At 48.9% G+C, this 68,939-nt stretch overlaps 4 protein-coding genes and 1 long non-coding RNA gene across 10 annotated transcripts in view; 2 read left to right on the forward strand and 3 right to left on the reverse strand.

Moving 5' to 3' along the window:
• Positions 1-368: 368 nt before the first annotated feature.
• Positions 369-18,891, reverse strand: CALR3 (calreticulin 3). Its single transcript, XM_036415880.2, has 9 exons — positions 18,728-18,891; positions 18,481-18,582; positions 13,761-13,964; positions 11,614-11,708; positions 7,127-7,315; positions 3,211-3,318; positions 2,986-3,117; positions 1,985-2,077; positions 369-592 (listed from the first exon to the last, which is right to left on the reverse strand). Exons 1-9 carry the CDS (start codon positions 18,819-18,821, stop codon positions 449-451), a joined length of 1,161 nt encoding a protein of 386 aa, XP_036271773.1. The 5' UTR covers positions 18,822-18,891; the 3' UTR covers positions 369-448.
• A 134-nt stretch (positions 18,892-19,025) lies between these two features.
• CUNH19orf44 (chromosome unknown C19orf44 homolog) lies at positions 19,026-35,519 on the forward strand. Of its 4 annotated transcripts, XM_045573595.1 has the most exons (10): positions 19,061-19,146; positions 19,426-19,561; positions 23,143-23,896; positions 25,787-26,108; positions 27,121-27,194; positions 27,900-28,317; positions 29,813-29,908; positions 31,678-31,844; positions 32,691-32,772; positions 35,299-35,519. In XM_045573595.1, the coding sequence occupies exons 3-9, from the start codon at positions 23,144-23,146 to the stop codon at positions 32,760-32,762; spliced, it is 1,902 nt and encodes a 633-aa protein (XP_045429551.1). In that variant the 5' UTR covers positions 19,061-19,146; positions 19,426-19,561; position 23,143; the 3' UTR covers positions 32,763-32,772; positions 35,299-35,519. The 4 variants fall into 4 exon arrangements, with proteins under 4 accessions (XP_036271767.1, XP_045429552.1, XP_045429550.1 ...); XM_036415874.2 differs by lacking the exon at positions 19,426-19,561 and having other exon boundaries at positions 19,026-19,146; XM_045573596.1 differs by lacking the exon at positions 19,426-19,561 and having other exon boundaries at positions 19,038-19,146; positions 23,062-23,896.
• LOC118706521 (calcium homeostasis endoplasmic reticulum protein) lies at positions 33,186-52,536 on the reverse strand. 3 transcript variants are annotated; one of them, XM_036415870.2, is made up of 17 exons: positions 51,297-52,536; positions 50,814-50,987; positions 46,882-47,066; positions 45,729-45,866; positions 45,308-45,459; positions 43,712-43,856; positions 43,531-43,620; positions 42,015-42,264; positions 41,117-41,292; positions 39,355-39,790; positions 37,805-38,043; positions 36,844-36,977; positions 36,122-36,208; positions 35,561-35,710; positions 35,360-35,476; positions 34,836-34,879; positions 33,186-34,592 (listed from the first exon to the last, which is right to left on the reverse strand). In XM_036415870.2, the coding sequence occupies exons 1-17, from the start codon at positions 51,694-51,696 to the stop codon at positions 34,399-34,401; spliced, it is 3,111 nt and encodes a 1,036-aa protein (XP_036271763.2). In that variant the 5' UTR covers positions 51,697-52,536; the 3' UTR covers positions 33,186-34,398. The 3 variants fall into 3 exon arrangements, with proteins under 3 accessions (XP_036271763.2, XP_036271761.2, XP_036271762.2); XM_036415868.2 differs by having other exon boundaries at positions 34,836-34,930; positions 51,297-52,534; XM_036415869.2 differs by having other exon boundaries at positions 34,836-34,930; positions 43,712-43,823; positions 51,297-52,533.
• A 6,109-nt stretch (positions 52,537-58,645) lies between these two features.
• LOC118706531 lies at positions 58,646-60,726 on the forward strand. Its single transcript, XR_004984051.2, has 2 exons — positions 58,646-58,767; positions 59,002-60,726. It is a non-coding gene; the product is annotated as an uncharacterized LOC118706531 (long non-coding RNA).
• The window catches only part of LOC118706525 (solute carrier family 35 member E1), an 11,607-nt gene continuing 3,042 nt past the window's right edge, over positions 60,375-68,939 (reverse strand). The window contains exons 3-6 of the mRNA XM_036415876.2: positions 68,412-68,549; positions 66,547-66,672; positions 62,185-62,430; positions 60,375-61,713 (exon numbers count right to left, since the gene is read on the reverse strand). Of these exons, the coding sequence (XP_036271769.1) occupies positions 61,483-61,713; positions 62,185-62,430; positions 66,547-66,672; positions 68,412-68,549 (741 nt within the window). The 3' untranslated portion in view covers positions 60,375-61,482. The remainder of the gene's footprint in view (positions 61,714-62,184; positions 62,431-66,546; positions 66,673-68,411; positions 68,550-68,939) is intronic.

Consider the following 68,939-nt stretch of genomic DNA (forward strand, 5'->3'; position numbering starts at 1 on the left):
ATTTTGGGGATTAAAAAAAGCATCAGGCCCTGAACAGGTGGCTCAGTTGGTTGGAGCATCTCCCCATACACCAAAAGGTTGCAGGTTCGATCCCCAGGCGGGGCACATATGAGGCAATAGATTGATGTTTTTCTCTCTCTCCCTTCCTCTCTCTCTCTCTGAAAACAAACACACAAACATGTCCTCAGGTAAGGATTAAAAAAAAAAATAGCATCAGGTGTTTTTGTTTTTTTTTACCAAACTCTCACCAGCCTCTGGTCCCCAGCACTCAGGTTTGTCCAGAGGAAACATCTTATTCATAGGGGCGGGGCTTGAGGAAGCCACCATGAAGCATAGGAACATTTCTCAAAGAAAATCAGACAAATTCCCATGTGTGCAGACATTTGAGCTTTTCAATGTAGATTAAAGTAACAAGGTTTACCAGTCATCTTTATCTGGGGTGGGGTGACTAAAGTTCATCCCTCTTGTGAAATCTCCTGAAATTATTTTCTCTGCCATCAAACCTGCCCATCAGCAGGTCCTCCTCATCTTCCTCACGAGCCTTCTTCACTTCCTCCTTGGCCTGGATGGCATCCATCTCCCTTTCCGGGCCCTGCAGACAAAAACAGAGACCCGAGAGAGAGCGAGGGATTATGCTTCCTGGAAGCTGACCAGATGTTAATATGCAACCTGCCCCTGCCTTCTGGAAGCTTCCACTCCAGCTCAGGGCAGATAAAAATGAGCCCCCAAAGCTATCAGGTCCTAATCCCTGGAACCTGTCAATATGACCTGATATGGGGAAAAGGTCTTTGCAAACAGGATTAAATTGTGTTGAGATTATTCTGATGTATCAGGTAGACCCTAAATTCCATCATTCAGTGTCCTCATAAGAGAGACAGAGAAATTCGAAACACACACACACACAGAAGAGGAGAATGCCACATCAAGACAGAGGCAGAGCCCGGCTGGTGTAGATCAGCAGCTGAATGTCCATCCAGGAACCAAGAGGTCACCAATTGGATTCCTGGTCAGGGCACATGCTCAGATTGCAGTCCCAATCCCCTGTAGGGAGCTTGCAGGAGGCAGTTGGTCGATGATGTTTCTCTCTCATTGATGTTTCTTTCTCTCTCTCTCTTCCTCTCTCTCTCTAAAAAAAAAAAATCAATAAAAACATTTAAAAAATAGATAGAGGCAGAAGTTAGTGTGTTGTGGCCACAAACCAAGGAACACCAGAAGCCACCAGAAGCTGGAAAAAGCAAGAGGGAGAGTGGTCCTGCTAATGGAGTCTGGCCTCCAGAACTGTACGAGAAAAAATGTGTGTTGTTTTAAGCTGGCCAGTTCGTGGTGATTTGTTATGACAGCCCCAGCAATGAATTCATCCCTTCTTTCTGTCCCCAGAGCAGTGGGTCCCTGTCCTTCAACCAGCTGACCAGCTGAATGGGTGATAAGAGGAGAAGGTAGAGCCTAAATGAGAAAATCCAGGGGATGTAAAATAAGGCAACACATCGATAACTGCTTGGCTGTGAGGGACACTGTAAACCCAGCCTGTTCGCTCCTGGGCTGTTCACTGAAAGACACATACAGGAATGTTTGTGACAGCTTTCTGCAGAAGGCCACAAGCTGGAAGCCATCCAAAGTTGCCTTGACAGAGAATGGATACATACCCTCTGGGATAGTCTCACAGGAAGATCGAGCTACTGCTGCGTGTGATAATATGAGTGCATCTGACAACACTGCCTAAATGAGTGAACAGGACTCCATTTATATGAATTTCAAAAGGAGGCCAAATTGATCTAGATAGAATAGTGACAGAATAGTGGCTCCTTTGGGGGTGGGTGCCGGCTGGGGGGGTGGAGGGGGATATAAGGAGGCTCCTGAAAGCATTCTGTGAATTGATCTAGGTGGAGTGTTCATTAACGAAAACTCATCAAGCCCTTTCCTACATGTTAGACCCAAGTACAGAAGTAAATAAAAATGAAAGAAAAGTTCATTGCACTCATCGTACCTTCGTTTCACCCCAGGTGGCCTTGCCAAAATTCTCAGCATACTCTTCATCGTCTGTGATCAGGAAGTTATCGAAAATGGTTCCAGATCTCACCTGCAGATGAAAATAGGGCCTTACTTATCGATGTGAGAAATGGAACCACTTCCACCAAGCGACAATTGTATTCTTCTCAGAACTGTGGCAGTCATTAGTTCTCAAAAGCAACACATGCTTAAACCCATTTCTAGAATGCCCTTCCCTCCAGGGCACGGGTTGTCAACCTGACTGCCTATTGGGATCACCAAGAACATTTCTGAAACTCCTGATGCCTGGTCTCAACCTTCAGGATGCTGCTTTCACTGGTCTGGGAGCTGCCTGGGCATTGAGACTTTGAAGAGTCCCCCAATGCCTGGAGCGCTCAGCAATATTTAAGAAATGCAGTTCAGCCGAAACCGGTTTGGCGCGTTGGCTTGCGGACTGAAAGGTCCCAGGTTCGATTCCAGTCAAGGGCATGTACCTTGGTTGCGGGCACATCCCCAGTAGGGGGTGTGCAAGAGGCAGCTGATCGATGATTCTCTCTCATCCATGTTTCTAACTTTATCCCTCTCTCTTCCTCTCTATAAAAAAATCAATAAAATATATATTCTTTTTAAAAGAAAGAAAGAAAAGAAATGCAGTTCAAGAACCTTTCTGTGGACTGGCAGCAACAGCACTGGAAGTTGGTGGGAATGCAGAATCTCAAGCTCCACACCAGGCACTCTGCTCAGAATCTACCACCTTGTCCTAACGCTGATGGCCCCACCGATCAGCTAAGAGCTGAGGAAGACCAATTCCCGTGGGCAGAGGCAGACAGGATGTGCCCGGAGGGGGAGGAGGTCATCTATTTGGCCACAGCCTTGGGTCCAGTTACAGGTGCCAGGCGCACAGCAGGAGTTCAAGAAACACAAGCTATGTAAATTAAGGGATTTACTGGTAAGCTGAAATTCAGTTATTAAACTAAAGCAAGTTTAAAACCCAGTGACCTGCCAAAGCTCCAGCCCGATGGCACCAATGTTCTCAAATTCCGAAAGGTCATACTCCGTCAAATAGCGGGTGTTTTTCATCTTCTGATGGAGCCACACGTCTTTGTCTATTCCTTCTGCTTTCAGGCCATCCTGCAACAGCAAACCGCATGTGGTGGTCCCCAGTGACGCAGCAGGGGCGGGGGCAGCCTGAGGGTGTCACAGGAAGAGAATGCCCCCACGTACCTGGTATGGGGGTTTCTGAAGCATTGGCGCCTGCCAGTCGCCGTCCAGTTCTCTGTTCCAGTCGCTTGGCTTGCTGGCACTGGCATCCAGAAAATGCTTCTCCCAGTCCTTAAAATATGTGTAAGAGAAAAAAAGATTCTCTGATTTGAGAAAGGAAATTCGTAGCTACCAGGAAATGGCCAGGCCTGTGACCCAGGTCGCTATTTCCTCATCTCCTTCTCAGTTTGGTGGTTGAAGGGCCGAGTGCAGTGATGGTGGGGGTTGGGGGAGAGGTGGAAAGGAGAGCAGAACCAATGGGTTTAATAATTGGTTGCGATCAGGGTCCAGATCCCACAGGGGGCCTTGGGATCACGCATTGCTGGAATCTTCTCTCTAACCCCACCCCCACCCTCAGCCCGTGTGATGGTACCACTTTCCCCATGCTATTGACAGGAATAGCAATGTGGAAAACTTGAAATAGTGTCTAAAGGTAAAATAATGGGCAAAAGTAAGGATGGGAGAGGGGACCACACTTTCCCTGATGGTTAGCTGAAATCTGCCCTACATCACAGTCACACATGGACTATTCCAGAGAAGAGCAGGATAACTAAGAAATGTCCCAATATTAACCTGGATAGCAGGAGAAAAGCAATTACTATTGAGTCATTTTATAGACATAGAAACACTCACCTATATACACACACAAATAATACATATACATGCATATGTATATATATACATATAGTTAAACATATAATGCATAATATATATAAGTATATATATTTAAGTATACAAACTCACATATATACATATTATACACATCTATATACATATGTATATGGCTTAGTAGGTACTGAATAAATAGTTGTTGAATAAATAAATGGATAAGAAAAAATTGCTTAGGTTAATATTCAGATCAACATATATAAAAGTTATATACAATGTTGTTTTCTCTTTTAGAACTGAGACATTGTAAACATTTTTTAAAATATATTTTTTATTGATTTCAGAGGAAGGGAGAGGGAGATAGAAATAATGATGATAGAGAATCATTGATTGGCTGCCTCCCACACGCCCCCTACTGGGGATGGAGCCAGAAACCTGGGCATGTGCCCTTGACCAGAATCAAACCCAGAACCCTTCAGTCCACAGGCCAACACTCTATCCACGGAGCTAAACCGTCTAGGGCAACATTTTTAACTTAGCAGCTTTTTCATGATATTCTTCTCAATAACTGAAACATGGGAGTTAGTCACCTCTCCTACTGCTTTTTGTTGTTAATTATCACCGAGGATATTTTTCCATTGATTTTAAGAGAGGGAGGGAGGGAGGGAGGGAAGGAAGGAGGGAGGGAGGGAGGGAGGGAAACAGAGAGAGAAACATCGATGTTAGAGAGACACATCAATTGGTTACCTCCCACATGAGGCCCAACTAGGGTTGGGGATCAAACCTGCAACCAAGGTACATACCTTTGACTAGAATTGAACCTTGGTTCTATCTACTGAGCCAAACTAACTAGGTCTCTTCTACTGTTATATATATATATATATATATATATAGGGAGAAGGAGACAGAATCATCAATGATGAGAGAGAATCATTGATCAACTGCCTTCTGCATATCCCACACTGGGGATTGACCTGCAACCCAGGCCTGTGCCACGACAGGGATTGAAGGGGACCTACCAGTCCACAGGTTGAGGCTCAACCACTGAGCCATGCCAGCCGCGCTCTCCTGCTGCTTTTTGACCCAGACCACAAATGACAACCATGAACCACTGTTGTGTTGGGATCCAGAAAATAATTACAATTCAATCTGAGTAGCAGGCTTCCTAGTAGAATTGCAGGTTTTCAGATTCTAATACCATAAAGAACTGATTTGTTCAGGAGCTCATAGGGGTCTGAGCATAGGGACAAAGCAGCCAATCCAGAAAGGAGCTTCTGAAAGACTGATTAGCCCCTGTGGGGACCTGTCTCACCCCAACTGCTGGGACAGGGCGTACTGCAGGGGTGCTGTTATTGTTGTGGTTGTTGTTTTGCCATTCTAGGCCTTGTTTAAAGTAAGTGCTTTTTCTGGGTGAACACTCCATTTTTTGGTTTGTTTTTAAGGGAAGAACAGGAGGGGGAAACTCTGCCTTTTTTTCCTCCCATGAGATATGATGGAAAATTTTTATGTGGGAAAGTTGCTCTAATCTAAAGGCATTCTCACTGATTGGACATAATTGATTCCAAATTCAAGAAACTTAACTTTCAATTATCTATGGGGAAAAAGAATTGCCAAATAACTTAATAGTCTAAATAAGATTTAATAATTGTATGCAGGCTATTCTGAAGTATTTGGTTATTACATAGCAATGCCACCAATAAGTTGTATGTTGTCAGAAATGAATAATAGATATCAGCCCAGTACTCGTAGTTATGGCAAAGATGACTGTCTTCAGATAAAAGGCTCAGGTTCTGGTATAGTGTTCGATGCTCAAAACAAAATGTTACAACAATAAAGAAACAGCCGAAACCGGTTTGGCTCAGTGGTAGAGCGTCCGTCTGCAGACTGAAAGGTCCCAGTTCGATTCCGGTCAGGGGCACGTACTTGGTTGCGGGCACATCCCCAGTAGGGGGTGTGCAAGAGGCAGCTGGTCGATGTTTCTCTCTCATCGATGTTTCTAGCTCTCTATCTCTCTCCCTTCCTCTCTGTAAAAAAATCAATAAAATATATTACAAAAAAACAATAAAGAAACATAGACTGGTCCTAGTCTGTGGACTGAAAGGTCGCAGGTTCGATTCCAGTCAAGGGCATGTACATTGGTTGCGGGCACATCCCTGGTAGGGGATGTGCAAGAGGCAGCTGGTTGATGTTTCTCTCTCATCGATGTTTCTGGCTCTCTCTTTCTCTCTCCCTTCCTCTCTGTAAAAAAAATCAATAAAATATACGTATATATTTTTAAAAAGTGGCTGTAGTGGGTAATTCTGAAAAATATTTATCTACATCCTAAATCTGGGAATGTGAGCTTAAAGGGTGTGGGGAGGGTCTTTGCAGATGTAATTATAAGGATCTCGAGGCAATTGGATTATTCAGGTGGACTTGAATCCAATGATAAATGTCTTTATAGGAGACAGAAGAGACTCGAGAGGAGGAAAAGGCCATGTGGAGAAGCCAGCCAGAGAGACTGGAGTGATGTGTGTACGACCCAAGGAATGCCTAAAGGCAGTGACACTGTAAGAAGGAAGGAAGGGTCCTCCCGAGAGCCCTGAGAGGGAGTGTGGTCCTGCCTGCCAACACACTGATTTCTAACTCTGCCTTCAAGAAGAACTACAAGAGAATACATTTCTGTCCTTTGAGAAATGATGGCAAAGGTCCCGGGTTCGATTTTTGTTAATCCTCACCAGCGGATATTTCCCCATTGATTTTTAGAGAGTGGAAGAGAGAGGGAGAAGCAGAGAGAGAGAAACACCGATGTGAAAAAGTGACATTGATTGCTTGCCTCCCACAGGAACCCTAACCAGAAAATAGAAAAACCTTTATGTTAGGGATTTGCTCTTTGTGGTGCTTAAATATATTCAATATACAGCAGCCCCAGGAAACACATTTTTATATGTTTACGGATCTTGGTTGTCAATCACAAGTATGAGGCCACAAAAATATTTCATGTTCAAATGCAGAGTAACACAAAAAAATTTTTAAGGTTGCGGATGCATTTAATTTTGGTTAAGAAGATCAAACCATACTTGTTTTGATCTCAAATATTATAAAACTTTTTCATAATACCTTTAGGCATGCAAATCTGTGGCTGGTTTCAGCACTCATGCACCAGAGAGAGCATTTTGATCATTCTGTTGTTGCCATCATGGTTACCTGCCATGCAGCAATCACACAGGACCTAGTACGTACAAATTGTGCTTGCACACATTATACAAAATTGTTTGGGGAAAATCCACACCTGGAGTTTGTCTTCTTTCTCCTGCTCCCAGTCCATGGACTCTGCTGAAGACTTCTCCGTCTTCTTCAGTGATGTTAAGTTCCAGTCATACTCAATGCTGCCGGATTCAATCACTTGGCCATCAATTTTTACTTCATAAGTGAGATCTGGTCTTAAGATCAGAGTGTAGAGGTGTGTGAAACCATCAACCTGCACATTTTAGGGGAGGACAGGATGACAGGGATATGTTTCAAGGCAGATCTAAATAAGCAGTTTAAGTTATCATCAGTCAAAGACTTGCCATAAACAGAAAGAAGAGGGGACTGTAACGGTGTAACAGAAGCATTGCCTCTTTGTAGAACCCTGCTGCTGGCAGCCTTCTCTTGAGTGGCCGATTCCCTTTTGGGCAAAGATACCGGCCCCCACTATAATCCTACAGGCAGTTACGATGGGGCAGTTGGTATAAACCATGGGACGATGACATTGTTTATGAAAAGTCATGTTGAAAACTACTTCCTGTTCCATATCCTGAAAGATTCCTAATGTAGTCTGCTCCATTTCTTTTTGTATATAATTTTTTTTAATATATTTTATTGATTTTTTTAGAGAGAGGAAGAGAGAGGGATAGAGAGTTAGAAACATGGATGAGAGAGAATCATCGATCAGCTGCCTCCTGCACACCCCCTACTAGGGATGTGCCCGCAACCAAGGCACATGCCCTTGACCGGAATCAAACCCAGGACCTTTCAGTCTGCAGGCCAACGCTCTATCCACTGAGCCAAACCGGTTTCGGCTATAATTTTGTTTTGTTTTGTTTTGAATCCTCACCCAAGGATGTGTTGACTGACTTTAGAGAAAGGGAGGGGGGGGGGAGCATTGATCAGCTACCTCTCATACATGCCCTGACTGGGGATTGAACTGCAACCTAGGTGTGTGCCCAAACCACAACCCCTTGGAATATGGGACAACACCCCAACCAGGGCTCTGCTCTATTTCTAACACAAGGGAGAACTTTTTGATGCTCTGAGCTATCCGACAATGGAAGCTCGGTGAGGGTAGGCCCAGTGTCTGCCCTGGGCCGGACACAGGAAAGTATTCCACAAATACACAATTAAGGATGGGTGGGGGTTCGGTGACAGGTGCCTGGGGAGACTGAGGGTGCCCAGGATATGCCTGCCTGTCAGTAGCTGAGGGGAATCCTACTGGGCTTCTCAAAGCACAACCCACAGCATCAACATCACTGGGAAATGTAGGTCCCCACGTGGGTCCCAATATGCTGCGCTGGAACCTGGTGGACCCTCAGTAATGTTCACAGGCCCTCCAGGGACACTGACACTGTTCCAGTTCAGGAGCCACTGCCCCAGCGTTTTAAAGGGTCTGTGTCAGGAGGATTCTCTCTGAACAAGAGCCTGCTGTGCCCTGCTGGATAGGCCACTGCTGTCCATACAGTGGCAAATGGCTTGTCCAAGATCAACACTGCAGTCTGCTTGGTGTGACAGCTGAATACCAATGCTCTCCCCCTGCACCTCTACTGGCCTCCTTCTCAACTCCCTTTCCTACTTTCACTTTGGGCTCCCTGGCCCCAATGGCTGGGGCTCTCCAGGATTTGGCTACAAGAGCAGCTGTATGGGGATTATATTTACTCCCATACATATGCAAACAGCTCCAAAAGGCATCTTTAATCTCAACCATCTGCCTGAGCTTCAGACCTGCTTCCAACAATTTACTGACACCTCTATCTGGATGTCTGCCAGGATTTCACCCCTAACCATTCAACATGACCCCCCAGTCTGCCCTAGTCCCTCCTTGACCTTTGCTTCCCTTCCTAATTAACTGTAATGCTACTGAGAGTCATCGTCCACATCCTCAGTACCCACATTCCAAACATCGTAAAGTGTGCTGCGCCAAGCATGTCCAAGGGTGAACCTGAGGAGGGGCGGTGAAGATGGAAGAAAAGACAGACAAGAGAATACAGCTGGGGCTCAGTGGATCTCCCATCCTGGATGAGGACACAAAAGACCCAGCCTGCAAGCTGATGCTTTGTTTTATTGTCTGATTAAAACAAGGGTAGCCCTGCCAAAACCGGTTTGGCTCAGTGGATAGAGCATCGGCCTGCAGACTGAAAGGTCCCAGGTTCGATTCTGGTCAAGGGCATGTACATTGGTTGTGGACACATCCCCAGTAGGGGGTGTGCAGGAGGCAGCTGATGGATGTTTCTCTCTCATCAATGTTTCTAACTCTCTATCCCTCTCCCTTCCTCTCTGTAAAAAATCAATAAAATATATATATATTTTTAAAAAGGGTAGATTAACATGTATACAAATGTTCTTGTTTTGGCAACACTTGCTGCACCTCCCACAGCCATTAGCTACTTAGGAAGGAATTAGGGAGGGCTACCAGGTCAGGCTCAATTATGCTGCGAGAGCTCTGCCCTCCAGGCTTGGACTTGTTTGCGGCCCTGCCAGAGGCCAGCCCAAGGCTTGACCCTAGAGCCGCTCCCTACAATAAAGTCCTCTGGACCCCACTCCTGAATAATGTCCAAACGCTCCTACCGTCTGCATTCCCCCGGAGCCTGGGCCCACAATCTCACCTGTTTTCCTGCCTGTTGATCACCCTGTCCCCCACCCACCCTCTCCAGAACATCTGACCTATTTTCCTAACGTGCACTTCAGACCCCTGAGGTCTGACCACCCCTGCAGGAAAGGTTCTTGCCCTTTCCTTTCCACATCACAGAATGAATCAGACCCTATGAAGACAATGGTACTCCTCCCTGGGAAGACCGGAATGCTGACTAGCTGCTGTGAATCAGTGCTCCTTCAGCAGATGGGTGTTATTTTTCCAACAGATTGCAGAAACAGCAGCACATGTCCGAGAAAGTCATCAGCCTTGGGTGCCTGTCAGGGCCCTGTAGGCTTGTTGACCTCAGGTGGTCATGCTTTGGCCTCCCAGGCGTGATCTGGACCGAACCTCACAGCCTCCACAGTGTCTCTCCCACACACCTGATGTGCAACCGAACAATTTCTTGGGACTCAATCATAAAGACCTGCCCTTTGGTCCAAACACTAAGTGGAGGGAGAAAGCTTAAGATTATAAGCTTCCACTGAAACCGGTTTGGTTCACTGGATAGAGCGTCGGCCTGCGGACTGAAAGGTCCCAGGTTGGATTCTGGTCAAGAGCATGTACCTTGGTTGCGGGCATGTTCCCAGTAGGGGGTGTGCAAGAGGAGCTGATAGATGTTTCTCTCTCATCGATGTTTCTAACTCTGCCCCTCTCCCTTACTCTCTGTAAAAAAATCAATAAAATATATAAAATAAAATAAAAAAAAGATTGTAAGCTTCCCAACGCCCCATGGGAGGGGTACATGTGATGAGGGGAGAGCTCACAATCCAAATGAACCGCAACATCAGTAGGTGGGAGCCCAAGAGGGATGGTGCTACCAATGGAGACTCACTGGGGTTTTGTGAAGAGATCTACTGCTCCCTGCTTGGGTTAGGACTAAGGGAGAGTTATAGATGCATCCACTCCATGCTGTCATTGATCGTGAAATACACTAGGCCCCCCTGTCCAAATTCACGCAGACTCACGCAGGCCTCTGATGTTGGAGCCCTGGGCCCTGGGGGTGTCTCAGGGGACAGGTTCCTGTTTCCTGGTGCTTATATGCAAATGAGGGGCATTGCAGAACATACTTCCCTTCCACAGGCCCACATGCCAGGGACTTAACAGGCCACCTCTTTGGAGAAGCCCTAGGTGGCGCCATTGGGTTCTAAAGCAGGCCCTTAGACCTAGAGTCATTTTCACAGATTCCCTGGGTAAAAAAAGTAAATGTATGCTTTCATTTTAGAACATTTTCTATCTTAAATATTTTGGCATTTTGAAGATTCATTTCTCCAATTAATTTTCAGGAATAAAGGAATGAAATCAGGACTATTTCATTCCTTAATAATGATGGCTATAGCTAAAATGGGACCACTCTGTTGTAACCTTGATGGGGCAAATTATAAATCGATGCCACAGCTCACAGTAAAAAGTGAATGTGCCCTCCTGATGGGAAAAAGAACTCGAGAAACCAAGCCAGAGTAATGGACAAGTGTCTCTGATGCGCCTGCTAACCTAGAGAGCAGGGACGGGTTATGTTTGCTATGACCCGTCCCTGGCTCACTTAAGTATTTTAAGATCAAAACTACTCTCTAAACTTATGTTACTATCTGACAAGAGTTAGCACAACCACCGATTTAAATATAAAATCAGCCTGACCACCATGGCTCAGTGGTTGAGCATCAACCTATGAACCAGGAAGTCAGGATTCTATTCCAGCCAAGGGCACGTGCCTGAGTTGTGGGCTCCGTCCACAGTGGGGGGCGTGGGAAGCAGATGATCAATGATTCTCTCTCATCATTGATGTTTCTATCTATCTCTCTCTTTCTCTCTCTTCCTTCCTCTCTGAAATAAAAAAATATATTTATAATTAAAAACATATTTAATAAATAAATAAATACAAAATAATTTACCTTACACCTGATAGGTTTCTTGTTTGAATGATACTGATTCTTGAAATATAAAATAACATGAACTTTCTTGATATCAAATCCACAAATATCAGGTCCTACAAAAAAAAAAAATTAGCTGCTCTCAATTTCCCTGCATAATGCATTACCACAACATACCCACAACCATTCTTCTGAAACAATATCCAAGGCATAGGAAGCTTACATGCCCAGAAATGATCAATTACCTACATGGATATATTTATTTACTTTTTAAAACTATATTTTATTGATTTTTTACGAGAGGAAGGGAGAGGGATAGAGAGCTAGAAACATCGATAAGAGAGAAACATCGATCAGCTGCCTCCTCCACACCCCCTACTGGGGATGTGCCTGCAACCAAGGTACATGCCCTTGACCGGAATCAAACCTGGGACCTTTCAGTCTGCAGGCCGACGCTCTATCCATTGAGCCAAACCAGTTAAGGCTACATGGATATATTTAAATGGATATCTACCATTCTCAGTTCAGGTAATTTCTCTGTTCCCTGCAGCCACTTTGGACTCAAGTGTAAATCAGCATGAGTAAGAAAAGGTTTAACAATCTAAAAAGCATTCCTGACATGCTGCCTGAGTCTGGGGTCCTTGCTCAGAAGCTCTGACCAATAGCCCTGTACCCAGGTGAGGGCTTTGGAGTTGGACTGACAGGCTCTAGCTTCAACTCTCATTCAGTTTTGAGACACAGTTGCAACTATGCAGCCTCTCTATGCCTTGAGTTAATCTTGACTTCATAAAGCTATTGTGACAATTAAATGGGCTCATTTTTTTTAGTACATTTATTGATTTGAGAGAGAGAAAGGAAGGGAGAGGGATAGAAACATTGGTGAGAAACATCAATTAATTGGCTGCCTCCCGCACATCCCCTACTGGGGATGGAGCCCACTACCTGGGTATGTGTCCTGACTGGGAATCTAACCATGACTCCTGCAAGCTGTGTGAAAGCTGCTCCAGGAACACCAGCTCCGCTGCATTAGGGGCGGGAGGTGGTATATGCTACTGTGCTGAGGGCTAAATGGACTGAATTTAACCTTCCCGGTTTCCCCTGGAAATTGCAATCCTTCCACAGACTCCAGAGTCCCCAAGTATTTAAATCTGGCAGCTTCTGCCAGTAGAATTGTTGTCTAGGTAGGGAGACAGATGCCTAATGCTTTCTACTCTGCCATCTTCCCAGAATCCTCTTCATTCATAAAGCTTTTGGATCTCACACTTTGGTTATGTCTGTGGCTCAATGTGGTCTCTTCCCATTCCAGCACAAATTTTAATTAAGTTTCCCTGGTATCAAGAGACATTTACTGTATTCCAGGGTCATCCAGTTTTTTTCTGTAAGGGGCAAGACAGTTAATATTTTTGGCTTTGGGGCCATATGGTCTCTGTTACAATGACTCCACTCTGCCACTACTGTTTGAAAGCAGCTCTAGACAAAATGCAAATGAAGTGAGTGAAGCTGTAGCCAGTGAGACTTCATTTGTGGACGTTGACATTTGAGTTCATATCATTTCCATGTGTCAAAAATATTATCCCTCTTAAGATTTTTTTTCCCCAGTCATCAGAAATGTTAAAACCCATTCTCAGTTCCCGCACCATAACAGACACAGGCTGTGGGTGGCCTGATCTGGCCCATGGACAAGGTTTTCTGACTCCTGATATATTCAGAATACTTAGGTCTACATTCATGTTAAACACACAACTTTCTCTAAAGTATAACAGAATGGTACAGTTGCCTTTTTATCATGTTATTAATAAATAGACTTAACAGGACTAAAAACTTTTGGCCTGCCAAAACTGGTTTGGCTCAGTGGATAGAGCATCGGCCTGCGGACTGAAGGATCCCGGGCTTGATTCCGGTCAAGGGCATGTACCTTGGCTGCGGGCACATCCCCGGCAGGGGGTGTGCAAGAGGCGGCTGGTTGATGTTTCTCTCTCATCGACGTTTCTAGCTTTCTATCCCTCTTCCTTCCTCTCTGTAAAAATCAATAAAATATATTAAAAAAAATAAAAACCTTTAGCCAGGCACACACAATACTACCATCTTAGCGGTCTTGGTCTAGGGATGCCATGGGCGGAAGGGTTATCAGTCACCAGGAACGGCTGCTTTGTGCTGCCTGAACTCACCAAACATAACGTAGTACGGGGACTTCCCGCTCAGGTTCTTCTGGTCCACATCCGCGGGGAAGATCTTAATGTAGCCGCCGCCACAGTCCATCTTCTGCTCGTGCTTCACGGTGTACTGAACGACCAGCGTCTTCCCTTTGTTGCTGAATGGTTTAAACCGCGCAGAGATGGCATAGAATCGGCCATTTTGAGTGGTTTGCAGACCTTCAAACAAAAAACACTCATGAGGGATTAGGAGAGACAGGGCTCAGTGAGGCAGATAATTAAATTATTGTCTTTCTCTTACTCCCATTAATAAGCCATTTACATTCATCCAGCACCTATAGTCCATTTGTACAAAAGACAATGAACATGCCACAGAACTTTTGTCACACTGGGATGTTTTTGTACTTAATATACCACTGTTACGTTATAAAGGCACTTTAGCTCTAAGTGACAAATATGCATTCTAGTGATAAATAAAAGATTCATTTTGCTTCCACTCATCTTCCAAGAGGTGGGGCTATACAAGGAAGCTTGTGGAGCAACTGAATTAAAATACAAAGCATTCTACTTTTTTTAAAAAATATATATATATATATTTTATTGATTTTTTACAGAGAGGAAGAGTTAGAAACATCAATCAGCTGCTTCTTGCACACTCTCTACTGGGGATATGCCCACAACCAAGGTACATGCCCTTGACCAGAATTGAACCTGGGACCTTTCGGTCTGCAGGTCAATGCTCTATCCACTGAGCCAAACCGGTTTTGGCTCTACTTCTTTTTAAAAAAAGATGTATTTTATTTCTTTTTTACAGAGAGGAAGGGAGAGGGAGAGAGAGTTAGAAACATCGATAAGGAAGAAACATCAATCAGTCGCCTCCTGCACAACCCCACTGGGGATGTGCCTGCAACCAAGATACATTGCCTTGAATGGAATCGAAATTGGGACCTTTGAGTCCGCAGGCCGATGCTCTATCTGAAATATAGTGGCAACCATACTTTGGTAAAAACTGCTGTTTGAATTTTAACCCTTCTAGTTTGGCTCTTGCACCTGATTAAACACGGGGGAGGGGGATGGAGGTGGGACAAAACTATTTACCTTAGCTTTCAGGTGGAGACTTAGAGGCTAAGGCAATTTTCCCTTGCCTGGGACCAGGACCACAGGAGATTAATTCCCACTAACTCAGTAACTTCAGAGATAGAAACTGTAGATAACCTCTGAGCTCTGCTTCTGTGTTATCGGCTATCGCAAGATAGGGCCACATTCCAATGTCCAGCAGGATGTGACTAGCGACGACCCTGCTGGCTGACCCCAATCTTTAGAATGTAGTCTTTAGGATTTAGAATTTAGAACAAAGGAAAATTCCTGTGGTTTGAACCTTTAAAAGGAACTTCCTACCCCTGAAACGGTGCAGTCGTGTGGAGACCACCTGCGTGTGGTGCTCTCGTGTCTGTCCTGGCCAGATATTTCAATAAATTCTTGCCTGCTTTTTTTTAATTAATCATCAGCCTCCGGTGGTCTTATTCTGAACCCAGGGTTCGACCCCACAACATATCCACTGAGCCAAACTGGTTAGGGCAGTGGTTGGCAAATTCATTAGTCAACAGAGCCAAATATCAACATTTTGTAATTTCTTTTGAGAGCCAAAATTTTTAAACTTAAACTTCTTCTAACACCACTTCTTTAAAACAGACTCGCCCAGGCCGTGGTATTTTGTGGAAGAGCCACAGGCGGCTTGTGAGCCACAGTTTGCCAACCACGGGGTTAGGGCTCTGCTTCTTTTTGTTAATTCTCATCTTGAAATAGTGACTTAAGAGTCACAATAGACCGGCTGATGTGACTCACTGGTTGAGTGTTGACCTATGGACCAGGAGGCCATGGTTTGATTCCCATCAGGGCACATGCCAGGTCTGTGGGCTCCATCCCCAGTGTGGGGTGTAGGAGGAAGCCAATGATTCTCAACATTGATGTTTCTAAATCTCTCTCTCACTTCCTCTTTGAAATCAATTAAAAAATATTAAAAATTAAAAAAAGAGTCACAACAGCAGCTCTAGCTGGTTTGGCTCAGTGGCTAGAGTATTGGCCTAGGGACCAAAGGGTCCTGGATTCGATTCCTGACAAGAGCACATACCTCGTTGCAGGCTCCTCCCCAGCCAGGGCCCGGGGCAGGGCTCCTGAAGAAGGCAGTCAATCAATGTTTCTCTCTCACATTGTTATTTCTCTCTGTCTTTCCCTCTCTCTTCCACTATCTCTAAAAATCAATGGAAAAAATACCCTCAGGTGAGGATTAATAAAAAAGGAGTCACAATAGCAGATGGAGGACAGAGTGCAGCTCTGTAAAATAGTGCGGGATGAGCTGGCTCGTGGTTGTCACGTGTGATGGCTTTTTATGAAGACACCATCCGTTATCATGTGAATCATCTCATATTTGCATTATGCATTTAAATGTTCACTTTGGGACCAAAACCCTTTTTTGTAGCCACTAGGCTCTGAACCAAATCCTTATCATATACTGAAATTCATCAAACCTGAAAACAGAGCCAGTCTATTACAACCTACCCTTACTTTGCTCTGTACTCTGGCCTCCACAGCTGCTCTGAGTCATCATACATGGAGTTGGTATTTGTATTACTACATCCTGAATTCATGGCTGAACTCCCTGCCACCACACGTCTCTGTGTCCTTCATTCCTTCCTCACCCTCCCCTTCCTCAGATGTGCAGACCCTCCTCCTCATGTGGCCTCTTCCATTGAGGCAATTCCTAAGGCCATATGACTCACCACCTCCCTCTATGTCCTACCCGCCTCCTCAGCTACATCCATGGCCTTTCTGACTAAATTCTATTTCTTTTTCCAACAATAGCTTCTATGTCCTGGTCCCAGGGGACCACAACAGAAGGGGCCAAATTAACGGGTATGCTCGGTGCCTTGCCCCTGTCTGCACTCCGTAGACACATGCAGTGAATGAAATGCAGACGATCTCAGGATTCCAGGTTGAAGGGAGAAAAAATACTGGAAAAAAACAAACCAAATCTAAGTGGGAAACCCTGACCTTCATAGAATCACCTGCTTGTTTTCACTTCATTTTTGTCATATAGCCTGAATTTTTAAAAAATATATTTTATTACTTTTTTAACAGAGAGGAAGGAAAAGGGATAGAAAGTTAGAAACATTGATGAGAGAGAAACCAATCAGCTGCCTCCTGCACTCTCCCCACTGGGGATGTGCCCACAACCAAGGCTCACGCCCTCAACCGGAATCCAACCTGGGACCCTTGAGTCCACAGGCCAATGCTCTATCCACTGAGCCAAACCGGTCAGGGCAATAGCCTGAATTTTGACCAACTATTTGGGTCAACATCCTATCCAATAAAAGGATAATATGCAAACTAACTGTCACTCTGTCACAAATATGGCCACACCCACAGCCACAAGGTGGCGGCACCCACACCTCTCAGCGCGGCCTGAGTCCCCCAGTCCCGCGGGGGCAATCACATGAGCATTCTGGGCCTAGCCATGGATGGCCTCTGGGCAGTGGGCATGGAGCAGCCAGGCCCCACAGAGAGTTACTAGCACACATATTTGTGTTCAGGGCTACTAGGGTAACTTATGAAACTATGCATATACAATTGAAAACCAGAGAGAAACATGGGAATAACAGAACCAAATAAAGGTTGAATGGAAGATGGTGAAGAAGTAAGTTTTTCCTCTAAATCAGGGGCTGGGAAACCTTTTTTTGAAAGGCCAGAGAATAAATATTTTAGGCTTCATCTGCCATTTGCTCTTTGTCCCAACTACTCAATTCTGCCTTTGCAGTATGAAAGCAGTTATAGAGACCATATGCAAACAAATGAGCATGGCTGTGTCCTATTAAAACGCTATTGATAGATACTGAAATTTCATCGAATTTTCTATAATTTTTACTTGTCATAAAACACGATGCCCCTTTCAATTTCCCCGCTATTAAAAAGTGTTAAAACCATTCTCAGTTTGCTGGCCTAGGAAAAACAAACAGGTGGTAGATGAGCTGTATTTTGTCCACTTTGGTCATCAGGAATGAGAAGAAACCAGAACACAGGTTATTCTAGAAACAGGAGACTATCAACTTGCAGGGTGGGGGTAACAGGCCGGCCTCTGGGAGGGAGAGGGCTGGGAATCCCTCGCTTTACCTGTGAGTACGGGTATAAACATTCATCTTGTTGCACCCCTTAAGAGCTGTACACCTGACAGCATTTAACATTTACCTCGTTTTCTTTCCTTCTTAAAGAGAGAAAAAAAGAAGTATGCCCCCCCTTTTTTTTTCCCTCTCAGGGCAAGGCCCTGGGACCCTCGCATACAAAGCAGGTTTTGCTGGGCAAGTGAAAACAAGAGGACAAAAAGTAACACCAGAGCCCTAGCCGGTTTGGCTCCGTGGATACAGCCTCGGCCTGTGGACTGAAGGGTCCCAGGTTCCATTCTGGCCAAGGGCACGTGCCTGGGTTGCGGGCTCAATCCCCAGTAGGGGCGCGCAGAAGGCAGCCGATCAGTGATCCTCTCTCATCATTGATGTTTCTCTCTCCCTTCCTCTCCTTTCCTCTCTAAAATGAATAAAAATAAAAAAGTAACACCAGACCCTATCCAAGCCTTGGTTTCCTCACCTGGGAGCGGTAGTGGGACATGTTGGGGTGAACCTACCTTGAAAGGTTGCTTTGGGGGATTTAACATTTAGCTCGATTTTCTCTGGAACCCTCAACTAACCTTTGTCTTTTTCTTTATGGCCGTAAAATTTCCCTGACGAGAGTCTAAAATGCCCGAATTGGGAGTCATTAGTGGATTGCACCCATCGGTTCCTCCAGCGCTCTGTGGGGGGAAACAACATGGGTTAGGGCCGCGGACTTCATCTGGGTCCAGGGGAGCTGAGGGGCACTCGAGGCTGAGCCCACCCCGGAGCCAAATGTGACTCCGGCCATCCAATGGGCGGCAAGGAAAGGGGGGGCTTTTTCACCTCCGTCTAGAAACTCCTCCTGGAAGTGGACGGTGGCCAGCACCACCCGCAACACACAGATGGCCCAGAACAGGACCCCCCAAGGCGCGGCCATCGAGGGTGCGCGGAGCTTCTTGTAACGCCCCCTTTGCTCCCAGCAGTCTCCGCGGCGAGCCGGGCCCCTCTAGGAACTACAACTCCCGCCACACCTCGCGATTGTGATGTGAGGCATCCCTGGTCCCAGCGCGCTTCTGTGCCACTCCCAGGAGGGCCCGCTATTGTGACCTGGGACGCTATTGGTCCTCGGGCTGCGCGCAGGGCGCGCTGGGAGATGTAGTCTCTTTTGTCCTGGTGCGGTTGCCGGGGGCAACGGTCCTCTCAAGTTTGAGTGCCAGGCGGAGAGCGGCGTCGGACTCCGCGGATGGACACCGAGGGCGGAGGTTGGCGGGACAGGCTGGGCGGCAGGGGCTCCGGAAGAGAGAAACGAGGCGCGCCCCGGGCCTGGGGCGGGAGGGTGGCGGTAGGGAAACCCCCACTGAGCCTCAATGCCTAGTTCCCCAGTTTGGATCCGTTCGGGAGTATGACCCGATGTGGATCGCTCCAGGCCTGGGGAAACACTCCAGTGCTTCGATTTTTTTATTTTTTAAAACAACTTTATTGAGGATTCGTTTATATACCATACAATGCAGGCGTTTTAAGTGAAGTCCATTGTTTTTTAGAAAACGTTTGTACCAAGTGGTGCAGCCATCACCGTGGTCCAGCTGTGGAACTTTGCATCACTCCAAGGGGATAGATCTCCCTTCCCCGCTTTGCAGTCTATCCGGGCCCCCGCTCCTAGCCCCAGCAACTACTGATGTGCGTTCTGAGTCTATAGATTTGTCTTTCCTGGTGTTTTGCATCTAGATACTTTCACTTACTGTAATGTGTTTGAGATGTATACCTATGTGTATTGATATTTGTTCTTGTTGCTGAATAGTATTTCATTGTATGAACGGACCTCAGTTCTCATCCATTCTCTAATTAATGCGCATTTGGGTTGTTTTCTCTTTTTGTCTATTATGAGCAAAAACTGTTAAGTGTATTTGCATATATTTTATTTATCTTGGGCCACATGGAGTGGAATTGCTGGATCATTTGGTAACTATGGTTAACCTTTTGGGGAATTATCAGGTATATTCTAAATTGGTGACTGCAGCCCTAACCAGTTTGGCTCAGTGGATAGAGCATCGGCCTTCAGACTCAAGGGTCCCAGGTTCCATTCCAGTCAAGGGCATGAACCTTGGTTGCGGGCACATCCCCAGTAGGGAGTGTACAGGAGGCAGCTGATTGATGTTTCTCTCTCATCAATGTTTCTAACTCTCTTTCCCTCTACCTTCCTCTCTGTAAAAAATCAATAAAATATATTTTTAAAAAATAAATTGGTGACTGTACCATTTTACAATATCCCTTCCCCACCAATTGAGGGTTGCAGTTTATTTGCTTTTTCACCAATGCTTGTTAACACCTGTATTTTTTTATATTTTATTTTTTGGTTATAGCCATCCTAGTGGATGTGAAGTGGGATCTTATAGTGTGTTGTTTTTGTTTTGTTTTTAATTTTTTTAAATATATTTTATTGACTTTTAACAGAGTTTCAGAAAGGGAGAGAGATAGAGAGCTAGAAACATCGATGAGAGAGAAACATCGACCAGCTGCCTCTTGCACACCCCCCCACTGGTGATGTGCCCGCAACCAACGTACATGCCCTTGGACCGGAATTGAACCTGGGACCTTTCAGTCCGCAGACCAACTCTCCACCACTGAGCCAAACCGGCTTCGGCTTGTTTTTAATTTTTTTGGTAATCCTCACCGGAGGATATTTTTTCATTGATTTTAGAGAGAGTGAAAGGGAGGAGGAGAGACAGAGAAAGAAACACTTGGATTGGTTGTCTTCTGCACGCTCCCTTGGGGCCAGAATTTGAGTTTGCAACCCAGGTATATGTTCTTGACCAAAACTGAACCCAGGACCCTTCAGTCCGAGGGCCAACACTCTATCCACTGACCAAAACTGGCTAGGGCAGTGGTCAGAAAACTCATTAGTCAACAGAACCAAATATCAACAGTACAACGATTGACATTTCTTTTGAGAGCCAAATTTTTTTAAACTTATACTTCTTCTAATGCCACTTCTTCAAAATAGACTCACCCAGGCCATGGTATTTTGTGGAAGAGCCACACTCAAGGGGCCAAAGAGCTGCATGTGGCTCTTGAGCTGCAGTTTGCTGACCATGGGGTAGGGCAATCTGATGGTGGTTTTGATTTATACATTTTCCTAATGGCTAATGATGTTGAACATCTTTTCAAGGGTTTGTTGATTATTTGAGTATCCTCTTTGGAGAAATGTCTGCTCATGACCTTTGCCTATTGATTTATTTATAATTGTGTGTATTTTAAATATGTCTATTTTAGTTGTGGTAATGTACATAACATAAAATTGGCCATTTTTACCATTTTTTCATTGGTTATTTGTAAACCTAGGGAAAATTCCAGAACAACTACATGCCAGAAAAGCTGGCCTGGTGGTGGGGCCTCCCCTCTGACTCACAGCATGGGCTGGGCTGAGTCAAGTCCTGAGCCTCACCTACAAAAATGTTAGCAAAGGTAGTTGGTGACGTCATTTCGGCGCAGTATGGAGACAAGCCAGGATTCTGCCCACATCTCCCTCATTCCTTTGTCTTCCGCCTCATTCCTTTTAACGTCTGTGTCGTATTCTGTCTTCTGAATGCTGTCTCCTGGACTTCCCCAGGTCTCTGTGGATGGGTTTGGATTTAAAAAAAATACATTTTATTGATATTTTTACAGAGAGGGAGGGAGAGGGATAGAGAGTTAGAAACATTGATGAGAGAGAAACATCGATCAGCTGCCTCCTGCACACCCCTTAATGAGGATGTGCCCGCAACCAAAGTACATGCCTTTGACCGGAATCAAACCTGGGACCCTTCAATCCACAGGCCGACGCTCTATCCACTAAGCCAAACCGGTTTCGGAGATGCATTTGGATTTTTATGACTACGAACAATGCCACCATGTCATTCTTTAAAATTCTCTGTGCACATTGAGAATGTTAATTATAAGTAAATTCCAGACATGGAATTCTCAGGTCGTGAGATCTGTGTAGCTCACATTTTCATTGCTGTTGCCGAGTTTCTCACTAAAGGGTGCGGCAAAAACACACCCACACCCCGTACTTCCCCATCGTTTTATGTCTTTGGACCCCTGTAAACCTGTGAACCTTGCAGTCGGCCATTCCTGTTCTTCAGGGGCACAGGGGAACTTCAGAATGTGATGGAAGCTCTGGTCCTTCTCCCCGGGAAAGTGCGCGCCAGCTTGTGTACACAATCTATGGCTGACATCCGTTGAGGGGAGGGTGCTGTGTCTGTCCATAGCTTTCTCCTCCCTCCAGGTCAGCGGTCCTCACACTTTTAGTGAAATGAGATTTTCTTGGGGACCTCATATACAGACTGTGTGTGTGATTTTTTGAAATCCTCACCAGAGGATATGGTTTAATTGACTTTTAGAGAGAGAGAAAGAAGAGATTGAGAGAGAGAAACATCCACCAGTTGCCTCTGGTATGTGCCCTGACTGGGAATCGAACTTGCAACTTAGGGATGTGCCCAGGCCGGAACCGAACCTGAAAGGTTTTTGGTGTATGGGACTATGCTCCCCCCAGCAAAGCCACCCAGCCAGGGCCACATTGTGTGTGTGTGTGTGTGTGTGTGTGTGTGTGTTTTAATATTTTTAAAATTGATTTCAGAGAGGAAGGGAGAGGGAGAGATGGGTGAAAATATCAATGTTAAAGAAATGGAAACATAAAAAAAGAAAAAAACACACATCAATGTTGAGAGAGAATCATCATCAGCTGCCTTCTACCCGCCCCCTACTAAGGATCGAGTCCACAACCTGGGCATGTGCCCTGACTGGGAATCGAACTGTGACCTCCTGGTCATAGGTCCTTGCTCAACACCGGCTGGGCCAGATGGTGTCTAACAGCTCTTTGTTAGAGAGGTGAGGACGGATAAAAGAGGAGCCCTGTCCAACTGGCATGGCTCAGTGGTTGAGCATCGACCTATGAACACAGTTTGATTCCTGGTCAGGGCACATGCTGGGTTACAGGGTTGATCCCCACGAAGGGGTGTGTGTGTGTGTGTGTGTGTTTGTGTAGGAGGCAGCTGATCACTGATTCTCATCAATGTTTCTCTCTCTCTTCTTGGAAAAAAAAAATTAAATTAAATTAAAAAACAACAACAAAAAAACAGACTCTTAGGTAATTGCTTAAATGATATCAGGTGTCTGACCATTTTCCTTGCCATCATCAGGCTTGAAGGGAAGGCTCTGTTTGACCAGACTACAAAGAGGTGGTTTGAATGCATGATACGTTTTCTTTCTTTCCTCCTTAGAATGGCTTCAACAAGAAAAAACTACCATCCCATGCGTGAAATCTTTGGTGATTTCAATGATATTTCCTTAGAAGATTCAAAGATGGAAAAAATAAAAAACTTGAAAATCAGTAGGAATCTCACCAAAATAGCTCCCGGTAATAGCAGATTTCTAAAAAGAAGCCAAACTGTGGGTGGAAAGCACTTCTTCCCGAAGGAGGATGCTGGCCCGGGGAGCGGGCCCTGGCTGGCCTCAGGGAGACCCCCGACCACGGCCTCCAAGCTCAGGACCAGCGCCGCGCTGCGGAAGCTGGCCCAGATCGAGTCCAAGATCATGAGCCGGAAGGCACAGGTGGACTTGTCTGACGAGGAATCCAACTCGAAGACCTCCATGGACAGTCTTCCCTGGAGAGCAGCCAGCATTCGTCCCGGGAGTCCAGCTGAGCTTTCTTCCCCGAATGCGGACCACACCTCCCGGAAGCAGGCTCCGGCCCGGAGCAGCATGCCGGTGGGCAAGGGCCATAGGTTTCTGAAGAAGAGAGAGCCACCTGCTGAAAAGCTTCCTCCTGAAGCCCATGTTGGGAAAGAGAGGGACCGTTCGGTGCCCAAGGAGAAAGCACCCGTCAGAAAGCTGGATGCGCCGGACAGCGATGAGGAGGAGTTGAGGGAGTTGCTGGGAAGCCTGATGGAATCTTCCCGAGAAAAAGAACCGCGCACGAACCAGGGCTCCCCCAGCACCAGAGTCGTTGGGAAAAAACAGGCAGAACTGTTCTCGGTAAGGTTTGCATGCATTTGTTTTCAACTAAGTCTTTGCGTTTGTATCTTTCTGTCATAGCACCAGAGACTATATATATATATATATATATATCCTATTGATTTTTTATAGAGAGGAAGAGAGAGGGATAGAAAGTTACAAACATCGATGAGAGAGAATCATCCATCAGCTGCCTCCTGCACACTCCCCACTGGGGATGTGCCCACAACCAAGGTACGTGCCCTTGACCAGAATTGAACCTGGGACCCTTCAGTCCGCAGGCCGACGCTCTATCCACTGAGCCAAAGTGGTTTCGGAGGCCAGACTTTGATAGCAGGAGTCACCCAGGAGCCACATGAGACACGGGTTTGATGAGGAAAGGTTGGGTTTCAGAGCTACCTGTTGTGGGCCTGCTCTGCAGGGGGTGGAATTTGGGATCCGTTAGGCAGTTTTGCAGTAACGTTAACTGTGTACACACAGGACAGCACTTTGACTGGTTGAACACCAGCAGTGATAATGCCACAGAATCATTGCCTTGGGAAGGCTGTATTTCCATTATTTTTATTGAGATGAAATTCACATCAAATTGACCATTTTCAAATGAACAGTTCACTGGCATTTAGTACTTTCACAGTGTTTTGCAGCCACCACCTCTATCTAGTTCCAGAACATTCTTAGCATCCCCAGAGGAGACCCTGCACCCTTTAAATAATTACTCCATTTCTCCCTCCCCGAGCCCCTGACAACCACTGATCTGCTTTCTGTCTCCATGGGTTTGTCTGTCCTGGACATTTCACATAAATGGAATCATACAACTGTGTGGCCTTTGGTGTCTGGCTTCTCTCGCTCAGCCTGGTGTTTTCAGGTGCACCCACATTGTAGTGTAGGCCAGTGCTCCACTCCTTTTTTGTTTTTTGTGTGTTAACCTTCACCTGAGGATATATTTTTTCATTGTTTGTTTATTTTTACAGAGAGTGGAAGGGAAGGGAGAGACGGAGAGAGAGAAACATCGATGTGAGAGAGACACATCGAGTGGTTGCCTCATGCACTGTGTCCCGACCAGAGCGGGGGTGAGGAGGTGGGGGTGGGGGGCCAAACCTGTAACCCAGGTACATGCCTTGACCAGAATTGAACCCATGACCCTTCAGTCCATGGGCCAGTGTGGTTACCACTGAGCCAAAGCGGCTAGGGCTCACTCCTTTTTATGGCCAAATAATATTCTATTGTGTGATGGACCACATCTTCTGTATCCATTAATCCATTGATGGGCATTTGAGTTGTCTACCTTTTGGGCATTCTGCTGCTGTGAGCCTTTGTGTACAAGCACCTGAGTCTCTGTTTTCAGTTCTTTTGGGTAAATATTGTAGCTCGGACTGGAATGAGTGGGTCTTACAGTCATTTTATAAGCAGCTTATTGATGACCAGTCAAACTGTTTTCCACAGCGGCTGCACCATTTTACATTCCCACCAGCAGTGAATGAGGGCTCCAATTTCTCTACATCCTTGCCAATACTTATTTTCTGTTTTGTGATTATAGCTACCCTAGTGAATGCTAAGCATTGGGAAGGCTGTGTTTTGTGGGGAAACCCTCTGCATATTCGTTTTGGTTCTGTTGAAGGTCCCAGCTCTCATAGACATGTACTTGGAAATGTGTAATTTACAGTATGTATTTGAAGGCAAGGTGATATTTCTGATTATTTGTGGAGTATTTTTTAATTATAACATTATCTTGTCTAAATGTTGTACCTTGACTTCCAGAAACGAGGGGACATAGAGAAAGGGCCACTGGGGGATGGATCTGTGGTCTAGGAAGCCTTGGTCTCATGCACCCTGCCAGCCACATTGTCAGGTGGTAAGGACTCACGTATCCCGCGTTTGGTAATTTTGTTTCTTTTATTTCTGCCAAAGTAGGATCAGATCCCAACTGAGCCAGAACTGCTTTCACTACCCAGTGAGGAGCCTTCCAGCGCAAAGCCACCTGGGACGTCACATCCGCCCACTTTCCCATCAGCACACGGGACTCTTCGCAGTGTGTGCTCCAGACCCCCCTCCCCGCAGACTCACCTTCCTGCGGACACAGCCCCCGGCACGGACCCATCGCTTTCCGTCACCAGCACCGGGTCCGAGCCAGGGCCCCCCAGGAAGGCCCGGGGCAGGCTCTCCTCCCCCGAGAGGAGTGAGGCCGGGCCTGCCGAGGAGTCGCTCTCCGAAGCCTCTGACGACAGCCTAAATGGTAACCCCCAGCCCTGAGCCGAGGCCTCCTTAGGGTCCCCGGGGTGGTGGTCACGGGTCTTGTCATCGGGAGCGCATGGTAGGCCCTATCACACCCAACTCCCTGACCTTTCCTGAGGGGCCAAGACATATTTTTGTTCTTTTTCTTTTCTTACGTCTGTTTTTATTGGTTTATAGAGAGAGGGGTGAGGAGAGGGAGAAACATCAATGTGAGGAGAAACATCAACCGGCTGCCTCCCGTTTGCAGCCTGACTGGGAGGGACCAGGAATAGCGTGTGAACTGAGATGACGGTTTGTCTTAGAGGAGCTTGGAGGAGGGGTGAGTCCTTGGGCTAGAATGTCAGGCTGGATTGGACCTGGTCTTTTTTTTTTTTTTTTTTTTTTTTTAATATATTTTATTGTTTTTTTTGTTTTTTGTTTTTTACAGAGAGGAAGGGAGAGGGACAGAGAGTTAGAAATATCCATGAGAGAGAGAGAAACATCAATCAGCTGCCTCTTGCACCCCCCCACTGGGAATGTGCCCAAGGTACATGCTCTATCCACTGAGCCAAACTAGTTTCAGCTGGACCTGGTCTTTCAATGGGTAGGTGGGAGGGCCAGCCAGGCTGCTATCTAACTCTAGAGAAAAAGTGTGCAGACCCCCTGGACTAGCTTACTGAGCACAGGGATGGCATGTCTCCCCATCTTCCTATCGCTAGTGCTTAGCCCAGTGCATACAACATGATGGCAAATATTTTTTTTTAATATATTTTATTGATTTTTTACAGAGAGGAAGGGAGAGAGATAGAGAGCTAGAAACGTCGATGAGAGAGAAACATTGACCAGCTGCCTCTTGCACACCCCCTACTGGGGATGTGCCCGCACCCAACATACATGCCCCTGACCGGAATCGAACCTGGGACCTTTCAGTCCGTAGACCGACGCTCTACCACTGAGCCAAAGCGGTTTCAGCGATGGCAAACATTTATGGAGCAAATAATTGAGTAAATATCATGTTACATTTTTAATTACAGATTTTAGAATAAATATTTTATCCCTTGATGATCTGGCTCCAGCTGTCAGCACGCAATCGGACTTGGAACAGAAAGTAAGTACAACTGTCTGATTTTTCACTGTAAGTCATTGCTTAGGAAGGTTTGCAACTGTTACACTTCCTTTGGGTCAGCAGTTCTTAATGGGGGTGGGGGAGGGAGGTGACTGTGCCCTCAGGGGACACTTGGTGATGTCTAGAGACATTTTTTGGTTGTCATGACTGCGGTGGGGTGTGCTGCTGGCATTGAGTTGGTGGCTGCTGGGCTGGGTGCTGCTCAGCGCCCTGCAAGGCACAGGCGGCCCCCACTGCAAAGAATGTCTGGCTCTCAAATGTCAAGTGCCACAGGAGAGAGCCCGACTTCGGTGATAACAGGACGAAGTTACTTCATACAGTTAAAGCGGGTCCCATTTAATCACCCATAGCCACACCCGTCTGACTTATTCCACTGCCCGTTGTGATTCTTGTCCTATTAGTGACCACCTCAACATCAAAGGCATTGATACTGCACAATAATGACACTAACAGATCTCACTCATGTGCTCCCCACATGCTGAGGCCAGCAGTGTTACGTGCAGCAGCCCGTGCTGAAGCATGGCAGGAGTCCACTCAGTTACTCCCCTGCCCACGTCAATAAAGGACCAACGGGGGCCTCGCCAGGAGGGCCCCAGGGGCACCGCACCTCGTCTGAGGCAGGGGTGTCTGGAGCATGCTCATCACTCGAAACCACTTCCCAGTTATCGCTACTGTCCTTCGTTTCAGAAAGGAGGTCTGAGGGAAAAGCCACCCAGCAAAAGCCCCGGGACCAGGGGCCCCCCGACCAGCAGCGAGGTCTCCGAGCACCTGAGCGAGCCCTCGGCCTCCTCTGCTGCGCCCCAGTGTGCCGCGGGCCTGAGCCCAGCGCCTGGGGAGCCTCCAGCCAGCACGGTGAGCCTGGCTTATTCGGAAGATTTTGAGGATTCCCCAAGCCTGACAGCATCAGAGCCAACGGCCCATTCCGAGGAGTCTCTGGACGGGACGTTGGCCTCTTGGTCTGAACTCTCTGTGAGCCTGAAGACAGACCAGCCCCCACCAACGGGCGCCTCTCGGAGAAAGTGGGCCCCGGAAGTGACGAGAGTCACCGTGAAGGAGCAGGCTGTGCAGACCCTCGACCCCGCCTTCACCTACCAGTGGACAAAGGGTAAGTGTGAGGCCGGAGTGCCCGAGGAGGGAGGCGCGGGCCTCGGCGGCAGCGACAGGCACGCGGGCTGTGCAGTGGGCAGCTGGCGGCATGACAAGGAGCGCCGTGTCTGGAGCCTGGCTGTCGTGGCTAACTGGCTGGGGTCCTCGGTGCCCTGCTTTCCTCTTACACAGACGAGGGCAGCTGCCCTGGGTGTTTTCTTCTCTTCCGAGCACTCAAACATTATGAGTTTCCAGAATCGGTGACCAAGGCGGTACTTCTCAACCGGAGTGATTCTGGCCAGAGGAGACGTTGGCGAGGTCCGGAGCCATGTGGGGCTGTGGCTGCTGGGTGGAGGACAGGAATGCTGCTAACACCTCGCAGTGCCCAGGATGCCCCCACCAAAGAGTGATGTGGCCCCAAATGTCAGTGGTGCCCAGGGCGGGCCTGGGGGAGCAGCGTTGCCATAGAAACTGCCTTCTGGCAGCTCCTGAGGCCAGTGCAGTCTCCCAGGCTGCACTAGCTGGTGGTCTCACGTTGGTGTGTTTGGGTGGATTCTCTCTCTCTCTCTTTTTTTTTTTTTTACAGAGAGAGAGAGTTAGAAACATCGATGAGAGAGAGATATCCATCAGCTGCCTCCTGCACACCCCCTTCTGGGGATGTGCCTGCATCCAACGTACATGCCCTTGACCAGAATCGAACCTGGGACCTTTCAGTCTGCAAGCCAACGCTCCATCCACTGAGCCAAACAGGTCTTGGCAGGGTGGATTCTCTTCTGTGATGTAGGGGGCCCTTCTCCTTCTGCCCAGTGGGACTTTCCCTTCTGGCAAGAAAGTTCCTTTTCCTTTTTTTTTTCCTTAATCCTCACCCAAGGATATTTTCCCATTGACTTTAGAAGAAAGGGTGATGGGACCGCTTTGGCTCAATGGATAGAGCGTCGGCTTGGGGACTGAAGGGTCCTGGGTTCGATTCCGGTCAAGGGCATGTACCTTGGTTGCGGGCATATCCCCAGCAGGGGGTGTGCAAGAGGCAGCTGATCGATGACACTCTCTCATCGAAGTTTCTGACTCTCTATCTCTCTCCCTTCCTCTCTGTATAAAATCAATAAAAAATATATTTAAAAAAAAAAAAAAAAAAAAAAAAAAAAAGAAGGGAGAAGGAGGGAGAGAGCAAAAGAAACATTGATTGGTTGCCTCCTGACCAGGGCCAGGGATCAAACCCACCACCCTGGTACATGCTCTTGACCAGGTATTGAACCTCAGACCCTTCAGTATGTGGGCCAACACTCTAACCAATGAGCAACACTGGCCAGCGCAAAAGTTCCCTTTTCTTTAAGCATTGTCTTGCTCCCTTGTCTCATCTAGACAACATCTGCAGCATAGACAGAGCTTGTTCCTGGACTGAGCAGGGGGTGTAATTCTCCTGGACCGGTTCATTTAGATTGGGGGGCTTCGCCATACAGAAGCCATTGCTCCAAATCTGGCCACTTACCCCTTCCCCTTTTCCCTTGGAACAGAGGCCAGTAGGGCAACCATCGGGCCAGCCCTGGGAAGTGCCTATGTGGATCCTACACCCATCGCCAGTCACGTCGTCAGCGCAGATGCAATAGAAGGTAACAGCCCACCCATCTTGTGGTGAAGTGGATGCATGTCATCTGCAGACTCACCCCCACCGTTGGAAGAGGGGGTCCACGCTCAGTGCTGGGTGTGAGGAATCTGTTGGTGGGGGTTGTCACAGCCACAGGAGCTGCTGCAGTTCCTAGGGTCCCAGACGACAGACTGAGTGATCAAGAACCTCCCGTCTGTCTTGCCAAAGGAGACAGATGTCAGACAAAAGAGGAAGGTTATAAGAAACACACCATTCCACCAGGCTATTTTTATTCTGTATGTTCCCCTTTGAGACTTTTAATCCAGAATCCACTATTTTGTTTTCCTCTGAAGACACTCAGCCTGTGTGGTCACTGGCCTCCTTGCTGAGTCTGGGGGAGTCATGGAGCCTAGGGAGACCCACCCCAGACTGGAAGACACACAAACAGTTCTCCAAAAGCCTTTTTCTTAGGGAGCCCAGACTTCTCCAGGTCCCCATGTGGCCACTGATGGCTCACATGACACTAGTAAGGTTACACTAGTACTTACTATTCCCCACCCCCCCCATTTTAGTTTTCTTAACATTTTAAAAATATGAAGATATTAAAATATAGTAATTGTTACAAAAGAAACGTTTGCATGTTTAAAAAGAGATTTTTAAAAACTTAATATTAACCTCAAAGATTTTTCCATCTATATATATATAAAAGCCCAGCAACTGAATTGCAGAATGACCAGAACAACTGGTCGACCAGTTGCTATGACATGCACTGACCACCAGAGGGCAGACGCTCAATGCAGGAGCTGCCCCCTGATGGTCAGTGCACTCCCACAGTGGGCAGATCCCTGCAGGTCATGCCACACACCCCGACCCAGTGCATGAATCCATGTACCAGGCCTCTAGTGTTACTATATATTTGAATAATGATAATTTTTTAACACTTGCAGTTTTAATTCTTTTTAAAAAATATATATTTTATTGATTTTTTACAGAGACTAAGAGAGAGGGACAGAGAGCCAGAAACATCGAGAGAGAAACATAGACCAGCTATCTCCTGCACACCCCCTACTGGTACATGCCCTTGACCGGAATCGAACCTGGGACTTTTCAGTCCACAGACCAACGCTTTATCCACTGAGCCAAACCGGTTTCAGCTGCAGTTTTCATTCTAATAGTATTTTTATTTAATTAAAAATTTTTAATTACATTTAAAAATACATAAATCAGCCGAGACCGGTTTGGCTCAATGGATAGAGCGTCGGCTTGGGGACTGAAGGGTCCCGGGTTCGATTCCGGTCAAGGGCATGTACCTTGGTTGCAGGCATATCCCCAGTAGGGAGTGTGCAAGAGGCAGCTGATCAATGACTCTCTCTCATCGATGTTTCTAACTCTCTTTCTCGCTCCCTTCCTCTCTGTACAAAATCAATAAAATATATATTTTTTAAAAAATACATAAATCAAATTTACCCCCTTTCCCTATGGGTCAATTTACTAACCTTTCTGTGTGTTGGATGTGGAGTTGAAGACTTTCAAATCTGCCTTAGGGTGAGCATTGACATGAGCTCTGAGGTTCACAGTCAGTAGAGGGCAGTTCCATTTATTAGGGACAGACAACAGGCGAGCCTTCCCTACTTCCCCAGGTGGCCTGCTTCTGGAAAGCATGGAGACATACCGGAGGGAGGGGGGCCTGCAGAGCGCCCGGGCCCAAAGCAGCGGATGCTGACAGGATGAGGGACTGGGCTGGGCTGGGAGGACAGGGCCCAGGGGCTGCTCAGTAACTCGGTGCTGGGGCAGCCCTGACAGCTTACAGCCCGGCCGTGTTCGCACTCAATGACATGCTCAAGCAGCAGCTGAGCCTGACGCAGCAGTTCATGGAGGCCAGCCGGCACCTGCACGGGTCCCTCCTGCAGTCCCTGGACCGAGACGCGTTCCACTACCACACCCTGGAGGAAACCAAAGAGGTGACTGTGGCACGGCTGCCCCCTCGGGGAGAGGGCGGGCAGGCAGGGCTCTGACCCCGGGGACAGCACTCAGCCCAGGGCAGCAGGGAACTCTGATGTGTAACGTGTCACGTTATAATATATAATATATAAAATACATCACGATGCACTAGATATATATTACATGTATACTTCTTTATAGGAATGGCATATTATATGAACTGTTCTTCATGATTTTATTTTAAAAATATGTTTTATTGATTTTTTACAGAGAGGGAGAGAGGGAGAGTTAGAAACATCAATGAGAGAGAATCATCCATTAGCTGCCTCTTACAAAACCCCTACTGGGGATGTGCCCACAACCAAGGTACATGCCCTTGACCGGAATCGAACCTGGGACCTTTCAGTCCACAGGCCGATGCTCTACCCACTGAGCCAAACCGGTTTCGGCCACCCCCATCCCTTTTATTTGTTAGAGAAAGCAGGTTGTTTGTCTGACAGCCAGACTTTGCTGATTGCATCGTGGGATTCCTTTTGTTCCTCTGCTGGATGTCCATCAGTTGACTGTTTGCAGGCTGGTGAGCTGACCACGTGCTGTCTATAGGCTTCCATGGCTCCTCGCTGCCTGCTCTGGGCCCGTGTCCTGAGGACACCCAGCCCTTCTTCCTTCCTGACAGCAGTCACTCATCCTTTCAGACTCAGCCAGGGCTCATCTTTCCTCTTCTGTCCCCACAGCGTCACCACATGGCACCTGTCATTTTGTCAGTGTGACCAGGAACTGCTGGGGCAGGCGCTATCTTCAGCACCCAAAGCCCCAAAGGCTGAGGCGTGGTGGTGACATGTCCCTGTCTGTCCTCTGCTCCGCAGTACATCAGGCACCACAGACCCGCCCCCCTGACCATGGAGGACGCTCTGAAGGAGGTGAGAGAGGAGCTGTGAGCACCACCAGGTAAGGCTTGGCTGTGGTTCTAACAAGCTGGTCTCGTACTCCAGCCATAACGCGTCAGTGTTCAGAGGATGTTTAATGTGGGAGGGGACAGGCGGCACCTAGGCCTCACCGGGGTGGGATTCCCCTCCCGGCCCCTGAGGACAGACAGACAGGTGGAAACGGAACCCGGGTGACCTACCGCTCATGGCAAGACAGAGGCTGCCGGGCTGTCTGGAGCCCCGTGGACCGGCTTCCCAACGAGCTGGGGCTGAGGGGGGGATGAGAGTCCCATTTACTTACAAGAACACAGGGCCAGGGGTCCATTCTGGGGACCTTGGTGTGAGACACCAGGCAGAGCTTTGACCTGAGCCTATAACTCAACGTCCACACTCAGACACACCTCCCTTCTGAGCTCAACACACCAAGAAAAAGGGCTTTATGAAAAAGTCTTTATTTGAAGGCAAAACAGTAAAACCCACAAGAAATTGTTAACAGCACGTTTATGCTTTATATCCTGAATCAGACACATTTAAACAATTCACAGCTACAGGAAACCTAGAACAAAATCAAATATTTTATCACATCAGGTTGAAAAGTTGGAGGTTTTGCATCTTATCCAAAAGAATTTTTTGAAAATGTTTCTGTACAAATAAAGGGCACCGCACCTACTGCCTGAAGGTACTAAGTGCAGCAGATCCCAGTGTGGCCAGCGGCTCCCTCCAGGCCTCACCTCCCCGTGGTGGGAGGGGGGTGGGGGGGAAGGAAGTGACAGAGCAGGAGGCAAGGCCTGTGGCCCCTCCCCACACTGGGTCTGAATGGACTATTGCAGCAAGTGCTGGTGTCGGGGTTCTTTTAAGTGAAAAACACAAGTAGACATTAAGGGCACAGGTCCTCCACGGGTATCATCCTGTGACCTGAAGATGTCTCAGATCCATCTCCTTAGATCCTTTTCTTTCTGGAGATAACAGCAAATGGCTAATGTTTAAAAAAAAAAAAAAAATTCAACTTAACTAAAATAACTAAGGGCCAGTATGTCTTGGAGGAATCAAGTTCCAAATTATCTCACTGGGGATCATCTGAGATCAACATGTTTTTAAAAACTAAACCATTTGGAGTACAAATGAAAACCCTGTTTAATGTTGCAAATCAAGGTTTTGTTTTTCCTGTTAAAGAGTGAGCAATACTAGCGCCTGGCCTGAGCTCTGTCACGGCCTAAGTGGGAGGTGCAGGCTGTAGAGCTGGCCGGCTGCACCCCCAGTCCGGGCGCCGGTGCTCGCAAGGCCTCCTGCACACATGCTTGCTGATTTAAGCAGAGACTCCCATCTGACTGGGAAGAGACAAATCCATTCCTACAGGTGTCCGGATTCTTGTCCAGGGGAGAGGCTCATGTTTCTCGCTTCACTGTCCAGGGAATGAGTGCAGGGTGTCCTCACGCGAGTCTTCCTTCCGTGTGAAAGCTGGTTTGCAGGTGGGGCCTGTGCCTCCCGCAGTAGAGCATGGCACTGGCCACTAGGTATGCTATGGTGGCCTCTTCTGTAGCTCCCCAAAACGGAGGCTGTGAGAACAGAGGTCCCTACCACCTTCCACATCCAGTAGCCAGGAAGGTCCCATTGCCAGCTGCGGCGCATGGCACGGCTCCTCACCAGCCTACTTGCACTCGTCCCTGGCCTTCATGCGGGCGATGAAGGAGTAGCTCTTGTTCCTGCGGTAGTTTTCGTAGGGGTCGTCCAGGGCCACTCCCACTCCCTTGTACTGGTCCCACTTATCCCGCACGTCCCCCCCCTTGATGGGGTCCTGGATCCCTTGCTCTTTCACGCCGAGGCCACCAGATCCACTCCAGCCTTAGGAAGAAAGAGGGACGAGTGGTTACAACCTACAAAACCGCACTCTGGTGCCTTTATCCTGACACAGTTAGGCATCTGGGGAGGTAACGTGCATAAACGCGGTTTATAAACACAAAGCTGGTAAAGAGTGCCCAGCAGGCCCGCCCTCTTTCAGATAAGGTGGAGAGTTGGGACTTCCTCTGAAGCCACCATCCCCAACCTCAAAATCCCAGAGCAAGTTGTTCTTCCCCGGAACCTTACCCATTTTCACCAGCATCTGATGTCCTTTGTTCTCTTCCCCAAGCCTGGAGTCAGGTATAGGAGGTGCTGAGTTAGAACCTAGACCAGCTGAGGAACTAAAATCAAGACAGGTTACATCTTTTAAAAAAGAGCAGGTATATTTATTGGAATGAAAACTTAGAGTATTACAGGGTGTGGCATTTGAGAACAGTCACAGTGCAGGATGGACACAAACACTTGTGTCTATTATTCTTCATCCTCTTCACAAGCCAGATAACGGGAACTCTAAGGTGATGCCCCGCTTTACACTGTGCAGCAAGGGTGGGTCACACCGAGCCCCTGAACGGTTAGAAACAGAGCCCAGCCACCGTGTGAGATGAGGAAGTGCCACGTCACTGCGTTAAGGCCGGGTGTACCTGAGGCCCTGTGCCAGCACGGGCCACCACGAGCATGTCTTCTCAATGACACATTTCAACATTCACAGAAAGCCTCAGAGGATCCAGCGCTCCCAGGAGCTCGCTGGACAGTTAAGACAGAAATCTTACGGCGGAGTGGGGCTCCTGGACCGCGACCGACGCCTCCTTCCCGGCGAGTAGGACTTGGACCGGGAGCGGGAGCGGGAGCGCGAGTGGCTTCTCGAGGAGCGGGATCGGCTGCGGCTCCTGTGGGGCGGGAGGAGGGAAGCCCTCGGGTCAGCGGGCAGCCTTGGCGCCTAAGGCCCAGGCCCCGAGGGGGTACCGGCCTACCTGGAGCGGGACCGGGAGTAGGAGCGGGACCGGGAGCAGGAGCGGGACCGGGACCTGGAGTAGGAGCCGGACGACTTGGAAGACCGCGAGTTGGAGCGAGAGGAGGAGCGCCCTCGGCTTTTGGATCTGCTCCGAGACCGTGAGGGTGCGCTGCGGGGAGAGGCTGGTGAGCTGGAGCAGCACCTCCCAGCTCCCACAAGGCCGAGCCTGCCACCCCACCCCAGACTGTGAATGACCCAGGGGTCCGGACGCCATTCACACCACCGCCACCGCCACCGCATCACATTCCTGAACAGCTTGGTGAATACAGACCAAAGCAAACTTCTCTTGTGCTGGTGTCTTAACTCAGGCTGTGGGAAGGGCCCCTAGCACCTCTAACAGAGGGGGCTAGACCTGACTTCCTCTGTCTATGACTGGGGGTGATGTCATATGTGTTATGACATTAGGTGTTGGGGGCATGATACATGTTAGGGTGTGACAGAACAATGTCACTCTAAGCCAATGCTTGACAAGATGTAGCCTGGGAGGCATGACGACTCCAGTCAGCAGGGACGCCCTTACCTGCTCCTCTTTTCCTGGCCTTTCCGCCGTCGGGCCCGCATTTTTGCTCGGAAGAACTCGTAGAGGCCGTTCTGCTCCCAGCCTTCGCTGTAAGACGGGCAGTGTGACCACAACAGCCTCCTCCCGAGGGGCACTGGGAAAGCTCATCAGGAGGGAGGCGGCTGCCTCCTAGCCACAAGCCTCCCTCCCCTCCCTCGGCATCCCTCCCTCCCTCAGGATGCCGAGCACTGGGCTGTCATTCCCACGGGACACCCCTCTGGGGCCGCTTTCTCGGTGAGGAACACCTGCTGGGAAGTGGAGAGGCTGGGCTGTATACCTGACACCGCCGGCTCTCGGCCTTTCTGAGCTGCAGCTGAAAGAAAGAGCTGAGGGTCCTAGGGCCTGTGCTAACATAGCTGGGAAGCAGGGGCTGTGACACAGATGGGAACCTGTGCCTGGCACAGGGAATCCTGAAAGGGACCCAGGACAAAGCCTGGATGTGCAGCAAGGTAACGTGTCCCAAATAGAAAAGCCTTTCACCACGTGCGACACACATCACCCAGTCAGGAGAGAAACGGACCCTATAAAGCAACTTCTCTTAGAGACACCACACTCCTCACCTGGGCCTCACACCATGCTGGGTAGAAGGTACGGATGGTAAGAGTCTTTCTTGTGAAGCAAACTTAGGGAAGACAGTCCCCTCCCATCACTGGCCCCACGGCTGTGTCTCCCCGGGCCCGTACCTGTTCCTTGGCCTGTCATGGGAAGGCGGGCTGTAAAAGGCCTCCACGGCCGCCAGCAGCCTCTCACTGGGTGGCATGGGAGGTGGAAGGCGGATGTCTTTAGGGTCCAATGGCTTATACTCGTGATCTTCTAGCTGCAGTGGAGAACACAGCTGTCGCCACATCTTGCTGGAGCCCCCCCTCAGGTCCACCCAGAAAGGTGCAGGTGCAGGAGACAGGGTCTGATTTGAGTATTCAGGTTGCCTGGGCAACAGAGTGCTCACCTAGCCCTCACTGGAAGGCCCACCTCTTTGAGGCTGATAAAAGCCAGAGAATTCTTTCTCCAAAAAAATGACCATAGAAAACATGGCCTTCAGGATATGGAGACAGAAAGAGCCCTTATTCATGCATAGACAGGCTGTGAATGCAATGCTCTACCTGCAGGTGCCACCCTGTGCCTTGACTTCCTACCTAGCGCTCTGTTATCTCCCTTGAGGGCCCTCTCACAATCAGGAGCATTAGCCCGGCCCAGGAACTGGCTCATCCGCTAGTCCCTCTGCCTGCCCCAGCTCCTTGCTCACCTCACCCCTCACATGCATATTCCCAGGTTCCATGAAGGCACACCTCCGAGGTTGCCCCTTTCCTGAAAAATCCCTCCGCCATCAACCCCTGGACAAGGTGGCTTCCAAAAACCAATACTAAGAGGACCTGTGCCTCACGCTCAACCCAGCCTGCCCCAAGTGGCACCAAACTCGTAGCATAAGGAGAAAGATGCAGAGGGATCAAGGGGACACAGGCCTCACTGACTTGGGTGCGTTCTCACAGACTGGCTTGGACAAGTTCACTGGGGAGAGGGAAGTGGCCTGGGGAAGCAGTTTTGTAGTCTACAGGAAATTCGTTTCATCTATGAGCTTTAAACATGGAGACAGAGGCACTGGCCTGAGCATGTCCCACTGAGCTTGGCACTCAGCACAGACCTTACCTTCACGAGGGGGGCCATTAGCCCGGCGGGGAGATCGAAGTAGGGAACGTTGGGGACCAGACTGGGGTCATCGTGGTTGATGTGGGGAGGGCCCTGTCGCCGCATGTGGGGTGGCTGCCCGTTGAAGCCATGGGGAGGAGGGCCAAAGTCGGGGTGTTGAGGTCCCCCCCAGGGAGGGTGTTCATTGATCCCAGGATGTGGCATGCGATGGCCAGGGTGATGGTGAGGGGGTCCCATCTCTGCAAAACAGAAACTTATCTCAGGCTCACAGGGAATTTATAAGCCGGGGGGCACCAAGGACCTCAGAGAGCAGCAAGGATACCAACACCCACTTTCTGAGCAGCCCTTCCATCACATTCCCTCCCACTGCTTCACCCACTGCTCAGGCAATGCAGCAAGGGGGGGAGGAGCCGAGGCTGGGAGGGGGCTGGCACCCACAACAGCACCTGATGGACCTCGTAGGTTAAAGAAGGAACCACAGGGAAATCACAGAACCTTCTAACAGCAATATTATGGGCTAAATTGTATCTCCTCCCCACTCCTCACCCACGCATTCACCACCACCAGTCCTAACTCTCCCTCTGAAGAGGTAATTAACAACATGAAGTCATATGGTTGGGCCCTGATTCAATATGACGTAAGGTAGAAAGAGAGAATCGTGTAAGGACACGGGAGAAGGTAGCCATCTACAAGCCAAGGGGAGAGACGTTAGAGGAAACTAACCTTTTTCCTAGACTGGGAAACAGTAACTGTTGGTGGATCCACCCAATCTATGGGACTGTCATGCCACCCCAGGATATTAACATAAGTAATAAACTAAGTGATCTCCGAGCTGAATTTATAACCAACGAAGGATTTCAGGTAGAGGCAGATTTATAGTAAAAATAAAATTATTTTAAGCCCAGCTGGTGTGTCTCAGGGGCTGAACATCAAATCAACTTCATGAACCAGGAGGTCACGGTTGGATTCCCAGTCAGAGCTCATGCCTGGGTTGTGGGCTCCATCCCTAGCAGAGGATGTGCAAGAGTCAGCCAATCGCTGATTCTCTCATTGATGTTTCTCTTTCTCCCTCTCTCTGAAATCAAAAACATAAAATTTTATTTTAAAAAGAGAAAGTTAAAATAAAGACTCTTTGAAAAACAAAGATAATAAAGTAGAGAAGCTAATGAAAACTGTTGTCACAAGGAACGGGAAACCAATCCTATGACAGCAGTGTGGCCCTGGACTCGGTGCCTGTTGCTGTGGGCACTTGGGGTTATTTTCCTTTTGGGGTCTATCTGCCTTTCTCTGCAGGACAGAGACAGTGCCTGTTCCTCGGAACAGGGACCAAGTGTCACACCTCTACGGCTTGGTGCGGTCTCTTCTCCTCTGTCATCCTATGACCCTGCCTCTGGGCACATTAGGTGCACACCACAGACCAAGAGCAGGGCTTCCGCCTGCTCAGGAGGCCAATCTGTCAGGTGCCTCCTCCTGGCAGCAACCTGGATTTCTCCAGAAACCAGGGGCAGGAGAGGGCTGTGTACTGGGCCTCAAACATGCAGAACACTCACCAGCAGGGAAGTCCCCCTGAGGGTAGTCGAAGCGGTGAGGATAGGGGGGCCGCTCGAAGGGGTGTCTCGGGGGAAAGTCATCCTGCATGAAGCGGGGCGGGAAGCGGTTGAAGTTGTGGGGGTGCGGTGGCTGGTTGAACTGTGGGTGCTGCTGGTGGGGTGGGAAGGGCCCGCGGAAGTGTGGTGGCCGCTGCATGCGGAAGGGCGGCTCTCGCTGGCCACCACCCCAGGGCGGCTGCTCGTGCTGGTTGTTCCAGGGCCCCTCGAACTGACTGTTCCAGTTGGGGTCAGGCTGGCTGTTCCAGGGTGCGTCGCGCTGGCCGTTCCAGCCTGGGTCCCCACGCTGTTCACCCCACATGCCCTCATGGCTGTTGTTCCAAGGTGGACAGTGGGGTGGCCCACCCTGGTGGTGTGGGTAGGGGGGCTGCTCGGGAGGCTGTGAGACAAAGAGCAGATGTTAGACGCTCCTGAGGTCCATCCAGCCTCCGCACTGCCCAGTGCCGCATGCTGATGGTCTGCTGGGCGCTGCCCTGGTGCTTTGTCTCCTCTGTCGTGCACAGTGGATGCTGTGGCATCTGCCCTACCACTGGCCCCTCTTGTCCATGCTGATAACCTGACTCCCACGTTTCTGCACTCCCATCGTGGCTGAGGACTTCCTCTGGGTCCTCACACAGGACTGTGTATAGGCCCCATGTACAGGGAGTCTGAACACCCCCCGCCCCTCGTCCCTCGTGGACAGTACAGAGGTGCCTTCCCCACTGTGTCCAGAGTATGGGTAGTGGCTGAGCCCCGGAGGCCCCCACCCTGAAGACAGTTCATAACTTCCTTCTACCCTGTGCTGTTCTCCTGGGACATCTCCCACTCAACTACTTGCCCTCAAGTCCTATTTCAGGGTCTGGTCCTAGGTCCAACCCAGGAAACTTGTTTCTGAAGGCTGAAGACAACATGAGCTCTAATCTCACCCAGCTACTGCAGCCCAAACTCAAGAGCCAGGGAGGATGTGTCCAGATGAGGCCAATCAGAGAGCTCATCCCTAGGGTCATAGTTGGTTAGCTCCACTGACCACTACCATCAGAGACTGGCCCAGGCCACCATACCCTCAGGAAGCCAGAAAGCCAGACTTTAAATATGGCAATCATTTCGAAACGTGTAAGATGCCTCATAGGCATTGCCAGGCCATGGCATGTGACTATGGATTGCTAACCGGGGCAGACCCTCGATGAGGGGACCCTGTTGTGAGCCTCCTAGTTCTGTTATGCTGGATGAGATGACCCCTGTCGCTGCCTAGAAGTTTCTGACCCCAAGGAAACGAGAGGAAGTGACCAGTATCTTAGCCCCAGAAAATGCTGCCCGACACCTGTGACCTTCCACCTCCTTATAAAAGCACCATGTTCTTTCCAGGGTGACAAGATGTTGACACTTTGCCAACGAATGAGTCAAAAAAAAAAAAGGGGGGGGGGGGAGGAAAAGGGAGCACCCTCCCGCACTAAGTGGACTTTCCCTGCACTTACAGGAAAACAGGGACCTGTTACTGAGCATCCCAAATGATCAAAGCACCAGAGAAGGAGGCAAGGCCCGATTTTCTTGCTTCACCTAATCCCAGGTGAAGATGAGGCTATCATACCCTCTCCCCAAGACCCCGCTGCAGAGCTCCAAGGCTCCCAGCAAGTGGCTAAAGCCCCTCACCTACAGAGGCCGGCCGCCACCCTTGTCATCAGGCTCATTAGGCCCCAGCATGCTCACCTGCCCCGGTAAGAAATACCTGCTGTTGACCCCAAGGAGCAACGGGGTGAGGCTGGTCAAACCACGGGGGTTTGTTAGGTGGAATCTGGTCGTGGGGCCCAGGGCCCCGGGGGCCGGTGGCTGCAGGGTCCTGGACCCCTCCTGAGGCGTCATATTCAGAGGAACCAGGCATCTGGATGGGAGGCTTGCTGTCATCTGGAGCCAGGCAAGAAGGCAGTTAGTGGAGGCCATAGCAGCAAGAGGTACCACCCAAAACAGTCATCAGTGGACACCCGGGCAGCCCAGACGGGGCTTCATTCCCTGATAAATCCTTGCTTCATGACCCGATGAATCTGCTGGGAAGGCAGCAGGACACACTTCTTTTCTGAAAGCTTTACAGTACGTATCATACTACTACCATCTTGATTTTAGTTTGCTAAAGAATTTTTATCATTGCTGAATTTTATTACCTATTCTGTATCTAATGCAAATATCACTTCCTTCCATTTGATGTTACTTTATTAGACTTCTTCAGTGTTAAACCATTCGTATACATTCCTGGGTCATGTCCTTTTGGTCATAATATATTTTAAAGATACTTGGCTGGATTTAATTTACTAAGATTTTGTTTAGTATTTCTGCATCTTTATCCACAAGCGACACTGTATTATATTTGAAATTCTTGTTCTGTCCTTGCCCAACTGGTGAGAAAGTTATCTTGGTTTTGGAAAATGATTTGGGCAGCTTTCCTTTGTCTGTTCTCTGGGACAGTTTATAAAGGAGAACTGAGTTGTAAAAGTTTTATCACATTTAAATGTGAAATCCCCAGCCTATTGCTTTAAACTGATTAGAACCTGGCCTGAGACTCCGAAACTAGAGCCCTTCTCTGGGGGAAAGATGCTTTCTGGGACCAGCCCCAGGGGGTGCAGGGCACATACCGGGCTGGGTGGTTGGTGGGATGGCTGGGGCGGGCGTAGGGGCTGGCGGTGGGGCGGGTGGTGGTGGTGTGGCTTTGACTTCAGCTTCCATTTGTGGCATCTGGATCTGCGGCTGCTGCTGTTGCTGTTGCTGCTGCTGGGTCAGGCTGTTGACAAACTCTTCGTGCTGCGTCTTGAGGGTCTGGATCTGCTGCTGGAAGGCCAGCTGCACTGGTTGGACCACCGAGGAGTACTCATTGATAAGCGTTGCCTAGTAGGAAGAGAAGGGCAGTGGCACCCAGTGCTCGAGCCTCAGGACCCAGCCCTTCCAGAGCAGCTGGGGACAAATGCTAGGAAAGCTCTGGGAAGCTCGGGTGCTGCCAGGGGCAGTGAGGCCCAGAGGCTGGAGCAGGCTGGCAGGTGACTGTCATGTAAACCAATAAACTTGGTCTTGACAACCAGACCAGCTGAATCTAGCCAAAATCTTGGTGATGTGCAGTGCCGTTTAGAATTCCAATAATGGAATCAGGCGATGAGAGCTGTGCCTTGGATGGCCACGCAGACTTTAAACATACATCACTGACAAATATCCTGAGACATGCTCATGGGCTGAGCTGACTTGCTGCCTGGCTTTGAATAAGTCACCACCTCCCAGAGCCTCAATTTTTCTCATCTGCAATATGGGACAACATTGGGACCAACCTCTGAAGATTTCAGGGAGAAGTTCAGCAAATAACACATGGAAAGGGACTAGTACGGTAGAGGCTTAGTAAACACAAGCTATCATGTTTACTAAGCTGAACTCAGGAAGAAAAAAAGCAGCCTTAACTGTTGTATAGTTATACAAGTCCATTTTTATTTAACTTAAGAAAGAATGGGTAAAACGTAGAGAAAGTATGAGATGCACTTTCCTCATTTGTTTCTGAGCGTGAGAGCCTGTCCCCTGTGGAGAGGGTGGCACTTAGGACCCTCACTGAAGGAAGCAGCCCGCACAGAGCTCCTGACATTCAGCCAGGCCTTCCAGCTCGAGAAAGGGTTTGAGCTGTGCCTTTTATTCCGGAAGCTCCGATAGGGCAGTGATGCTGGTAGAAGGGACCACGAAGACCCTCTTGCCCTGTGCCTGTCCCTGGGCAAAGGCAGAACGTGTACAGGGAACACCGACTACACATCACCTCCGAGTGATGGCCACAGCAGCCTAGGCTACCTGGTCTCCTTCCCTTCCTGCCCATCGTGTGAATGCGTGCCTGGAGGACACTGCAAACACGCCAATGACACCCTGAGAACAGGGTCTAAGTTGGGTCACAAGCACCCCAGGAAGCTTACCAGGGAGGGTACTCCGCTTCCTGTCGTGGGACAGGATCCCCCAATGCTGCTGCTCAGACCCTGGCCTTAACACTCACTAGAGGCACACCTGGGCTCTGAGGTTACCATTCCATCAGCTGCTCCCGGCCCAGGTGGGGGAGGTGGGGCCCCCGACTCTGGAAGCTGCTGGGTGGTGTCCACCCTGGCCCTTGTAGTTCGGGAGGGTGGCACTCACCTGGTACTGGCCGAGCCCCAGGGCTGGGCTCTGTAACTGCTGGATGATGGAGTCGTCAAAGTAGCCGTTCTTCTCCCAGAGCTGCAGGAGCTGGACATGGGGGATGAGCGATCATGTCAGGGAGAAACAGCATGCCCCACCGCTGCCCACCTTCCTCTGCCCTCGAGGCTGCGCCACGTACCCGGGCAATCTTTTGCTGCTTGTCCTCCTCCACGGCCAAGAAGCTGGTGCAGTAGATGGGCACCACCACCTTCTGCAGGGCGGCCAGCAGCTCCCTGGCCTGCTTGCGCTGGCTGTGAGGGAGAGACCTTCCGCGCGTCAGGGCCCTGGGGCGGGACCCGGCCACGCGCCCGTTACCATCGTGGCTCCCGCCATAGCACCCTCTGCCTTCTCAGGGAACGGGCCCCAACCTGGCTGGGACGAGGGCTGGGCTCCCCACAAGACCTGTGCTGGCACCTGGGCCCCCGAAAGCAGCGGGAGGGAAAACACAGGGCGGGGACCTTGCTAATAAATAAGCCTTCCCTCCTGGCATAAGAATGAACAGACACAGAGCCTGTGAGGATCCCACTGTCCGCAAAGGACAGGCTGGAGCTGCGGTGGGCTCAGGGCCTCGTCTACGTGGCCTTGCTCAGCACTTTGATCCCATGTGCACGGGAAGCTCTGACTTGGGCCCGGTGTTTCAGGAGCAGAGGGAGTGTGCTAAGTGTGCCTGGCATTGGGGACCTGTGGCTGGCAGGGCAAGGCAGCTGCCCCCACATCCTTCGGGGGGCACTCTGAGGATAATAGGGTGTGGAGGTCCCTGCAGCTGTACAGAGGTGGCACGGGACCCCCAGCATGGCAGTGAGCCCAGATGGCATGAGGCAAGTGGCTGGAACCCCTCCCAACACCAAGTTCACCAGAGAGAGTTCACAGACTGGAGCAAGTGCCTGGAGTAGGGAAGTGGGTCAGGGGAGGGAGAACAGTCCAGGCGGAGGACAGGTAGGACAGGGCTGTCTCTGCAGAGCTGCCTGGAGTCAGAAGAGGGGTAGATAAAAGCAAGAAGGCAGAGAAAGTTCCAGGTGGCTGTTTATTTCCCCACATGCAAAGTAAGGGGATGATGGTGTAGGAAGCAGCTGAGTGTGGTGTGAGGAGGGCAGGGCAAAGGACTGAGAGGGACAGGTCAGTTTCTGCTGCCCTCACGGGCACCATGCCCTTCAGCTGGCCAAGCTCAAAGCCAAGCATGGCAGCCACACACTGCCTGCTTCCTCTGCCTGTCTCCTCCCGGGGCCTGCTTTGGCCCAGGCATCTGGTTCCTTAACCTTTGTCATAAGGCCCCCAAAAGGCAGTGCAGATGTTCCACTGGCCTGGGGAGGGCAGTGAGGGTGGGGGATTTGTCTTGGTGGGCTGGGACATAGGGTCAGCAAGGGGAACCCAGCACCAAGGACCCTGATGCAGGGCAGAGTCAGCTGACTGAGGGTGTGTAATGTGTATCATTGAAGCAGAGCTGATAGCCAACAGAGATACTGAAAGATACCTGAATTTGCCCTAAGAGAGTAAGGAGTGAAGAAACAGTGGTCCTAGGTGAGGTGGGATGGGGCTGGGAATCAGGGATAAGCTGAGGTGGGGGGAGCAGGGGAGGAGAAAGAGGGGGGGATAGGAGAGTGGGAAGAGGAGGAGCTTGTGGCACAGATGACCCTCTCCCAGGGTCTCTGGACAAATGACCCACATCCCGAGTCCAGCACAGTGGCCACAAGAGGGCCAGAAGAGGGAAGGTAAGCGGGGCCCAAGAGGCCCTTACCAGTGGTGCAGCACATCATTGATCAGGTAGATGAGGTGCAGCCGCAGCTCAAAGTGCGCCCCATCAGCTGTGATGCGGTTCCGGAGGTGGCCTGCCATCAGCTCACAGTGCGGAGGGGACTTAGCGTTGCTGAACATCCAGTTCTTCCCGGCCTGCGACAGACAGAGCAATGGGTGAGCAGAGTTGGACTCCCCCAGCCAGAGCATGGGCAGGTGCCCAGCCGAGGGTGGTGCCCGAGGGCTCGGCCTCGTGCTGCAGCCTCTGCCTGCCTTCCCCCTCTTTTGGAGGTGCTCAGGGGGGAGGGCAAGAATAGATGGGGCATCGCTACAGCAGTCCTGGCCCAGAGGCTTTGGTGGGCTCTCACCTGTCAGGAATACTAGGTTCTGGGAGCATTGGGCCCACCCGGCCCCACTGTCCTCACCGAGATGGCATCTTTGGTGCACGTGTCAATGATGGGCTGCAGCAGGTTGTCAAACTCGTTCATGTCCAGCTGCGTCTCCTCAAGGAGCTTCTGCATCTGCTGCTCCACCGCATGGGCCACGGCTGCTGTCACCTGCTCCTGGGAGGCCAGGTGAGACCGAGACTGCCCATCAGTGTCCCCCACAGCAGCAGAAGGCCCCATCCCTCACCCCCACACCTGGAGCAGTCATGGACACGGCAGGCAGAGGTTAGAACAAGATGAGTCAGAGGGAAAGACAATGTCTATCCCTACGCCAGTGACAGATGGAATGATTAAGACCCAGAGGAGCAAGGGACCTCTGCAGGCTAATTAAACAAAAGGAAAGTGACCGGACAGCACAGAGAGGTCTTATGGATGGTCACTAGCCAGGAGAAAGGAGAGCCCACGGAATGGAAAATTAAAACAGGAGAGCAGTTTCCTCATTAGACTGGCAAACTGAGACGGCTGAACTATGGGACGTCCGTGGGGACAGGCAGTCCTATCAGGGCTGGCTGAGGCTGGCCCATCCATCTTATGAGAAGCTCCATCCAGGGTGAGTGATTTGGCGTGTTTTGTTGTCAGTAATATGACAGTAATCTCAAATACAGTAATAAAAAAAGGGCCGGGGCTTTACAATAGATGCCTTATTTTTTTTTTATTCATCTCGTTTCCCCTGTGATTCATCCTATTGTATTTGGCGCAAGTATTAGAACTGTAATGAATCAGGACAGAAGGGTCCTTCCCCTCAAAAGCTTGGAGCGACCTGGCTAGCCAGAACTGGTGCCAATGGCACCAAAGGCCACATGGTATCCTGTTACACAACGTCTAACGTGTAGTCCCACTCATAGGTGTCCACCCCAGCAGACAGCTTGGGTAATGATTTCACTGGAATGAGAAGCAAGCGCTGGCCAGAGGGACGGGGCTAAACACGCCATGGGTAGTGGCAGCACTCTCCACAGCACTGATGCTTGGAGTGAGTGCTCCTGACAGTTATTTGTGAGTCCCAATGTACAGACAAAAACTGAGGCATGGGGTGAGCTCAGAGACCACCTAGACAAAAAGGGGGAAGGGGAAGGGCCCTAAGCCTCCCCAGGGCTGACGGAGTGGGAGGGAAGAGGAGGAGCAGGCCCCGTACCTGTCTGAGGGCAAGCAGGTGTTGCTCCTGCTGCTGCAGGTTCCACTGGCTCTGCTGGATGAGCTCGTCCATTGACGGGGTTCCCTGGGCGGGTGGGATGGGTGCAGCAGAGGCCAACGGAGGCTGTGTGAGGGGTGGCAGTGCTGCGGCTGGCTCCAGCTCTGGGGCCTGCTGCTTGCAGATGACTGGCAGAAGAGGAGAAAAGGTGCTCCTGTGAGAAGGTGGCTGGGGTCTAGGTGTCTCCTTGGCTGCCACTTGGGCGGCCACAGGGGTTCCCCTCCCTACACTTACCATCCACAAGAGGACTTCGGCACTGTGCTGCAGCCACACTCCCACCAAAGTCTGCCAGGCTCCACCCACTCTCAGCCTGGCTCTCCCACCCCTCTCTCGTTCCCCCAGAGCCTAGAACCAGCCCCTTTCCCGTGTCCCACCCACCACCTTCTGCCTTTGTACCAGCCCTCTCCTTGGAGATTTCAGGACTGTAACCCTGCCACTGTTTCCAACACTGCCTGTCTTGCCCAGCGTCCTCTGGCACAGACTAAGCTGGAGCCCATCCCCTTCACACTCCCCACCTCACCAAGGCCTACACTGATGCTAAACCCAGGCCAAAGCTCTACCCCCAAGAGCATCTCTCCTAGTCCCTTAGCCTCTCTGCCACCACCCCCTAATATATGCTTTACTTTCAGGTTATCAAAGCCGCCTGACGCCCAGCCAGGATACCCAAAATAGGCACAGACCAGCACCCCTGAGCACATGCTGTGGCCCATCACCACATGCCTCTTGATTTCCTTATCCTGACTATTTGGGGAAAGGAACTCCTCAGAGTCAACTGAGATTGAGCCAGGGTGAGATGACCATCCTACTGGTAGGAGACTGGGTCACGTGGGTGTGTGCCCCGAATGTGGCCAGATGAGAAGAGATAGAAATTTGGATGGTGGGATGTGGTCTCCCCATCGGCCACTGGGTCTTGTCAAGTCTGAACATAACCATGCACTTCTGGAACCCTGCTGAGTCCCACCCCAAGGGGACCTGGCCTTTGAATAAAGACAGGCAGACAGAACAGATGGTGTTAGTCCAGGTCCATCTCGGGGCACTCAGTCACTTCGTAGGTCTGGGTGAGCCTTCTGGCGTTGAAACCATCGGGGACAGCCTCTTCCACCTCCCAGAGACATTTCTTCAGCAAATCTGTTCTCTCGCTCTCATTTCTTCATTTTTTCCTTTCTGACTCCTTCTCAGCAGCCCCTAAATATACCTGTCTTCTGTCTTAAAAACTTTCCCTTAATTGCATGCCCCTCATCTCAACAATTTTATAGCCAAGATTCCATTTCAATTCATCTCTCCTTTACCTTACTACCCCAGGGCAAGTCTGGCTCTGTCCACCCATCCTACCCTCTATCTCTCCTCCCACCCTTGAGGGTATCCTTATTCAGCCTGATGGTCCTGTCACAGGTGCCTGTCTCACTCAGTCTGTGTGGCCACTTCTTCAGCCCCTTCCTCTTTCTCTCTGACCCTTAACTGCTGGGATGCCATGGCTGTCTTCTCTCTGAAACCCCCAGGGGAATGCAATTACAATCAGCATACCATAATTCCTAAATCTATCATGTTCACCTTAGATTCCTTGAGCTCTGGACCTAATTACAGCTCAAACAGCCCATAGCTTTCCACAGGCATGCATATCCTCTTGCTCCATGCTCTACCCAACCAAGCCCCACCCCTGATCTCTGTGGCTGGCATGGCTATGCCCATACACCCAAGCCAGAGCCTAGAACGCACAGACCCTCCTCTTTCCCTTGCACCTCACATTGACAAGTCAACCCGTGCTGTCATCAGCTTCTTAGATCACATTCTGGTCTGTGTCCCTGCTGTCACTACCACAACTCTTCTGTCACCTGCATCACCCTTGAAACTGGTCTCCCTGAGTCCAGTCTGGTCCCCTCCACATGGCCATACAGTGATGCTGTTCAAAGTGTGGTCTGAGGAGCAGTCAGGTGAAAGATTCCACAAATACAGAAGTGGTGTAGGAGTACTTGATGCTTTTATGGATCACATTTTTACTCTATTTTGCAAAGGTATATCCTCTACAACAGAATTTTAAAAAACAGAAATGGATCCTTCAACAGAGTTTGCATAACACCGTTCTAGAACAGTCCTGGGCCTCAGTCTTTACAATGACTAACCCTGCTCCACAACAGTCCTGAAACCAACCCTTCAAGAGACCTCCAAAGCTCCCAGGAGAATTCTTAAGTCCTTGGCAAGCCAGCCCTCCGCATGCTGCACCCTCGCTTTGAGCCACTCTAAGAATCCCTCCTTCTCTGTCTGGCCTTCAGCTCTTGTCCCCTCCACTCTCTAGTCCCTCCGAAGGCATTTCCCTCTGCCTGAACACATCTCTCTTTTCAGTTGCCATCTGGCTCTGTCTATGCATTCTTCAATCACAGCTAGATGTTGTTACCTGCAGAAAACACTTCGTGAGCCCCTACCTTGTCAGAAGCACCCTACCTTCCTAGGTTATGGCACCAAGTCCCAAGCAGCCCTGGATTTCTAACCCTCAGGGCAGGGTGAGTGAGCTTCCCTTGTAAGGGAGGCAGCTCTCAGCCCTGGTCACTCCAGCCAAAGCACTGTCCTCCCCTACCTGGTTATGTCAGAATGTTCATCTGGTGCCCTAGTTCATGGATTCGACCTTTTGCCCCCCCCCCCCCCCCCCAGGCTGAGTCCCTCAGGCTCAACCCACTGACCTAATTCACACCTTTACCATCAGATGCCCCTGATGATTCCATGCTGGCCTCACCGTTTCCAGCCTCCACTCCTGCTCCCTCCAGCTTTGCCACACTGACCATATGAACCTGACCCATCACTCCTTTGTTTCAAATTGCCTCATGACTTCACACTTCCTGTAGCAGAAGTTTTAAACTGGTGTGCAGGGGCTGAGGAGTAACTGCTCCACAGGCAGGTAAGCACACACAACGTTTTCCTGCAATTTCAGGAAGCTCGTCTCCCTCACCCCATCTTGAACATAACTATGCACAAGAACCCCTGAACTGAGGGTGAAAACCCGAACATTCCCCTGGCATTTCCACTCCAGACCAAGTGTTCTGTGCTCCGGCCATGCTGGACCTCCCATGGTTTCTCCCATGGATACCTAAACACACCGCGCTTGTTCAAGCCACTGCACTTTAGCAGTTTCTTACAAATTCTTTATTGAACACTACTGTGTACTATGTATTAGGGCACAAGAATGACCCAAAACGCAGTCTGGCGCTTATAGTCCAGGGAACATTCAGCTTTCAATGCCCATCAACTTGAGCAATCCCACACTCACTTAAATGTATTCATTACTGAACAAAACGAATGTAGGACCTTACCACCTGGAGGCTATTGGTTATTCAAAAGCCAGCTGTTATTTCTAACTCCATCTTAAATCCTCTGAGGGCAGGACCAGAATCCTGACGTCCAACTCAGTGAACATTGTAAACCTCTGCAAAGAACTAAAACCCAGAGGGACAATGCTTTTTGATTTGGACTGTAAGCAACTGAGATGCACAAAAACCTCGCTGGACCCAGGAAGAGCCCACAAAGGGAGCTCAACAGTGGATCAAAATAGAGTCCCAGTCCAGCCTCTATCCCTTCCTTCCTGGTAAACACCTAAAGCAATCACTACTTCTGCTGATCTCAGTCATCACGTTTGCAAAACAATAAAATAAAAAAAAATCTGATCTCGAGCCCAGAAGGTGGATCCATAACCTCCTTCCCCATCACACTCGGACCCAGCAACCACTTGCTGCAGGCCTGGGAACAACGGAAGAGATCGTGAAGGCCTAGCTTCCACAACTTGGAAGAGCATGCGACCCATAGAAGGCGGTTTGTGGCCGCGCCTGCACTGGTATCAGAGAAAGAAATCGCTCCAGGGTGCGACCAGAGAGCTGGAGAGGACTCACGCTGCTGCTGTTCCAGCGCTAGCTTGCACTTGTAGTAGCTGTAGAAGTCGCCTCCGAACAGAAACGAGAATTTTGGGTTGTCCTTCTGCTTCTCCATCGTCATCTTCTCAAACTCCGGCCCGTTGCGAGCCACGAACTGGGCCAGTTTGTCGATGACATTTCGAAGCTCCTGGTCTGGAGAACGGAGAAAAGGCCACGCGGGGCGTCAGCGAGGACCGCCCAAATCCGGGGGCCCAGGCGCACCAGCCGCCGTCCGCCAGGTCGGGATCTCTAGGGGTGGGCCCCGCAGAGGCCGCCCTTGTACGGGTCCTGGTAGGGGCCACAAGCGCGCCGGGAATGCGGAGACCCGCGGGAGAGGCCGCAGGCGAACCCGGGAGCCCGAGCCCCGCCCCCTCCTAGGCCCGGGGACCTCAGGAGGCGGGGTAGGCCAACAGGGGGTCCGGGGGAGAGAGAAACGGTCCCTAAACTCGCGCTGGGCCTCACCGTCGGGTGGCAGCGGCATCTCCATGGCTCCTGCCGCCGGGAACGACCTCCGGTCCCTCTCGATCCCCCACCAGCGCCGTCTGTGGAAGCCGGCAGGAAGTGGCGCGAGGGAGCCGTTTACGGCGGGCCTCGTGGGCCGCTTCCGTCCGCCACTTACGGCCGTCGCCGGGAAACCCCGGAAGTGAGAGCGGGAGGCAGGCGGGAAGAAGCCGCGAGAGGCCAAGCGCGCGGGAGGGGCTCGCGGTGCGCAGACGCAGGGGCTCTTTTGCGCTTGCGCGGAGGGGCCCGCGTCTCCCGCCGCCGCAGGACCGCTGGAACGGCCGAGCCGGCCGTTATCCGTGGCGGGGGCTCTTTGCTTGTTTCGTTGCAGCCTGGAGGCCTGGTGAGGCACTTTCTCCATGGGGCAGGGGGACTGGGGAGCCCTCGTCTGGGTCAGGGCCTGCGTTGTATTGTCGGGAGCTGCAGGGAAGAGACTGCGAGGTGAGGTGAGTCTGGGAGGCTCCCGGCCAACCCCGCGGTGGAAACGGAACCCGGAGTCGCCGGGCTCGGTGAGGATGGGACTGGGCTTAGTGAGATTCCAAAGATCCTCCCACTCGGCTCCCTTCGCTGCACCCGGCCCTGCGGTAAGGAAGACTTTGCGGCGGGACCTTCCCACCCCCGCGGGCCTCGGACTGCGTGGCTTCCGCGTGAGTGGAGCGCCCACGCTTGCCAGACTGCCTGCCTTCCTGTAAGGATCAGTGACATAACTTCTAAAATGAATGTGGACGTTAAGAAACGCCCAAATCTGTAGAGAATTCTTATGAATTTGAGCCAAACTGACAATCGCGGGGGAGCAAAATTTCAAGGAATTGAGAACATGCTCTGGAGAACGGGCAGCTCAGCAGCTTATTTTTTTACACATTAAAATGAAAGGAGGAGCGGCAGAGAGGGTTACATGAAATCCATCGGTGATAGATTAAGGGAGTTGGAGGAAATAATCTGGGACTGGGTAAAAAGGCAAAACAGAAACATATTTTTACATTCGTGGGTATGGGATAGCTAACATTTACATAAATGCACGTAGAGATGGTATGCGGGGGAACAAGGAAACATTGAGTTGTTCTTGCCCTGTGGGGTCTAGAAAAATTATCCCCACCTTTCTTTTTTTCTTTTCTTTTTTTATCATTACATTTCAGAGGTATGCTATCTTAGCCCTGGCCAGGTAGTTCAGTTGGTTGGAGCATCAGCTGGTACGCAGAGAGATTTCGGGGTTCCATCCCGGGTCCAGGGCATGTACAGGAGGCAATTAATCGATCTTTCTCTCACATTGATGTTCCTCTTTTTACTTCTCTAAAAATCAATAAAAACATCCTCGGGTGAGGATTTTAAAAAAAAAGTATGTTATCTTAGATGCAAAAAGGGAATTGGACTGGCTCATATAAAGTTTAAGATTGACTTTTGACAAGGAAGCTTCAGGCCTGGGACATAACTACCTGCCATGACCTGCCTTTAGTTAGTTTTTATGTTCAGACCACCCAATGCGGTTACTTTTTGTCTCTGGGTGTAAAGCCTGCCATGCAGACCTCCCCTGACCTGTCAGGGTTAGTATATGGTCCCTTTTTCTATAAGAGAATGAAATCAACGCATGCAAATGGTGGGGAAAGGTAAGCAGCAAACTAGAGCACACTGTGGACATCTGATGCTTAGTTGTCCATTTTTTTCTATGCAAATTGATGTACATTTTAGATACACTTTTTATTGTTACAAAATGTCTCCTTTTGACACTTTGGGATTGGCTCCTGTATGCCAGATATTACTTTAGGCCAGGGGTTGGCAAACTTCTATAAAGGGCCAGATTGCAAATATTTTAGGCTCTACGGGCCAAGAGGCAAAATCGAGTCATTATATAGATTCTTTTTTTTTTAATTAAAAAAAATGTATTTATTGCCCTAGCCAGTTTGGCTTAGTGCACATGTGTCAAACACAAGGCCCGCGGGCCAAATCCATCCCGCCAGGCCTTGCAATGTGGCCCGCACCGCGCTGTCATCACTGCACTCCGCTGCGTTTCCATCACAGTGACAGTTTACGACTGTTCAGTAAACCATTCGGCCCGCGATTTAGGCTGGATTTTAGATTTTGGCCCCTTCTCTGATTGAGTTCGACACCCCTAGTTAGTGGATAGAGCATCAGCCTATGGACCAAAAGGTTCTGGGTTTGATTCCTATCAAGGGCACACACCTGGTTGCAGGCTCCTCCCTGGCCTAGGCCCTAGTTGGGGCTCATGCAGGGACGGAACCAATTAATGTGTTTCTGTCACATTGATGTTTCTCTCTGTCTTTCCCTCTCTCTTCCACTCTCCCTAAAAATCAATGGAAAAATACCCTTGGGTGAGGATTAACAACAACAAAAATGTATTCATTGATTTGAAAGAGAGAAACATCAATATGTTTTCCAGTAATTTATGCATTCATTGGTTGCTTCTTGTATATGCCCTGACCAGAGATTGACCCCACAACCTTGATGTATCAGGATGATTCTCTGAGCTACCCAGCCAGGGCCTTTGTAGGTACTTTTTATTGGCAGAATTCAAATGTAATAATTTAGTATAGTTTTAAAAGTCTATTAATGAGAAGAATGGAATGCTTTTTGAGGTTCCAAGTTAGTCTTTCCGATTATAAATTGACTAGAGGCCTGGTGCACAAAATTCTTGTACTCAGGGTTGTGTGTGGGGGGTCCTTCAGCCCAGTCTGTGCCCTCTTGCAGTCTGGGAGCCCTCAGGGGATGTCTGACTGACAGGCCCACAAGGAGTCAGAAATCTTTAGTGCAGCTGTGGAGATGAGAGATGCTCCCACTACCACCAACCACCAATGCGCTCAGCAGCCATAGCCCGGCTTCTGGCTGAGCACCACTCCCCCTGTGGGTCAGTGTGCGTCATAGCGACCGGTTGTTCCTCTGTTTGGTCAACTTGCATATTAGCCTTTTATTCATAGGATTATTATATAGGATTGCAAATGTTCACCTGTAAAGACCAGTGTTGGTTCGAAAAAGTCCTGGCCTGTTTGGCTCAGTGGACAGAGCATCGATACCTGTCCAGTGTCATAACTCAGTGGCAGGCTTAGTCCCCATTCCCTGGAGGGGGTGCATGTAGGAGGCAACCAATTGATTTGTCTCTCTCACATCCATGTTTCTCTCTCCCTTGCTTTCTCTAAAAAAGAAAAAGAAAAAGAAAAAATTCTTGGTGAGGGGTGTGTGTGTGTGTGTTGGATGTGGCTTATGAATAAACAAGTCAGACTTAAGCTCTACGCTCAGGAGCCTAGTCTATGAGGTGGGGGATGGAGCAGCAGACAGGCATAAATCAGTAAACGTAAGACAGAAGTGTTACTAAGGAAAACAACGGGCGCTGAGACCTTGATAAGGGAGGAAGCAGGGCCTCCAGTGATAAAGTTCTCCAGTAACCAGAACCTAGTCAGGAGCTAGCTATGTGAACACTCCAGGCAGAGGGTCACATTGTGGGATTTTTCTGTTTAGTATGATGCTTAGTCATCTGGACAGTGTATTTTTCCATGTCAGTAAAGATCTATATCGAGAAGTTTTAACTTGTGACCTGCCATGGATAGACTTCAGATTAGCATAGTATCATGCATATATGAATTTTTGTGAGTTGAAGATATACAGCATTTGCCAGATTACGGTAATAGGATCTCTGAACCAAAACAGGTTGATGAATCTCTACTGTAATTTTTTAATGTCTGCATATGACTCTGTGGTGTGGATTTACAGTAATTGACTGACGCTGTCACCAGGAACACCTGGTTGGGCTCGGGCTGCCTGCTGGTGTCCAATAACGAAGGCAGGGGTTGAATCAGATTAGGCATTTGTTGAGAAGGCCAGCCAACGAAGAAGACAGGTGCTTACAAACATCAAATCCTGCTTTCCAGCAAGATTCAGAGGACAGGATCATAAAGGGGAAGGGCTGGGGTGAGGAATGCAGCTATGTGCAAGCTGGGGGTCCGCAGACATCAGCTATTGTAATTAGCTATCAGGCGATGGGATGATATTTTGGCTCCTGGTGGGTCGGCCTGACCATGTTTATTGGTTCTGCTTGCTGGATTCACAGCTGAGTCACCTCCCATACACAGGCCTTAAAAAGGAAACTTTAAGAAAAACTTAACTCCTTACTCACATATAAGACACTTAACCCCCTATGCACATAAGTATATGTGTTCTAAGATTTAAAATATGATTATGGTACTTTTCAGATTAATTCAGGTGCTCTATCAGGTTGTAGGTCCCCCCCCTATCAAAGCCAGTCGGGGTCTAAGGTGGTGCACATTTAATGCTGATTAACTGCTCAGTTGCCTCCCAGAAAGACTGTACACCCATGACTATTTTCATAATTCATTTCATATTGTTTAAAATGCATTTATCAGAGACTGAAAATTTAAGCATCACAGGGCATCACCTATTCCTACTTGAGCACAGAGCAGTCACTGGGCCTGATCTTATTACCAAGCAAACCTGTCACATGGGAGCTCCATGATACCAACAGGTATTACAGTCTCTGGGAGAAAACATTCCTAAGAGTTCAGACTCTCTTGCCAGACAAATGGGGCCATCCCTGAACCTGGCCCTTAATTGTAAGGCAGTGACGATCTTGGGTCAGAGCTGCTGGAAGCCCTGCTGGAATTGTAGTGGCAGACTACAAAACCTCTTGGTCTCCATCCTTCAGGGTCTTACATAGCAGTGTGGTCCAGGCAAGTGAAATGACAGGATACATTTTTTCTTAAACATACATTTCTATAGATTTCAGAGAGAAAGAGAGGGAAAGAGAAACATCAATGATGAGTCATTGATCAGCTAGCTGCTTCCTGCACCCTCATTATCCCCCACTGGGGATCGAGCTGCGAGCTGCAACCGGAACCGGGAACTGAACCATGACCTCCTGGTTCGTAGGTCCATGCTCAACCACCAAGCTACAATAGCTGGGCCAGGGTATATTTTGATCACACCAACTACTCTTAGGAGTAGATGATTTAAGTGAAAAAAAACCAAGCTCACTATTATGGCTGCTCTGCTCAGCAGAGCGCCCTGGATTTGCAGTCAGACACTCTTGGATTCCAGGCCTGCTCCATGGGCCAAATCAACTTCTCTATTTCCCTCCATAAAATGAGTCTAATATATACCACATGGGTTCTGATGTTTAAATGAGGCACATAGAATACAAAATGTGTAAAAATACCTTGTGAATTATTAGTGCAAGTCAAAACATTCCCATGTACTCTTCTACCCTGTATGTTCCTTAGCATTTTTTTCATGTATCTTCAACAAATCACCTATGTGCTGTATAAATTAAGGTGAGTTCTCTGAAGGTAGAAGGCTTTCTGTACTTGGTACAAATTAAAGGTTCAGTAAATCATTGAACAAAAGATTTATGAATTAAAAAGTTATAGGCAGTTGTTTTAATAGAAACATACCCTTTGGGGAAAAACTGAGTCGGTATAGTCAAGTTGCTAAATTACTAAAATCAAGTAGGTTGAGGCATGAGTAAGTAGTTCTGTTCTTGCTTTAACTAGGTGAGGACTTATACTTTTTTTTTTTAACCTGTTCTTACTGATTTTAGAAAGGGAGAGAGAAATATTGATGTAAGAGCAAAATATCAATCAGCTGCCTCTTGCACAATCCCTACTGGGGATCAAGCCCACAACCTGGGCTTGTGCCCTGAGGCGGAATCACACCTGCCATCTCTTGTTTCATAGGATGACTGTCAGCCAACTGAGCTACACCTGCCAGGGCAGGACTTAACCCTTTTTAATTCTGTTGTGCATCAATGCCTGATGGATAACCCTCTGAAGACTTAGGAAAGAATAAAGGACTTAGGAAAACTTACATCCATTATCCAGATCACAGAACTTCTAGATTACCATCACACCAGGCCAGAGGCTCAGAATGTAGGACTGAATTCTTTTCAGAAATGTACTTTTTACTGTAAGAACGGTTCTTCTTTCTTCTTTGAACACTCTGTGTAGTGCTTAGTTGTGTTTCCGATTTGCCAATCCCTAAGACTTTACAGATCTTTGTCGTTTATTTCTAGCCAAAGCCCCCGACTCTTGTGCTCAGTCAACTTCAACTGCAATTGAAGGGGAAGGTTTCTGAGACTTATGGAGGGACTGGGCTTTGGAGGCAGACTTAAGTAGCTGGGTGATCCAAGAAAAATAGCCCCTTTGGGCCTCATTTTTATCTATTAAATAATAAAACAATGCAAAGGAATTACAAGAATTGTATGAGAAACCACCACTGCACTGGGCATGTGGTATATTAGACCTCAGAAATAATGCTCCAGCCGAAACTGGTTTGGCTCAGTGGATAGAGCGTCGGCCTGTGGCCTGAAAGGTCCCAGGTTCAATTCCAGTCATGGGGCATGTACCTTGGTTGCAGGCACATTCCCAGTAGGGGGTGTGCAGGAGGCAGCTGATGGATGTTTCTCTCTCATCAATGTTTCTAACTCTCTATCCCTCTCCCTCTCTGAAAAAAAAATCAATAAAATATATATTTTAAAAAATGAAGAGATAGCCGAAACCCGTTTGGCTCAGGGGATAGAGCGTCGGCCTGTGGACCAAAAGGTCCTGGGTTCGATTCCAGTCAAGGGCATGTACCTTGGTTGCGGGCACATCCCCAGTAGGGGGTGTGCAAGAGGCAGCTGATCGATGATTCTCTCTTATCAATGTTTCTAACTATCCCTCTCCTCTCCCTTCCTCTCTGTAAAAAATCAATAAAATATATTTTTTTAAAAAAAGGAAGAGATAATGCTCCATAAGCACAAGCTGCCATGACGTTCTTGGATTTTTGTTACTCTCTTCAATAAAGGCATGTCATTAACTGATAAACTGGAATTTCTAGTTTCATTCTACCATGACATAAATTCACTAATCACAGGTCCTAAATTTGGCTCAGGAAAATAAGGTTTGCAATACTCTTGGATATGAGAACCAGGTAGATTGTTCTTTCTATATCTCTGTTCATCTTGTTGCTGGGCACACTGAAGACAAGTCACTCAGAAAGAGACACTCACTGACAAACTGGGACCAGTCTTGATTCCCTAGAGACCATGATTTATTTTTGGTAAATGCCATCAATGAACATACAGTGTCATTCCCAAAGGATAGTCTACAGCACATGTGTCAAACACAAGGCCCGCGGGCCAAATCCATCCCGCCAGGCCTTGCAATGTGGCCCGCACCGCGCTGTCATCACTGCACTTCGCTGCGTTTCCATCACAATGACAGTTTATGACTGTTCAGTAAACCATTCGGCCCGCGATTTAGGCTGGATTTTAGATTTTGGCCCCTTCTCTGATTGAGTTCGACACCCCTAGTCTACAGCATTTAAGTCTTAAAAACAGGTGATAATTAAAAAAGAGAATTTACAATTTTCAGATCCTTTAATAATTTAACGTTCTCTGCCCTTTAAGGCTGTTAGACCCTTAGCAAATCAGGTCTAGCCCTAGCCAGTTTGGTTCAGTGGAAAGAGCGTCAGCCTGTGGACTGAAGGGTTCCAGATTTGATTTTCGTCAAGGACACATGTCTGGGTTACAGGGTCGGTCCCCATTGTGGGGTGTGCAGGAGGCAGCCAATCAATGATACTCTCTCATCATTGATGTTTCTATCTTTTCTTCTCCCTCCCTAAAATCAATAAAAATATGTATTTAAAAAAAACAAAAACAAATCAGGTCTAGTTGCGTCCCAGCAATAACAAAGGGCCTATTGCATTATGATGCCAAATACACAGCAAAATGCAGAAGTTCCAGTGCTTCCCTGGAACATACTCTGGCTTCTCTCCTTTGTAAGAAGGGTGTGATTTTTCCTATAATGAATGACTTAAAATACAGTCATGACTTAAAAAATCCTACACCAAGTCTCAATACAGTGATCCAAACACTATTTAAAAATGCCCTCTGAGCCTCAGTTTCCCCTTCTGTAAAATGAAGGAGTTGGGTTCGTGTTGCAGGCCAGGCCACATCACAAGTGGGTGAACTGAACTTGCTATCACAAACCCGAGGAGTGAGGGGAACAGCGGCAAATAGGACTGTGGGAGGTGGACCAGGGCAGTAGTGGCCGGAAAACCAGCCTTCAAGGGGTCAGGCAGCTCTGAACTGCCAAGTCTCAAAAGTATGTCTTTGTCTTTTGATTTGATAATTTGGTCTAATATGATTGTCTCATTTATTCCAGTGTATGTACTTACTGTAAATTTATGTACAGAATTAAATATCCCATTTATTCATTTATAAACCATAATAAAACCAGTCATTTCCCCTCACCAGCAATTTTTGCATTGGAAAAGGAAAAAAAAACTAATATACACATTTCAGCAACATCAGAAATGTCATTAAATCTGAATGGAGGCATAATTCATTTTGTAGTTCAATTACGGTATATGTCCACGGAGTCAGTTACTCTAATCATAAAGAAAACACTGCAATATCTTTGCAGTTCAAAATTATTCCCATTTGTTATTCAACTTTGAGAAAAATTCAGCTGTAGACTTGACTGCTTCCGGTGAAGGCACTCGGCAAGCTCATCACCAATAACACCCTTCAGGATTGCCTTTTTAGATTCCACATAGCAATCACCTTGAAATTTGGGGCCGAAGTAATTAGAAAGCAAGCGAATAACAGACAACAAACAGGAACTTCAGAGGCTGGCGATTCCTAAGCTCACAGGCCTAAAGATATCCCAGACCTCTCCAGAAGCGGCCCAATGTAAGCTGACAAAACGCCCTCTTATTTACAACATTCCAATTATCAAAAACAAACCACGTCAAGCGTAAACCGTCACTCTCTGAGTGGGAAAAATGTCTCGAGGGAGTAAAGGATGACTCCTGTCCCAACTCTGGGGACAGCGCCAAAGGAAGAAAGCATCACCTCAGACCCAGCCGGTCCCAGGAGGGAGGATAACAGTCCTTCGTGATGCCAAGAAGGCTGGATCCCCTCCACCTGGATCTTGGCACACAGGTCACGATGTGAGCCTCCCCAAACCAACTTCTCTGCTTTTTCTTTTTCTTTTTCTTTTTTAAGCCAACTTTTTCTTGACCAAAGCATCTGATTTGACAAACCAGATCCTAGCTTGCTGCTCGCCTCTTTTCCCTTCACCAGAACATGATTCAGATCCTAATGTAAGCACCACAAGAATAGGACACGGAATCAAACCACTGCTCTTGTCTGCCACACAAACCGTCCAGATAATTGGTATTCTTGATTCATTCTGCTTTTAGCGATTATGGTCATTTGAGAGGTGCTTCTCAACACCTCATCGTTTCCTACCAAATGCTGATATGTGTCAGGCATCAGCAGTGGGAACTTTTTTTGTTTTTAAACATTTAAAGCAAAAGGGTTTTCAATCTATAAGCCAGTCTGTATGCACCTCCTACTGGGGTCCAAGGCATAAATACACAACTATTGTACAAAACATTTCCTACAAAAATGAGAGATCTCCATGAAATCAACATCTCCTCGACATCCTACTAAATCGTCACAGCAGTGAAGACCCACCAAGAAAGACCAAAAAAAAAAGGCAGAAATAGAGTTTGAGACACTGAACTTGATTTCCTAGATTCCTCTCCCAGCCCTAGTCTCCTCACTGCTCTGAGAGGACCAATGCCCTGCTCCGCTCTTCCCTCTGGATCCTGACACACAGCTCTGACTTGCTGGTCAAAGAATCAGCCTCTACGAATTCAATGCTCACTGCCAACAGCTGTTTGCTGGGGAGCGTTTGCCAGTTACTGCAAATAGCCATGAGGCTGGAAGGGAAACCGTCCATCTCGCCCGTGCCAGGGTCTACATCCACAACGACGCCACCTTTCCAGAGGATTTTCTGGAAATGCTATCCGAGAAGCAGAACGAGCACTCGGAATACACGACTTGGGGATTGAGCCCACACAGAAAGGGGAAACCTGGCCACGCTCTCCGTAGTGCTGCCGCCCCCAGATGACAAACTCCAGGAAGAAAGGGCGTGAACACCAGTGCTCTGGGGCTGTGGTCCTCGCGGCAGGGAAGGCATCCAGCTGCCCCGGGGGCCGGGAGCCCCGGGGTCCTCTGATGGTTGCGCACCATACCCCGGCGGGACGTACATTCACCAGTTGTCAGAAGTTCCTGGTACTGCTGGGGTGGGTGGGCGTGGGGGGTTGCAGAACAGCCCACCCTATCCTCTAGGCTCTACACGTCATAGCGGTTCAGACTGTGTGAGTTTGGGTAGTTCTGCCGGCTGTACTGGAAGTGGTCTGTTAAGGTGTTGTTGCGGCCATACTGATAGTCCCCGTGCTGGGGGAAGAGGACGCCGTTGTGGGGCTTCTTCAGGGGGCTCCGGTGGTGCTCCTTACCGCTCAGGTCCCCCGCCGTGACAGGGAGAAGGTGCTTCTGTGCTTGCCGATGCGCGTCGTACTTGGTCTGCAGGGGCAAGAGAGCAGGGGGACATTGGCTCCTTCCCCCAACACACACAAGACAAAGGGGAGCTCAAGATTCACTGCCAGGTAGCCCTTGAAGGCCATGCAAGTGTTGACCCAGCAGGGCTGGACATGGCCAGTGAACGGCTAATGGACTGGCCCTCGCTATTAGTCATCCTATGTCCTTACAGGGGTCTAAACAGAGCCTGCATAGGAGAGAGTGACATCCTGACAAAGCCTCAGTGGACCCAAGAGCCACAGCTGGAGGGAGGCAAGGACTGGGGCCATCCATGGGGGAAAAAGGCAGGTCAGGATGGGAGGGGCTGTGCCAAGACCATAAACCAGTTTGGCAAAACTGGGAGCTGGAACCTGGGCCTCTTGGCTTCTGGCGAGGCCACTTCTTTTCCCCTCTCCACCATTCTTGGTGCCCCCCGCGGTGTCAGTAGGTTAGACAATCCCTCTATCCCAGACTCACCTTGTTGTACAGGAAAACGCCCAGGATGGCTGTCATCATGCCCAGGACGTTGGTGCTGGTGACGGGGTTCCGCAGCATGATCAGGGACACGGTGATGACCATGATTCTCTTGGTGGCGTTGGCAACTGAGTAGCTCAGAGGGCTGATGAGGTTGAGGATGCTGAAGGCAATGACGTTCTGGGCAAAGTTACAGAAGCCACTGACAGCCAGAAGCAGGAGCGTCCAGGGCCACTGGGACACATAGGTCTACAGACGGGAGCAAGACAGCACCATGGTCACATGCCAGCCCCTGGCAGAGGTTGGGAGAACGGCACAGAGTGGTTTATTGGGGCCAGCCGGTGGGGAGCAGACCAGGATGGGTTCGAGTGTGATAGCAGGTGCTTTCTACACACACAGCCTCTAACCCTCACGACACTGCTTGGCACAAGCAGCATGGCCTTCATCATTGCCTTCAACGTCACCATCATTGTCACAATCACCATCATCATCAACCACTACTGTCACTGCCCTCACCACCACCACCACCTTCCCCTTCCGCTGAGGAATGGAGGCGCCGAGAAGGATATCAGGTGTCCAAAGGGTGCAGAGCATGGCATGAACCAAAGCCTTCCCTCATCCCTGGACAGTGAAGGTCAGGGCTCTGGGGATGACAGAGTAAGATCTCACTCTGATCGGGCTCCTGTAATAGACACCAAGGCCCGGGGACTTACAAACAACAAACATTTGTTTCTTAGTTCTGGAGGCTGGAAGTCCAAGATCAAGGAGATTCCGTGTCTGGTGGGGCTTCTTGGTTCACAGATGGTGTTTTCTTGTGGTGTCCTCAAGTGGTCGAAGTGGTAAGGATGCTTTCTGGGGTCCCTTTAGGGCACTGGTCCTCCTTGATGAGGGCCCCATCACCCTCATGATCTAATTACCTCCCAAAGGCCCCACCTTCTAACACCGTCTCATTGGGGGTTGGTTTGAACATGTGGATTTTGGGGGAACACAAACATTCAGACCACAGCAGAGACGATACATTCTGTAAGACAGGGAGGTCTCAGGAAGGCAGCCCCTGATATATGAAGAAACCTCCCGAGGTGGGGAGACAAGACCTGGGTCTGCCCCACCTCTGGAAGCCTGGGCAGCTGTTTGACCTCTCTGATTGTGGTGACCTCTCTGCAACGGGGATGATCCCTGCTGAACCTGCACAATGCCACCGCTGTGGAGATCAAATGCCATCATGGCTCCAAGAGTGCTTTAAAAAAATTTAAAGCCACACAAACATAAGAAGGCAATTGGTGTGTCTATCTCATGTTGATGTTTCTCTCCCCCTTGCTCCCCCCAAGTTCCACTCTCTCTAAAAGTAAATCAATGGGGGTAAAAAACCTTGGGTGAAAATTCCAAATAAAGAAAAGGTGATGGGGCGCTGGTGGGTCCCCGTCAGGGAAGCAGCATCCCACTGAGTCCCAGCTTTCATTCTCTTGTCTGTTCTCAATCCTTCATTGCCCACTCGGCTGGGCTGGCGCAGCACATAAGGCGCCTGGGACTGAGTATGCCTTGGCCATGCCCGCTACCCTCAAGTGGCGCCCGAACAGGGCCCGTGTATGGGGGAACTACAGTTATTAGGGGAAAGGAGGCCCCAAGATGTGTGCACACAGAAAGTAAGGTAGGGAGCTGAAGGATGGTACTACCCTGTTTCCCCGAAAATAAGACAGTGTCTTATATTAATTTTTTTCTCCCAAAGTTGCGCTAGGTCTTATTTTCAGGGTATGTCTTATCTTTCCATGCGCTAGGTCTTTTTTCGGAGGATGTCTTATTTTCGGGGAAACACGGTAGCTCAGTGTAAAACATGGGACAAAAAGAAAAAGAAAACATGATCACTAGAAGAAAACTGAAAAATGTCCTCAATATAAGAAAAAGCAAAGAAAAGAGACCAGAGCTAAGCCTATATATATATTTTTGTGCATGTATATGCATAGAGACACCAAAGAACTGTAACATAGGACAGCATAAGAGAACTGACATCATCGCCGAAACCGGTTTGGCTCAGCGGTAGAGCGTCGCTCTGCGGACTGAAAGGTCCCGGGTTCGATTCCGGTCAAGGGCATGTACGTTGGTTGCGGGCACATCCCCGGTGGAGGATGTGCAGGAGGCGGCTGGTTGATGTTTCTCTCTCATTGACGTTTCTGGCTCTCTATCTCTCTCCCTTCCTCTCTGTAAAAAAGAAAAGAAAAAGAAAAAAAAGAGAACTGACATCAAACCTATCAATATAATGTAGCCAATAAAAGGAATGAGAAAGACCTAAATACATCAACATGAGTGATCTCCAGGACATATTATTGAGTGAAAAAAGCAAGTTGTTCTTTTCTAAATATCTAAACAATCACTTTTTGTATAAGGAGGAGGGAAATTATGAATGTATTTTTGAATAAACCTTGACATATCGTTTGGTTTGGAAATATAAAGATTTGACATTCAGTAAGGGGTATGAAGAGAAAGCAATGTCTAAAAATTGAAAAGGAACCCAACAGTTGTCATTGACAGACACACTGTGAAAATTCCTGCAAGTGCCCTTAGAACAGAATATTTCAATTATATAATAAAGCCTCAATGACACTGAAGGTTCTGAGACTTTAAGCGAAAGGACATATGAATGAAACCAGTTTTACCAGAGGCTAAATGATATCAGCATCTCATCAATGCTCCAACAAAATGATCTGCTGTACATTTTTTTAATCCACACCTGATAATTTTTTTCCATTGATTTCTAGAGAGTGGAAGGAAGGGAGGAGGGGAAGCGAGATAGGCACATGGATTGGTTGCCTCCTGCATGTGCCCCTACCGGGGCTGGGGAACCTGCAACTGAGGTGCATGCCCTTGACCAGGAATCGAACCCACTACCCCTTCAATCCACGGGCCAACACTCTTAACCACTGAACCAAACTACCCAGGGCCTGCTGGACATTTTTTATGGGACATGTTCTCCGGACAAGTAGAACTGCACAGAAATCTTAAACTTCTTGCTTGACCTGCAGTTGTCTTCAGAGGTGCTTACTCTGAAGCAACATGTGTGTACATAGATCCATGTATGTAAGTACCTGGAGAAGGATAACTAAATAGAAAATGTTGCAAGGAACCAAATGTTCCAGAAAAGATATTAATAAAAAACCAAAGCAGTAATAAATTATGTGATGTTCAATGGGAATTGAAAAGAATTGGAATGAACTCTCTTCTGCCCCCAAACACTCCTTTCCCGAATGTTTCACTGCAAAGGCCTAACAGCAATGGCAGCCGACAGCAATGTGAACACACCGTTCGATTGTTCCTACACACTGCTCTCCAATAAAAGCAACTGCGTCCCCCAACCAGTGCTAACGGCAGGCCTGGGGCTGGAGGTACAAAAAGGAGAAAATCTTCCTGAACCAAAAGCCACCAAAGGCTGACAGGTGCTGTCAGAAGGGCAGGGAGCCAATAAGAGGACTCGATTGGTCAAGACAGTTTTAATTTTACTATGAAAATAATATGTACAACTCACACACCTTCCTAAAAACAAAAGAACCCTACTCCACGCCCAAAAAGGGAAAAACACTTTGACTCACTGGTTAATTGCAGTCACTCCAACTCTTTACTCTGAAAATGGTAATTAAAAGGGAAGAGAAGCACTGCACTGCCCCTCATGCCCTGTACTTCAAGATAACAGACTACTCCTGGTCGAGGGTGAAAAGTCCTTCACAGAGAAATCATAGCTAAGCCACGTGGAAGGGAAGTTAGAGCAGGGAGCCACAGTTTTCTTACCTGGTAACTGGAGGTAAGCTCCATGACAGCCACAGGTGGAGCTAAGGACTGAAGACTACTGTCAAGAACCCAGCCAGATCTCATGAAGCCTCACAATCATTTACTCCTCCGTAATTCAGGTGTGGAAGGACCACGCACAGCTCCTCATCACTGCGCCCGCGTTAGCGTCTAGCACGCTCTCTGGAGGCTGGCCCGGCACAGGCGGTGAGAAGACACCACTTCCTGTGCTCCAGAGAGCCACAGCTACAACTGCAGTACACGGAAATATGTAGAGAGGACACCGAAAAAGGAACAAACTCAGTTTTAAAGCTAGGGTGAGGTATGAACAGATTAGAAGACGGGGAAGTCCCCTGTGCTGGCAGTCTTGTCATCTTTCGTGCCACTGCTATCAGCAGCTGGGATCTAGCATGCTGGAGAAGGAAACGCAAAGAAAGCCAACTTCCTACAACGTGAGCCCTGACAAAGAGATGAGTATTTAAAGACCAGGCTGTCAGAGGCCCCAACAGCCCCCGAGTCAACACAGAGGACAAAACACCCACTTTGGAACCCGTCAAGAAAAGGGTGTGTTCGTGGTGCCGGCCAACTCACCAGGTCACTGCTGACCAGGAAAGTGGAGAGGTCCACCAGGACCCACGTGGGGATCATAAAGAAGACGGCGTGGCAGCCCAAGATGTTCAGCAGCCTCAGATGGTGGATCCGTGAGTCTCTCAATACCTGAGGAGAGAAAATCTCTTTAAAGGCCAAGCGACACTCTCAGTGTCAAGGACTTGAGTTACTCAGGCTCCAAACACAGTGACTTTACATTAACCTTGAAGTCACACCTTTGACTATTAAACCTGCAAGGGTACCTGTGATGGGACAGGCAGTTCATGCCTGAAACAAGTACAATGTTTTATACACAAAGGACCGAGAAAAAAAAACCAAAGCAAAAACAAAATAGCAACACCCAATGCCTCAATGCTGGCTAGGCACTGTGAAATCCCACTAAATTGGCATATCACTGTTTCAGAACACAACCAGGTAAAGCATATCAAGAGCCATAAACATCTCCTGACCTTTATCATTATATCCTTATGTAAGCCAATCATAAGGAAATAACCTGAGAGAAAGACATTGTAAATTATTGCATCACTTACAATGAATAGTTGAAAATAACCTGCATTTGCAATAGAAGAACTAAATGTATTAATTGTGGTACCTGAGGAGTGTGATTGTTACAGGAGTTAAGAGCAATATTTTTTAATGATATCAGAGAATGCAATGATACAATTGTAAATGAGCAAAACAAAATTCTAACATGTATCTATATATATGTAAAAGCCTAATATGCAAATTGTTTGACCGGGAGTTTGACCACTCGCTATGAAATGCACTGACCACCAGGGGTCAGCATGGAACATGCTGGCAACGTGCAGCAGTGGAGGTGCTGCTCGCTCCAATGGGCTCTGACAAGAGCAGGACTGCAGGGGGATGGTGGAGCAGGTGAGTGGGCAGCGCCAGGCCAAGACTGGTGTGAGCAGAGGCCTAATTGCCCTGCCAATCCCCACAGATCCAGTGGTGAGGGAGCTGGGCAGGGTGCCGGGCTCTGATTGATCGCCCTGCAGGCAGGATGATGCAGGGGGCAGCACCAGGGGGCAGGGATGCCATGGGCGGCTGTAGGACTGAGAGGCTGTGGACATGAGCTGGGGCTGCGAGACCCGGGGGGGGGGGGGGGGCCCACAAGCTAGGGCCGATCCCCGTAGGCCACCTCGAGGGACCCCACCTGTGCACAAATTCGTGCACCAGATCTCTGGTCTAAAATATTATAAAACTAAAAGCTGTGCAGAAAATACCCCTAGCATTAATAATTTACCCAAGAGCATAGAAACCCCTTGGCAGGTAAGGCAAGCCTCCTGATTCTTCATTTCTAGCACCTACTACAGTGCCTGCCACATAAGTAGGTACTCAATTCTGATTTTTTTCATTAAACTTTTCTCTATTCCCCCCCATCAAGCATATGTTAATTGTATAATAAAAAATCATAATCTCTTGGTACACAATGTTCTCTCTTCCTCGCTCTTTCGCTAGCTCTCTGAAGCATGCCCCCACCTTTCCTCCTCTTCTTCCCTCAAAGCAAGCACCTTTGCTCCTCTCTCTCTCCCCTCAGCTCCAGGTCCTTTTTTTGTGCCTCTGACCTTGTTTCCTGAGCCCATGCAGCCCAGCTGGCTCACTTTTTCTTCCTCTGTGACTTTCTCACCGCCCCCCCCCCCCCCCCCATGACTTTCTAAATAAACTTTTGCTTGCATTTGAAAATAAATAGGAAAGTAACAAAATAAAACATTCTTGGAAAATAAAACAATAGAAAAGGAGGACATGATTTTCTTCACCACCAAAGAAATCCCCACTTGGTCACTTCTTCAATGCTACCCATGCACCCCCAGTACATCATCGTACCAGAGACAGTATCTAAATACCTTTTTGGAGAAAATATTCTGAAGCGAGAAGCACAGTGTGGCAGCAAGAGCACTGATGAGTCCCCACATATCAAACGACAACTCGGTGACAGTGGCCAGCAGGACGCCGCTGATGATGGGGATGAGGGACAGGTACACCTGTGGGAGAGGCAGGAAGGGCTGATGGGCTGGAGCTGAGTGGGGCCGCCCAACACAGACACCCAGAGCCTTAGCTGCTCTCTTCTCCTTCAACGAAGGGGCACCACCTATCCTCTGGACAACAGTGTCAGCTGGGACAGCAGTGCTCCGGAGGTTGGGGGCAGAGAGATGGTTATCGTAGCACCTGGGGCAAGGCTGTGTCACTATGGGCAGCCCCACTCCCTACCATCACCCCCAGTAAGAGCCCTTGCTAGGGCCACCAACAGGGGCTGCTCCTAACAGATCTATCCAGCTGCCACCATCAACACACCAGGGTCTGAAACCCCGATCCTGCCGGGGGCTGGCAGGGTCCCTCTTCCAACTTGCATTTACCACTGACTGGAACACTCC

This window comes from Pipistrellus kuhlii, unplaced genomic scaffold, assembly GCF_014108245.1.
Source record: "Pipistrellus kuhlii isolate mPipKuh1 unplaced genomic scaffold, mPipKuh1.p scaffold_m20_p_52, whole genome shotgun sequence".
Classification (NCBI taxonomy): Eukaryota; Metazoa; Chordata; class Mammalia; order Chiroptera; family Vespertilionidae; genus Pipistrellus; species Pipistrellus kuhlii.

What these genes read in the sequence shown, in the direction of transcription:
- CALR3 (XM_036415880.2), bottom strand. Translation starts at nt 18,821, where the DNA reads ATGGCCGCGCCTTGGGGGGTCCTGTTCTGGGCCATCTGTGTGTTGCGG. An exon ending in AGAAACCTATCAGGTGTAAG is followed by an intron (nt 7,316 to 11,613) that starts GTAAATTATTTT and finishes TAAAATGTGCAG; the next exon opens with GTTGATGGTTTCACACACCT. An exon ending in TCGGGCTGGAGCTTTGGCAG is followed by an intron (nt 2,078 to 2,985) that starts GTCACTGGGTTT and finishes TTTCATCTGCAG; the next exon opens with GTGAGATCTGGAACCATTTT.
- CUNH19orf44 (XM_045573596.1), top strand. Translation starts at nt 23,114, where the DNA reads ATGATACGTTTTCTTTCTTTCCTCCTTAGAATGGCTTCAACAAGAAAA. An exon ending in CACCTACCAGTGGACAAAGG is followed by an intron (nt 28,318 to 29,812) that starts GTAAGTGTGAGG and finishes CCCTTGGAACAG; the next exon opens with AGGCCAGTAGGGCAACCATC. An exon ending in CAGCGCAGATGCAATAGAAG is followed by an intron (nt 29,909 to 31,677) that starts GTAACAGCCCAC and finishes GTGCTGGGGCAG; the next exon opens with CCCTGACAGCTTACAGCCCG.
- LOC118706521 (XM_036415868.2), bottom strand. Translation starts at nt 51,696, where the DNA reads ATGGAGAAAGTGCCTCACCAGGCCTCCAGGCTGCAACGAAACAAGCAA. An exon ending in GATGCCGCTGCCACCCGACG is followed by an intron (nt 50,988 to 51,296) that starts GTGAGGCCCAGC and finishes TCCGTTCTCCAG; the next exon opens with ACCAGGAGCTTCGAAATGTC. An exon ending in CTCCTTGGGGTCAACAGCAG is followed by an intron (nt 39,791 to 41,116) that starts GTATTTCTTACC and finishes TTTGTCTCACAG; the next exon opens with CCTCCCGAGCAGCCCCCCTA.